Raw genomic sequence first — 72,089 nt, 5'->3', positions numbered from 1 at the left:
ACAAGAGGCACACTTGTGTCCTCAACTGAAGGAGAGTTAACAGGAGTAATAGATAGGAAAGATTTAAGAACGCTCTATTGGTACTCTCTACCACTTCCAAGGGCATAAACAATATTACATTGGTTAGAGGGCCTTTGTTGGGTCTGACCTTGTACTATATTCAATGGTGCATTAGTTGGTGCTTGTAAACTAATAGGCTGATGATGCCTAGGGTTAGGCTCTGGTTGATTGGATAAAGTTCCTTTCTCCTTCTCACGCATAATTAAGATAACTTGGGTGAGTTCTCTCGTAAGATTTTGATGGCTTGTCATAAGGAGGGCCATATTTTTTTTCAAGTCACTTATTCTATTTGCATCTCCAGTGTTGGTAAACCCAGGGGGTTGCTGATAAGATGATAGAAGAGGGGCCCTAGGAAAATTAGCCTGAGGTTCTACATTTGATATAGGAAAAGTAATTTGGGAAAAAGATTGTTGTGCCAAGGGAGGCCTTTGGGGTCCAGGTTGACCTTGATTATGAAAATTAGAAGGCCCTTCTTGGTTGCCCTGATTCCAGGAGAAATTTGTGTGATTTCTCCATCTTGGATTGTAGGTGTTACTATATGGATTATTCTGTTATAAGACATTAACACTATCATTAGAAGTGCCCTCAGAGGTGTTGGGGCATTCTTCTATGACATGTCCAGGGGACTGGCACCAAGCACAAATCTTAACTAAATTGACTGATTATAGTTCTCTAGGAACAATAGCCTCAATCCTCTTGATTAGGCTATCCAAATGGGCTTCCTTGGCTACTATCCCATCCACAAAATATCCTTTCCCTCCTATAGTTATTTCACTCTCTTGAATTGATTCCCACTCACGGGTTTTGTCAGCTAAGTCAAGTAAGAATTCTCATGCCTTTCTTTTATCTGTAAAGGATGTGAATCCCTCAAGGCACATAGACTCTATCATTTGTTTAGTTGGGTAATCAATACTCTCATAAATTATTTGACATAAAATCCATAAGTCTAGGCCATGGTGAGGGCATTCTTAGAGTAGATCCTTGAATCTCTCCATAAGTTTGGAAAATGACTCACTAGGCTTTTGCCTAAACTGAAGGATATCATTTCTAAGCTTATTAGTCTTATGAGTTGGGAAAAAAATTTTAAGGAAGACAACTGTGAACTGTTCCCATGAGGTTATGGAATTTGTAGGTAATTCATACAACCACTTCTTAGCTTGGTCTTTTAATGCAAAAGTGATAAACCTAAGCTTAACAACATCATCAGAAAGCTGTTGGATCTTAATTAGAACACATACCTCTTCAAATTCCCTTAGAAATAGGTATGCATTCTCAGAGGTCAACCCATGGAAGTGGGGCAACGTAGTGATGTATTGAGATTTAAGTTTAAAATTATTGCCCTGGGCTTGTGGTAGAACTATGCAAGAAGGTTGAGCTGTTCTAACAGAGTAGAACCTATCTTTTAGAGATTTAGGTGAAGGGTTTTGATGTTGGTCTCCCATATTAAAAATTTTTAAAGAGAGCAAACATATAGGCTCACTACTTGTTGGATCTCTTCTTTCTAATCGATTCTTAGTATTACGTACCCACTTAACACTCATGTAACATAAAACTACCCACAACTAGAGTAAGACAAGCATAAAATAATGGATAGCAAAACTTTTTTTTTTAACTTTTTGAGAGCTTACCGGCAGGGATCCGGGGTTGCTCAGGTCAATTCCTGAGGTACTGCTACAGGGCGAAACCTATCTTTATCATACTGTGAGGCATGACGACCTCCACCGATACAACTATTATTGCAAGTTGTTTTTCTCAGGAATTAAATAAAAGAAAAGAAAAACAAAACAAAACAAAGCAAACAAAGCACGCTGATTTACCAAAAGAAAGTGAAAAATAACATGGAACAGTCTCTCCGGCAATGGTGCCAAAATATTATCTGAGATTTTAAAATGTAACCGCAAGCATACGGATCAGTGTAGCTACGGGTCGAACACAGAGAGAGCAGCCACTTTATTTTTTTACTTCTTTTAATAATGCGAAAGTGAACCGATTAATGGTTGTCATCTAATTCTAACTACCATCCTAAACATATGTATCTAAAATAACGTCCTAACCAATCATCGTCTAAGAATTTGAAGACGCAAGTCACGCAATTAAAATTAAATAAATAAATAATTGAAAATAAACACCCCAAGCAATTAAAAAGCAATGAAGGAAAAAAAATGCTGAAATAAAAATAAAGTAAAAGAAAGGGAATAAAGCTAGAGAGAGACTCACAAGTAGGTTCTCTACTTAGCCCGAGGGATGCATCATAATATGAGATTCCCTACTTGACCAGAGAGTCACTCTTACAAGGGTTACTCTACTTGGCTTTAGGGAAATTGAGACAATTAAAATAAAAACAATAAAATGATAGTACTATGGCTAGGAGGGGCAAAACCAACACATACAATAGTCATGAACCTTGGGGGAAAGGGATAGCAATAATGTAACGACTGAATTTAAAATCCTAAATTAAGAAAGAAAAGGCAGTCAGAAGAGAGAATGAGAGGGGGGAGAGAAGACTACTGAAGGAGCTTACTTACTTGAACTTCAACCCTTGAATTGAAAACTTGATCGATTTGAGACACTACTAGTATAAAAAACCATATCTGGAATAAACCAAATCTGAAATTTCTAGTACTAGAGAAAACAAATCTGAAGATAAAAATTGAACTTGAAAGACATGCTTCATGGCTTATTCTTGTCACCTAGAACTAAGCTTAGAACTAGAACTTGAAAATTACAACTTCAATTGTTTAAACAATAAAAATAAAAGATTGAATAAAAAACAAAAATGCTTGCATTAATTGAATAAAGAGAACTTACAAAAGTGTTTAAAGCATAAACCTAGAACTAGAGCTAGAGAAAGAGAAAACTAGAGAAAGAGATAGAGTAACTAAGAAAAAACCCTAGAAGAAGAATGAAGTGCCTCCTCCCCTTGTGTTAATTCTATTATATAGAGAATGGGGGAGGGAAGCTAACGATTTTAACTTCTAAAAAAAAAAATTTTTTTTTTATCTTGTTGATGAGGTGGAGAAGAGAGAAGATAGAGAATTGTAGGAAGTAGGCAATCTCCAACGATTTTGCTTCCTTTTTTCCTTTCTTTTTTTATTTTTTCTCTCTCTTCTTCAAACATGGGCAACATCTTGGATGATTTTTTTATTTTATTTATTTCCTATTTTTTCTCCCTTTTTTCTATTTTTCTCTTTATTTCCTTATTTCTCTCTCCTCTTGCATAAGAAACCCTTTGGCCGATCTCCTTTGAGTGATGAGTAGGAGTGAGAAAATCTTATAAAAAAAAACCTCAACAAAATGGTAGCTAAGAGGTTCGAACTTGAGATCTCCTAATAAGCAAGGGATTTTGCACACCACAACTCACCAACTATGCTAGGTAGTTATTGTTACCAAAAACGAATCTTTAATCACTTAAGGATGTGGTTCATCGATCCTTGTTGGTATTTAGAATATTCCTTATACCTCTGGGACAACTGCAAACGAGCTGGTTCTGCATCTCGGTTCAGTTCTGATCCATTATTCTTTTTTTGGCCTAAAAAGAATAATCACTTATATAGGTGACCAAACGAATGTATACTTTTAATTGAACACGTCCATCTTGCTCAGAATTTTTGTTTTCTTCGCAACCATGAAAAGAAATCGAACATATTTACGTGTAAAATTAGAGATATAGCGCCCGATAGTCCTTAAGGCCTTGAAAATATAAAACCTGCAAAAAGAGAGTAAAACCCAAGGTAGCTCCATTCTAAATATGTAAAATGCATATTTTACTATCCTAGATTTCACACATAAATGTGCTCATCAGTAACTCTATGTTGTTTACCAACCAAATGATGAGCACATAGTTTTAAAGGCGTACCTTTCATGTTGTGAAGCAAATTACTTTTGGTGAGGATTTGCATTCCTTTCTCGCTTATATGACCAAGTCATCTTTGTAGCTGATTCTTCCTTTGTTGTATTCACCTCAACCTTCCATACTTGTGCTTTTACGTAGTACAATGTGCAACATTTGCTTTCTCTAGCCACCACAAGGGATCCTTTGGTTAGCTTCCATCGACCATTACCAAAGTGGTTGTCATAACCATCTTCATCTAACTTCCTTGTAGAGATCAAATTCCGAAGAAGTTCTAGTACATGCCTCACATCTTTGAGAACCAATTTACAGCCAACATTTGTCTCAACACTTACATCACCTATCCCCACAATTTTTGAAGTACCATTGTTATCCATTATTACAACACCAAAATCACTTGTCTAGTAAGAGGTAAATAACTCTTTGTGAGGGGTAACATGATACGAAGCACCAGTATTAACAATCTAGTTTATGTCATAACCTGAGAAAGTGAGACAAGATTTTTCACAGCCTAAGAAAAAAATGTCTCCATCTGAGCTAACAGTAGCAATATCATTTTCTTCTTTCTTCTCTTCCCATTTTCCTTTCACTATATCTTTCTTAAGCTTCCTGCACTTCTTTTTTATGTGTCCTTCCTCTTTATAGTAGTAACATGTAATCCCTTTTATTGACTTGGGTCCTCCTTTTGACTTCTCTCTGTATTGAGGCTTCCTGTGTCTTCTTCTCCCCCTATTCTCTATGACAAGTGCCTCTTGTTGAGATGAACCTGTGGATTTTCTTCTTGTTTCTTCATTTAACAGACTTCCAGTTACTTGACCCATTGTAAGTTTTCCATCTGGAGTAGAATTACTCAGAGACACCGTCAATGTCTCCCAACTGTCAAGTAATGAACCAAGAAGTAACAAGGCTTGTAACTCATCATCTAGTACAACATTCATAGTGGAGAGTTGGTTTATAATACTTTAAACATCGTTCAAATGTTCTGCAACTGAGCTTCCATCTCTGTACTTCAAGTTTACAAGATTTCTAATTAGAAAAGATTTATTGCCAACAGTCTTCCATTCATACAACCCTTCTAATTTCTTCCACAATGAATGAGTCGATGTTTCTATAGATACATGAAGAAAAATTGTATCATCTAACCATTGCCAAATAAAGCCAACGACTTTTTGGTTTAACGCTTTTCAATTTGCATTAGACATTTTTTCTGGATTTGCCGTGTCACCCTCTACAGGTGTATGCAGATCCTTACAATACAATAAGTCTTCCATTTTTTCTTTCTAAATAATCCTATTGCTTCTATTCAAACTTATCATCCTTGTTCCAGTGTTTTCTTCTTTTGTTTACACACAATCACAACCTAGCTCAGATACCATTTGTTGGAAAAAAATCAGATATGTTTCCCACCACCTGTGTGCAAACAATAGAGATACAAAACAACAATAATATGCGAAGAACAAGTAATACAGATAAAATCGATCAAGCCAAATCATAATAGGAGACACCAATTTCTAACGTGGAAAACCCTTTCAGTGTGAAAGGTAAAAATCACGGACCTAGTCAAGATCAAACTTCCACTATGCAAATAATAGGATTACAGAATTCTCTTTAGATACACTAGAGGCTACTAATAAACATCAAGAGCAATACCCTACTCTTGAATAACAAAATATCTCACTAAATAACAAGGTGGAATCACATGAACAATAACACTCTCACCTTAATTAGCAATGGCAAATACAGGGAGAACTATCACCTTCCTTGCTTCCCTGGACACAAAGAACGTTGCAACGCCGCTATAGATCTCCTCGCAGAAAGCTCACTTTTTGGTTTCACAGACCATAATGAAGGAGAAAGAAGAGAGAGCCAGAACACCCTCTCTACAACTTGTTTTTCCTTTTCTTCTTAGAGAAAGAAGATGAGAGAGAGAGAGAGATGAGAGAGAGAGGGACAGAGAAAGATATGACCGAGAGAGGGACAGAGAGAGAGGGCGGTGTTGTGGCCCGTGTTTCCCACTCTTTTCTCTCTTGTCTTCTTCTCATTTTTTTCTTTCTTTTTCAAACACATCTGACCCTGCTCTTGACTTGTGAGGACCCAACATAGTTTCTTTTTCTTTTTCAAACACAACTTGCCCTCCTCTTGACTTGTGAGGAGGACCCAACATAAATCCCCCTCCGACTCACAAGGAGAGATCTGGCACATCCAAACCTGCCATGCTTCTACGAAAGTCATGCTTCATTTTGGGTAATGCTTTTGTCATCATATCTACACTATTCTTGTCAGTATGGATCTTCTCAATTTCCATAAGCTTCTGTTCCAGAACATCCCTAATCCAGTGATACCTCACATCAACGTGCTTGGACTTGTAATGGAAACTTGGATTCTTACTCAAGTGTATAGCACTCTAACTGTCATAGTAAATAATGTATATGTCTTGCTTCAAACCCAGTTCATGAAGAAACCACTTCATCCACAACATATCTTTGCAGGCTTTCACAGCAGCAATATACTTAGCTTCTGTAGTTGATAATGCCACACACTTCTACAACTTGGCCTGCCATGACACTGCTCCCCCTAAAAAAGTGAATAGGTACCTTGATGTAAACTTTCTTGAGTCAATGTCACCTGCCATATCTACATCTGTGTATCCCTATAACACATGTTTGTTGCCTCCAAAACACAAACATGCCTTGAATGAACATCTGAGATACCTCATGATCCATTTTACTGCTTCCCAGTGCTCTTTATCTAGATTGGCAAGAAATCTGCTCACCACTCCAACTGCATGTGCAATGTCAGATCTAGTACGCATCATAGCATACATCAAACTTCCTACAGCTGACGCATAAGGAATTTTCTTCATCTCTGCTCTTCCATGCTTAGTTGAAGGCTCTACTCATTGCTCAACTTGAAGTGACTTACAAGTGGGGAACTAACTAACTTTGTTTTATCTATCTTGAACCTCTAAAGCAACTTTTGTATGTACCTTTCTTATCATTGCCAAATTTTTCCTGCTTCCCTATCACCAGAGATCTTCATGCCTAAGATTTGTTGTGCCGGTCCCAAGTTCTTCATGGCAAAGGACTTACTCAATTCTTTCTTCAACCTGTCAATTTTGTTGATGTCTTTTACAACAATCAACATGTCATCAACATAGAGCAAAAGGATAATGAAATCACCTTCTGAAAATTTCTTAACAAATACACAATGATTGGCTATTGTTTTGTTTTACCTATGATCCATCATGAATGAATTGAACTTCTTGTACCACTGCCTTGGTGCCTGTTTCAAACTATATGAGCTCTTCTTTAACTTGCAAACTATATGTTATTTGTCCTTGACTTTGAAACCTTATGGTTGTTCCATATAAATTGCTTCCTCCAAATCACCATGGAGAAAGGCTATCTTCACATCAAGTTGTTGAACTTCTAAATTCATACTTAAAGCTAGACCCAACACAACTCGAATGGATGACATCTTCACTATATGAGAGAAAATCTCTTCAAAGTCAATGCCTTTCTTTTGCCCAAAACCTTTCACGACCAGCCTTACCTTGTACCTTGGTTTTGAGGTGTTCTCCTCTGTCTTCAACTTGAACACCCATTTTTTAGTGCCTTCTTACCCTTAGGTAGATTCACCAAATCATAAGTGTGATTCTTATGCAAAGAATCCATCTCATGCTGCATAGCTTTTAACTATTCAACTTTATGCTTGTCGGCCTTTGTTTCTTTAAAGCATTCCGGTCCACCTGCATCTGTTATTGTGATATATACTCCTCTGGTGGATATATAGTTGAAGGATGACACTCTCTTGTAGATCTTCTCAACTGAGGTTCAATTGGTGGCTCTTGAGGGGGCTGCTCCCCCTGTTCATCATCACCTGTATCATCTATAGGAACATCACCATCACCATCTTGCACGTATCCCCCATCATCATTATGCACCATGGGTGGAGGAACTGGATCAAAATCAATTCGATCATCAACAAATGGTTGAGGCTTTTCATTTTTCTCAAAATTTCCAATTATCTAATCTTCAAGAAATACCACATATCTGCATCTGATAAGCTTCTTCTCTACTGGATCTCATAACCCATAACCAAACTTATCATTTGCATACCCCAAGAAATACACTGCTTTGCTTTGTCATCAAGCTTGGACTGCTCATCTTTTGGAACATGCACAAATGCCTTGCATCCAAATACCTTCAAATGATCATAGGAAACATCTTTCCTGCTCCACACACAGTCAGGAACATCTCCATTCAAAGGGATTGATGGAGATAAATTAATCAAGTAAACAACAGTATGCTTAGCTTCTCCCCAATAACACCATGCCAACTTTGCCTGTGAGAGCATACACCTAATTCTTTCAATAATTGTGCGGTTCATTCTTTCTGCCACCATTATGCTGAGGGGTCTTGGGAACTATCTCTCTCTCTCTCTCTTGGTCTCATCTCTCTCTCTCTCTCTCTCATCTCTATCTCTCATCTTCTTTCTTTGAGAAGAAAAGGAAAAAAAGGTTGCAGAGAGGGCGTTATGGCTCTCTCTTCTTTCCCCTTCATTCTGGTCTGTGAAACCAGAAGGTGAGCTTTCTGCGAGGAGATCTATAGCGGCATGGCAACGTTCTTTGTGTCCAGGGAAGCAGGGAAGGTGACAGTTCTTCCTACATTTGCCATTGCCAGTTGAGGTGAGAGTGTTATCGTTCGTGTGATTCCACCTTGTTATTTGGTGAGATATTTTGTTATCCAAAATTAGGGTATTGCTCTTGATGTTTATTGGTAGCCTCTAGTGCATCTAGAGAGAACTCTGTAATCCCATTATTTGCATAGAGGAAGTTTGATTTGGACTAGGTCCCGTGGTTTTTACCTTTCTCATTAAGAGGGCTTTCCACATTAAAAATTGGTGCCTCCTATTGTGGTTTGGCTTGATCGATTTTATCTGTATTACTAGTTTTCTGCATATTGTTGTTTTGTATCTCTATTGTTTGCACACAGGTGGTGGGAAACAGATCTGGTCTTTTCCCAACAATCTTTTGTGTTTTGCGCATCCATAAAAATGATAATCCACTAGTTTTAACATCATACCTTGCTAGTCACGTAATTAAAACATGTGTTACGAGAGTGATCTTGATTCTATTCTACTTAGACTATCTTGTAAGCAAAATTAGGCTACCTTCGAATTTATGTTGCAAATGAAACTGAAATCTAAGGTTGTGTTTGGTAGTCATCCAAAAAAATGTTTTTGATGTTTTTCCATTCTATGGCAAAAAAAAAAAAAAAAAAAAAGAATAAAGGTTTGGTGTCAACTTGGTGTTTTCGGTTTTTTTGGAGCAAAAAGGGGGAAAAAAAAGCTAAAAACGCAAAATGATGGGAAGACGAAAACTTGTTCCATCATTTCTATTTTGTTTCAAATATAAAAAAAGAGAACAACTAGGGTAATCGCTCCTAAAACAGGTTCACCAAACTTCATTTTTTTTTTTTTTTTTTTGTTTTAAAACGACATTTTGAGATAGAAACTGAAAATTTTTGTTTTGGCACGAAACATTGTTTTTGGAATTGAATGACTACCAAACATAGCCTAAGAGGTCGCACGACACTTGGACAATCGCTCCTCGGGTTGAGTAGGTCCAAGACCATAATAGTAATTGGGAGTAAGTTTCTATGAACCACAAAGAGGTGTACAATGAGGCTAAGCCTGGAATCCTTGGGATTAGCCCTGAATTGGACTATATTGGTCTAGAGAATAATAAAAAATTCAAAAAAATTATGAAGGGTGCGTCTATTTGTAACCAAGCAGGCATATAATTGGACATTATATGCCCCTTAATATAGTTGATTTCAGTTTCAATAGATGGGTAAATGAAGTAATTTAACCATTTTTAAGTGTTAGGAGGTTTAGATATGAATAACGTGATTGGTTCTTGTAGGTCGCGATAGAAAGAGTAGCAATTGAGGAAACTTATTTTTTTTAATCTACTCCATTGGAATTGCATTTCTGACTTTGTTCATCATTAGATTATTAGTATTAGAGTTATTAATTGAGTTCATTAATTACTATGGTAGGAACAATGTTTTCCTATCTAATATCAATTATTGCTATTAAAGGAGTGGAGTATACATAGAAGGCTACTGAAAATGTGTAGACACCTAATTTTGTCTTCCCCTTGACAATGATGATATTCGGGTATCGAATGATTAGGCATTAAATAATTGAATTGAGTGAGACAATAGTGTGGGGGAGATCCCAATATGTATGAGGGAATTAAATTGATTCCTACTTCAGGCATTTGTGTGTCATGGAAAGAACAGGTTCGAAATTACAATCAATTCCTTAATAGAGCAGATTCTCTATTTCTTGATTCCCTTGAATCTTTGAATCTTAAGAGAGCTCAAATCCTACATTATTGGATAGTCCTCAGCGATATGATTCACTTGTCATTTCGATGCTCGTAGCCCCTATAATCACTCCAAGAAGTTTAAAACCCTAGACCCTAGTTAGCAATTCGGCCGAATAATTCGAATTATTCGGCCGAACCGAATTTTTCCGAATTTTATCAAAAATTCGGACCGAATCCGAATTTAAAATAAAATTCTTTAAAATTCGTGACTTTTTCAAAAATGAATATAAATCGCGAATAATTCGGACCGAATCCGAATTAAACCGAATTATTCGGTCCATTTAAACATTATTTTAAAAAAAACCAAAAATAAAAAAATAAAAAAATAAAAACAATTTTTTTAAAAAAAAAACCCCAATAAGATTTTTTGACCGCTTTTTTGACCGAATCCTTAAATTAATCGTCCGAATTATTCCGAATAATTCTCCGTCCGAATAATTCCCGAATCCGAATTTGCTAACTATGCCCTAGACCCTAATACCTTTTTAAGTCAACCAAACCCTGGAATTCATATACTGAATGATTATGTGTCAAACAATTGACTACTTTTCATGACAAGTGATAGTCAGTGTGGGGGTGACCAAAGGTGGTTGCCAGCTCGGAACTCTACTAGAATAGAAAACTCTTTTTTTTTCTTGATTCCCATTAATTCTTGAGTCATAAGAGAGTTCAAAGCCTACATTACTGGATAGTACTTGTCGAAACGATTCCATCAACATCTCACACATACAATTTCGATGCTTATAGCCTCTGGAATCACTCCCGAAAGTTCAAAAACCTAAAATATGTTCAAATTTGAACCAGGCAGCGGCTACTGCCCGACCACCTATTGGCCTTCCAGCCCCTTGGTCGATCCGCCCAAGTGGGAGGAAACCCCACTTATTTACAAGTTGGCCACTCACCTTAGGATTTATATAAAAAGGGACCATTTGGAGAGGAAAAAGATGGAGAAAAATAAGAGAAAATCCCTAAAAATTCCCCTTTCCTTAGAAATTTCCAAAATGCCTCAAAGTTCTGCCCAAGTCCCTAGGATTCAGTGGAAACCAGCAAATTCTACTAAAATACTGCTGAAACCATGATTTCCCCCCCCCCCAAATCCTAGGAACCTTAGAAAGCCTAGAATAGTGGTGGTAAACTCTATAAGGTTGTCGAATCTTTGTTGGGAGCCCGTTTTCTCTAGAAGTACGATAAGAAAGTGACGCCTTCGCATCTGAGTCAAAGGAATCTCCGATCACACTTGTACTACAAGTGTAGGTAATATTTCATTCTTACCTTGCATTTAGTCATTGTTTCAAGAGGAATGTTTAGTGTTGAAATTAGCCTTGTACAACTGTTACACTGTCCGCATTAACACGTAAAATATCATTTTCTTGCCGTTATACTACCTAAAGTTTCATAACATTAAGAATGATCTCTGTTATTGTATGTGAGGGGTTTAAATGTGATTTCCACCATGCAGGTAAATTAGAGTTAATTCTTGTTATTGCGTGTGGGGGGGGGGGGCATAGATTTTATTATTATTATTATTGTACGTGACATATTAGGGTTTGTTGTTATTATTGCAAGTGGGGAGGATATAAATATAACTATCATGACATATGTCATTTTGGGATTATTTTCTATTATTGCATGTATTATATAGCTCCATATAGTTATTACGTTGTCCAAATTTACATGTGATATAGCCCTATTCAACCTTATGTTGCCCGTTTTTCTATAAATTAAAAATAATTGTTATTTTGCAATCATCATTGGACACATATCTACTCTCATCACAATATCACTCCATTACACATAGCAAGCATATTGGCATAGGGTAATAAAAATCCTCGTGGGAGAATGTTACCAAGTTCCGATATGTAATGCCATCTACACATTGAGCCCAATGAGAGCATGGGCTGAGATTCCCCACATTTTGTACAAATGAGGCCCACTTGTCAAGAGGAGAGAGTGTAAGAGGGTTGTAGTTGGACACACCACCAATGTATACATACTCATGAAACTAAAATAGTTGTTTAAAAGTAAGGAAGAGGATTCCTGCGACACCATCAATCATCATGTGTAGGGGTTTCAATCCCAAGCTTGAACAATAGAATAGACTAGCTTGACCTGCACCGATTATTAAGCATGTCGAGCTTGAGCTTGACTTGTTTATAAATGGGTAGTACTCGGTGCAAGGGGTAAGCCAGGCAGGTACCCGACCGGCCTGGCCTAGTGTGCAAGCCCGAGTTAGTTTGACAAGTTTAGCCCAACCGTTTTATATTTATATTTTGTTTTTTGTTTTTTGTTTTTTGTTTTTTAAAGGTATTTATTGATATTTTTATCAATTATTGAATGTAATTAAGTGTAAACTCTTTTTTAAATTGTTGATGATTTAATAAAATATATTAAAGTTTCTTAAATCTAAGACAATTAAAGACTGTTTAAGACTTTATTGGTGTATTAACCCATTTAAGGCCCGATTAAAACCCAGAACCCAACCGAGTCCAAGATGTGTATGTTATGCTAGAGTAGGGGTGTCAATTCCTAAACCGAACCGGTAAAACCGGCCGGACCGAACCGATAACAACCCGGACCGAACCGAACCGAAGCCTTATTGGTTCGGTTCGGTTTCAAGTATTGTAACCCCAAAACCAAACCGAACCGCACCGAAAACCGGATGAACCCGAAACCAAACCGAAACCGGCTCAAAACCCGGACCGAAACCGAAACCAAACCGGTAAGAAACCGAAACACTCCAAAATTCATTAAAAAAATTAAAATTTGAATAGTTTTGTATACGTTTGTATGGAAAATCGAATTCAAACTAGACCAAAAATCAAAACCAACCCGGTTACAAATCGATTTAAGAAATCGAAGTTCAACAATTCATCATTTGGTTGTTTCCTAATGGCTCCATACCGGTTTAAAAAACCGATCCAAACCGAAATGAACCTAATAAATCCAAACCGGTACCAACCCGAACCCAAACCGCACCGAAACCGACACCGGACCGAAACCGATAAATCCTTATTGGGTCGGTTTCGGTCACTTCCAAACTCACACCAAAACCGGTGGAACCGGACCGAAACCGCACCGACCCGGACCGTTGACACCCCTATGCTAGAGCCTCCATGTGTGTCTCTCTCTCCCTCTTATGAAATGACATATATGCTCCTATTATGGGAGGAGAGAGATAAACCCAGGGAGGGAGAGGCATTGCGAAAGAGCTGAAGGCCAGATCACGTCAAATTTCAATGAGCTGAATTTCCATCATAAATACTCCATTTATTTCAAAATTTAATCTCAACCCCTAATAGGATTCTAAGTATCCATATTAGATTGGACCAAATTGGATCAAAGTAAAATCGTATCAAAACCTTTTTTTTAAATGAGAAGTAAAGGTAAAACTGACCGATCCAAACATATATGAGCCGATATGGATCAATATCAATCTACACAAAAATTGTTTCAAAACAAGTTTAACCAAACGCCTCAATTATCGTTTTATTGTTTTGAAACCGTTTTTGAAACAGGTTTACCAAACAATACATTTTTTTTGTTTGTGTTAAAACAGTTTTTTGACTGCCCAACAGCCTAGGACCTTTAGTTTTTCTAAAGTGCGCATAGTGGCCCTCCCTACAAATAATGTCTTCCAAAAACTCTTTTTTTGAAAGGAAAAAATTTTCATCCCGGACCATCATAAAACAAATTTGATTGGCCCAAAATACAAAACACTACCTAACCCACACATCATATTTTCCCATTAAATTCCAAACGGTCATAAATTAAAATATTTACTTGTACCATGGAGGAGGAGACCATTGCTTCTTTTGTTCTAGTACTCCTTTTACACCTGATCAAATAGACTGACACCATATCAAGTAGTACTATGCCTTTTGTTTGAACTTTGCTTGGGCAGCAAGGTAGGCCATTATCACAAAACTCTTACTCCGTTTAATGCTACCCCATCTGACTTGCTCTTTCCACTATGCCAAATATAGAAATTAAGATCATCTTCCAAAACTGTCGAATCAAGTAGTTTGTCTTTATGTGAGTTCATCTTCCAACCGTATGATTAGAATAACATGTAGTCCTTCCACACAGTATTTCAATTTGATTCCAATCCACAGCATCAGAATAGCATACTCATGGTCAGGCATCTTTGTTTTCTGAATTTATCAGTCTTTTGTTTTCTTCCCAACCAAACACAGGAATTAAATTTCATTGAATGTGGACTGTGGAGCATCGTCTATTAGTAGACTTGCAGGCGTTCAGCCCCCTTCCTGTCCTCACTTATTGTAGAATTTTCTTCCAAATGAATGGATGCAGCAGCAAAAGGAAGAGACCTGCAAAATCAAATATGCATCATAGAGGAAGGTACAAGACCATGAATACGAAGCTTTGCTACAAAAAAAGAAGAAAAAAAAAGAGAGGAAGAAAAGAAATTTGCAGCTTTTATTCTTTTAAGATACAGAAGACGCTATTGAGAGATTTTGAAGAGAAGAAGGAGAAGTTTTGGATTTGTAGATTGGACGAACACAGAGAGATGGATTGATTGAAGAAGAGAAATCAGAAGAGAAGCAAAGCCTGAATCGGTTGCAGCTGGTCGGTTAAGGTATCTACTTGTTTCTTTATTATCTCTCTATATCTGAGTTATTGTTACTCTGCTTTTTCTCTTGATCATGAGTTTGTTTCGAATATGCTACATGTTTTGCTTAATCTGCTCAGAGAAAAAGGATATTTTCTTGCTCGTGATGGATCCTTTCTACTATATAGCAAAGAGAACTAAGTCTCGAGGTGCATTTAGCAAATCAAGTGTGTCTAGTAGAGGAAAGTGCAAAAAAGATCAGACTAAGGGGTCTGGACTATGCAGCAGTAGACCGGTGGCTGATTCCTGCAATTATATTGCAAAGAGAACTAGGTCTCGTGCTGCAGTTATTAATGGAACTTTGTCCATTGAAAAGAATACGAGGGAAGACCGTGGTATGCCATTGGAGGGATGCGGCAACAGCAAGAGAAAGAAGCCTACAGGTGATGGACATAAGGATTGGGCTTCTCAAGAATTAAAGCATCGCAAAAGAGGTCATAGTGACAATGACGATGTGGAAGTTGTTGTTCTTGACAGTGAGGATGATGAAGAAGAATATAGAGGTGGAGAGCCTACTTTTGATGATTCTGACGATGAGGATTTGGGAATGGACGAGTCCCACAGAGAGCTGTCAAGTTCTTCAAATGGAGACGAAGAGAAAAATGAAACTGATGCGAAGACTGCACGTGGCAAGAATGATGATTCTTGGGAATCATCTACTGATTTCAGTGACAAAAATGATGATTCTGAAGATGAGGATTTTGTGATGGATAAATCCCATAGTGAGCCATCAAGTTCTTCTAGTGGAGACGAAGATGCGGAAAATGCCGCTGATTGCCATAATGTATGGAAAAAAAATGTTGTTGGGGAAAGGAAAGAGAGATTTGTAGGGTCTCGAATGACAAAGTCTGGGAGTCAAAATGACCCTAATATTGACACTGTTCCCATTGATACTAGTGATGAGAATTTTCTGCAATTCTCTAGTGATGGAAGTGGTTACTTAGATGATTCCAGCGATGAGAATTTTGTCAAGAAAGACATTAATAGGAGCACTTCCCGTCCTGTTTGTTCGGAAAATTGTGTAGCAGAACAAACTAAATCCCATACCGTTTCAAGATCTGAAAAAAAACAGAAAAAGAAGCTTGAAACTTTCGGTCGGCCAATTTGTTTGGATAAGGAAGTTGATGATTCCTTGACTGAGAATGATGAGGGTGACAATGATGATGAGGATGGAATCAGTGGCAGTGATGAAAGCATTGATGAAGTGTTTGCACATAATGGCACTGGTGGCAATGGTGTTCAAAATGAATATAGGGGGAGAAAGGAAGAGGAAGTTGGAAAGTCCACGAAGAGAAAGTGTGTCCATGCACCAAAAGATGTTGATCAGGTTTTCATGGCTCTGATTAATTCCATTTGGGAGAAGGGGGAAGCGAAGGTGGTTTTGGAGAATTCAAGTTCTAAACATGATGCTCACAAAGAAGAAATATATCCACCTGTGGTTGAGGTGAAGTTTCCATTGAAGTTCTCTTTTGGAATTAAGAAGCCTATAATAGTGGAGAAGTCAGAATCTGAGAAAGAACTGGATCATTTGTGGGGAGAGTTCGATTTTGCTCTCAATTCCAGTGAGATTGGCTCCTTTGGTTCTTCTCCGGTAAGTTTAACATAAGCAGAAACCTAGCAAAAACAGAAGTTATATTTCTGCCTTGATTTATTCAATTGAGGAAGTCATCTTTTGTCATTTCTATATCAACGTGTGTCTAGTGTACGGTCATGGATGAAAATATTCCTGCTACAAGAATGTATATGGTGAGATAATTCTTATCATATCAGAAGACAAGATATCAATAATGACTTGTTTCTAAACAATTTTAGGTTTTTTTCCTACAAGATTTTCTAGTTGGGAGCCATTCCTAATTCCAGGACTCAATATATGTGCATGAGTGCCAATTTACATTGAGAGGGAGGTTCGATGTGTGATATTTTTACGAAGTTTTTTTTTTGTTCAATCTACTTATTGCTACTGTGCAGGCTTGGCTTCTATAAATTCAATACTTGTTAGCAAATAAAAAGTCTTGACATATATCTGATTGTTGGTCTTCATTTTTAATAGCCCTTGGAGTCAGCATGTTATCTATTAATGCATTTGAGGTAAGACAGGTTCGCAAAACTAATAAAAACTACATATGTCCTGGTTCTTTAAATTCTTCAAACAACTACTGGGTTATCAGAGAAAGTCTGAAAGGACTAGAGAAATCAGGTTTAAAGGAATAGGCCAGGGTAGTGCAGAATTGAATTGGTATTAGAATGCAAATTTGTATCTAAAATTAATGGAATGTGTTTAGGAGGGGTGTAACAGGGCTTCAGATTCAGTTAAGTGGTTGAATCCCGAAAATATCAAAGTACTAGATCAACTAGTTTGAATCTAAAGGGATTGGCTTCTGGCTATGGATTAGTATTTTGGGGCTCAAATTGCGTTTAGGTTTTGGAAATATTAAATAATTGTAAATTAGGATTTAAAAAAATTATGGAATTAATGAATATTATGATAACCAGAACTGAAAGAGCAAAATATCTACATATGAAAATTTTGTCATTTGAGATTATGAATAATGACAGGGGATTTCATGAGAATAGATTGGATGATCTAAAAGAGCAAGCAGCAGGCCTAAAATCACTTTGGAATAAGTGATGACCAGAAAAAAAAAAAAAAAAAAGATCTTGGTAGAAGTGATGAGAAAAGACATAATATAAGGTTGAATATGACACCCAACCCAAATAAAACAACTCCATCACTTTACTGTTAAGTCTGATAACTGTGCAACAATAATACCCAAACCTGTGACTGAACCCCACACAATAAGCCTCTCGGCTAGGGTTGAATTGTTATAAAAGTCCAGCAAACAAATCACCTCTATCCTGTTAAATAAATGAGACTAAAATAATACTCAGAATAAGCTCTGATAATCTGAGATCAAGCCTCAATAACAGATTGACAGTATAAATAGAATATTGATAACCTTAGATCTGGAAAAATTAAGTCAAACATGAGAAATTCAAGAACTACCAGAGTACTGCCCAGGAGGGTCTGAAACTGTGATCAATAGTGGAGTATGATTATCTCAAAATTAAGGCCTGACTGGATGGTTTAGCGTTGAGATATGCAGGTTCTTGATTAAGGTCATGAAATAGGAAACCTTCAAGAACTTGAGGTGGAAGCTCGATACGGGACTCCAATCCTGGTCGAAGACAGCTTCTAGTGGCCTGAACAACTCCTCTAAAATGCAACTTAAACTGATGGTCAAGGGCTGAGATCTGCTCACTTGAAGTTGCCTCAGTTTCTGGACAAAACCCTGAACCGCAGGTCTTGGACTTGGTCTGGAAATCCCAGAAGTAACAGCAAATGGGGCTTGACGTTGGTCTTCAAAGACTGATGATCAGGCCTCTAACAAAGCTGATAACACTCAGGAACTGATGTAAATAAAAGAAAGGAGAAAAGGAAAATCGATGGAGGGAAAGATTGGAGGAAGAGGAAAGGGATTATTGGGTCGAGTCTCTCACACTCCCCTTGGCATCTCATGCACTCGAAGGCCTCTCACCCCAACTGTATCTCACAGCCAATCAGTTTGTATACAAACATTCTTCATTACTTCAAATTGTGTGTGATGTTTCAAGGATCATTAAATTATATAGGCTTAATGTTTGCCTCACAAGAAAGAACAGAAATGGAAACAAACAGAAAAGGAAGCTAATAAGAAAGAAAGCCTCTAGAAGACTTCTTCCTTGTACAAGAAGATTAAAACTCAAAGGAAATAAAGTAAATAGGAAACAAAGACTTCCAAACTCTGTTAACAAGAAAAGAAACAAAATCAACTTATAGACTACCAATCGATCCTTTTTGTCAACATATCAGCTTGCTGCCCAAGGCTAAGAGAATACCCAATCGATGGCAGCTCTTCCTGGCTGACCGCCTTGCTGGCCAAGGCAGAATTAATGGAAATAAATCCCACTCAGTAGCCTTAATTCCCAAGGAAAAAGATCCGATGCAAGCTGAAAAAGAACCCTGGAATATGCTGCTCGATAGAACCCTTTGAAGCCCCTAATGAGGACTTGATCTATATCAAGACATGCAAGGATGAGTGTTTACAACAAGTATGGCTGTGAATAAAGTTGAATTGCGAGACACTATCCATGTAGCCCACCCCATTTAGTTGGGATAAGGCTTAGTTGAGTAAGGTTGAGATAGCTGGAGCAATTGAGAAATGAGTAGATCATCTAGGTCCGAGTTGTACTTCGTGGTCTGAGTGGGATACCTTTGCTTTCATGACTTCTTTGTAATGAAGGCAACCAGTTGTCTTTCTTGACTGGGTACTCATCCAATGTGAATTTACAAGCCATCACATGCAACCTTAAACATGTGGATGGAATCTGGGAAACATATGGCTGTTGCTTCAGTCATCTTGGTCTTGGCTTAAACTCCTTGTTTCAACTTTTGATCAGCTAGGGTGAATGAAATATTTGCTAGCCAATGTGTTTATAGTGTTCTTGGGTAAAAGGGCTGAACCACCTTTTTTAGGAATTTGATGACATTTTGCAGGGTGTTCTGGGGTCGATTTGAAAGTATCAGTATTTACATTAAGCATGATGCTATTGTTTTTCTAATAGAACCTTCCTTAAGAATTCTATTGGATTAAGCATTGGTGTACTAAACTGGATATGGTTCATTGAAGATCTACACTGAACTAGAGAGATCTCTTTGTCAAATATCTAACTGGCCAATGTGTTCTTTTTTATGTTTAAATTATTTATTCTCCATATTTGGTACATATTCTTGATGTCCAACTTTGTTTTGAGTTCTAAATTTGATTCTTGCTGGCCATATAATGAATTGATGTTTAGCTACTCAAATGTAATAGTGTATTGGTGTTTGCAGGTTGATGCTAAAGACACCAATGTACCTGACTCTGAACTAGATCCATGTGTTCTTTGTTGTCAAGGGAAGCATCAGGTCATCCTTGATGAGACTATTGGAATCCGATGTAGGTTTTGCTCTTTTGTGAAGATGGAGATTAAATATTTATTACCATCATGGGTAAGTTATGACAGTTTATTTTCAAACTGGCCCGTTTCAGCCTGTAACTGTATGAAATGTCAGGTTACTTTGTCTTTTTCAATGTGCAATGATGTTTTTCTAGTTTAAATTAAGTGTTTGAAAGTCGCATTGAGGTATTAAGGACTGATTATGAATTGAAGTTGAAAGACTACTTTAACCAGGTCACTCATCAGAAATATTGCTGTGAGATAGCCAAATTAGTGGACAAACATGCATATGCTTTTGTAGCTCTCTCTCTCTCTCTCTCTCTCTCTACATGCATGTATATATATATATATACACACATACATACATATATATCAGCCTTTAATTATGTGGAATTTGAAAACATAGCCTAAGCTATCTAGGTGTTAAGAACTCTATAATATTTTCTCTCTAGTGGCATTTCAATCTCTAATTCTGGGGAAATTGAGGACTTGGAATGAGCAATGTACAAATCAATGGATGATAGGAACAACTAGGATATATAATGCCAATTTTGGATCCAAAGCTTCTTTCGATCACCCACATGAGAAGGCCTTCATGTGTGGTCCAATTAATTGTGCCACATGGAATGGTGATGAGGCTATTTTGACTATTGGATATATACAGGGCATGGTCTGGATTGGCCGTGTGTGAAATATCTCGGGGCAAATTCAATCAGATTTTCCAAAGTAGGCCATCCAACCCCATGTATTAGCATTTTCCCTTGTATTTTCAATGGTAATTTTTTTTCAACTTTTTCCCAAAAGGCCATTTTCTTAGTGGGTCTGATGCAGATTAATTACCAAAATAGGCTTGTTTTATTAGGAATAAGCTTAGGGTTGGGTTCCATACATGTTGGGCCTTTGATCCCATGTGTTTTGAGTGTAATAGACCACTTTTATGGGTCTAAAAGGGGGGGTCTAAGATTGCATACGGGATTCAGTGATTTGTTTCCTTTTTTTTTAGTTTCTTTTTTAGATGGGGTTATTTAGTTTCTAATTTCAGTACCTAAATTAGTTTCTAATTTCAAGTCATTGTTAGTTTCTAATTTCTGTCTAGACTAGTTTCTATTTTCATTAGATTCTAATTTCTAGTTTTTAGTAACTTCTTGTAATCAATTTTTAGTAACTTAGATTTAGTAACTCTGAGTTACTATTACTTGTAAACTCTCCCCATCATTATTATAAATAAAGGAGAGCTCTCATCATAGAGAGACGATTTTTACAATTAAAAAAAAAGAGAAGCTTTATGCTGCTGCCGCTGGGTTTACTCCATGGCTATACCTTTGTGTCTGATGAAGGGTTAGGGATTGGTGTGTGATCCGATCGACACTCTGCGGCGAGAAGTCCGGGTGGGTCTTTTCTTATCTGGTTTTCTTATTGGATTCTCTCTCCAGCAGTTCAGGTAAGTGATCAAACTTCTCTGCAGATTTCTGGGTTGGTTTTCTCTGTTTTCCTTCCTATCGGCCTAGCTGTTTTTGGAGAACCAGCCATCCGATGGCCTCCATATTTTGACCGAAGATAATCCTATCCAGAGGGAAGATCGATCCAATTTTGGGGTCAATCAGACCACTGGATTTGCTGAAGTGAACTGTCAGGCAATTCTGGCCGATTGTCAAACCTGCACATATTTAGATTTTGTTTTCTGTTCTGTGTTACTGTGACATTCTGGACTATTAGCATCTGTGATCTGAACCTATTGGAGGTGTTATATTTTTATTAAAATTTCTGGTTTAATCCTAAGACTGTTGTTGATTTATTTCGCTTCTGGTTACTGTTCATTGAGATCATTTATCAATTCTGGTTTGTGGCCGAAGTCTGATTTTCTGCTATAAGTTTGCTATTGGTTTTGGTTGTTCTTAGTTTAAAAGTTCCTGCAGTTTGGGGCTGGTTTGGTTGTCAAATCCTAGTCCTACATTAAGAACACCAATTTCCCTATTAATTTCAGCTCGTAATCCCAGTCGAAACTGAAAAAGTAATTGCCTCTCATTCTTCCTAATGCCTGTGCAAGAATAAAGTGCATCAAACTTATTCATATACTCCACCACAGTCATATTTTCCTGACGAAGAGAGTTCATCTGGTCTTGTATACAAGCTCTGAAATTACGTGGCAAGTACTTATCAGATAGTTCTTGCTTCATCTCTTCCCATGTAGTAGGTTTTCTACCACGGTCCTCCAGTTCATACTTATAGGTTCTCCACCAATCACGGGCAGCCTCAACTAGCTTGGCACGAGCTAGTTTCATCTTTCGTTCCTCAGGTAACTCATAATAGTCAAAATAGTCGTCTAGTGCGACTACCCAATCATAGAACAATTGGGGGTCATACCTCCCATCAAACTCCTTCAGATCGAGCTTGACCTTCTGTGAATCTCCAGAATACCTCTGTTGCACGGGACACTCAGTCTCAAAATATCCTCTTACATGCTCTTCAAAAGTAGGTTGTGCTACCGGAACCCTTTGTGGTGCTCTCAGATTAGGGTTTGCTCTCCTGTTAGTCAACTGAACAACTACATTCAATGGGGTTTCTACTTCGGGTGTTGTACATGAATCGCCAGTAGGCGGTTGTGGTGGGGTCTCTTCATTCAACAACCTGGCATCCAATTCAGTTTTCCATTTTTGTAGAAACTCCATAATAGAAGCTAGGGTGGGGGTGTTGTTCTCAGCCATGCTCTGATACCACTTAATGTAGGACTAGGATTTGACAACCAAACCAGCCCCAAACTGCAGGAACTTTTAAACTAAGAACAACCAAAACCAATAGCAAACTTATAGCAGAAAATCAGACTTCGGCCACAAACCAGAATTGATAAACGATCTCAATGAACAGTAACCAGAAGCGAAATAAATAAACAGCAGTCTTAGGATTAAACCAGAAATTTTAATAAAAATATAACACCTCCGATAGGTTCAGATCACAGATGCTAATAGTCCAGAATGTCACAGTAACACAGAATAGAAAACAGAATATAAATCTGTGCAGGTTTGACAATCGGCCAGAGTTGCCTGACAGTTCACTTCAGCAGATCCAGTGGTCTGATTGACCCCAAAATTGGACCAATCCTCCCTCTGGATAGGATTATCCTTCGGTCAGAATATGGAGGCCATCGGATGGCTGGTTCTCCAAAAACAGCTAGGCCGATAGGAAGGAAAACAGAGAAACCAACCCAGAAATCTGCAGAGAAGTTTGATCACTTACCTGAACTGCTAGAGAAGAGAATCCAATAAGAAAACTAGATAAGAAAAGACCCACCCGGACTTCTCGCCGCAGAGTGTTGATTGGATCACACACCAATCCCTAACCCTTGATCAGACACAAAGGTATAGCCATGGAGTAAACCCAACAGCAGCAGCATGAAGCTTCTCTTTTTTTTTAATTGTAAAAATCGTCTCTCTATGATGAGAGCTCTCATTTATTTATAATAATGATGGGGAGGGTTTACAAGTAATAGTAACTCAGAGTTACTAAATCTGAGTTACTAAAAATTGATTACAAGAAGTTACTAAAAACTGGAAATTAGAATCTAATGAAAATAGAAACTAGTCTAGACAGAAATTAGAAACTAACAATGACTTGAAATTAGAAACTAATTTAGGGACTGAAATTAGAAACTAAATAACCCCATCTAAAAAGGAAACTAAATAAAAAGGAAACAAATCACTGAATCCCGTATGCAATCTTAGACCCCCCCTTTTAGACCCATAAAAGTGGTCTATTACACTAAAAACACATGGGATCAAAGGCCCAACATGTATGGAACCCAACCCTAAGCTTATTCCTAATAAAACAAGCCTATTTTGGTAATTAATCTGCATCAGGGTCTTTTAAACTTTTATTTTTCCATGTAGGCAACTCTATTTGAGCTGAAAATTGACATGTAATATGGGACCCTAGGCCCTACCTATTGGCGTAGTTTGGCCTTCATCCAAATTTATGAGGCTGATATTAGGGCTGTACAGTAAGCATTCCTAGGAAAACCATCCAGGGAACTATCATCTTTTTAAAGAATTGAGTCCTTGTAATTCTTTCATTACTTAACAAATAGTTGTAAGTCTATATTCCCCCATATTGTAAATCTTCAGACTTTCACCTCCTACACATTTCCCTCCTGTTTGGGAAAAATTTTGGACTGGTTAGTTACACATGACTCTTTATGTACTTTTCCATGTGTTATGCAAACCTTGATCTCTTATTCTGTGTGTGTTGTGTTTTGAATGTTACAGGCTAAACAGCCTTTGAAGAGACCCAGCCAGCAAATATTTTCTAGTGATGGGGATGCCAATATGTTGAATGAGTTTGATTTCCAAGATGATGGAGCTGATTCCCATTATTCACATACTTTTGCTGAAGGCACCATGTGGGACTTCATTCCTGACCTCAGAAAGAGAATGTATCAACACCAGTGTGAAGGTTTTGAGTTTATGTGGAAAAACTTAGCAGGAGGCATTGAACTTGAGATGTTGAAGAAGTCCACAAGTTCTGATGGTTTGGGTGGGTGTGTGATTTCACATGCCCCAGGAACAGGGAAGACCCTCTTGACTATAGTCTTTCTCAAGACGTACATGAAAATGTACCCAGACTGCTGACCAGTAATTATTGATCCACTCAGCATTCTCCTCACTTGGGAAGAAGAGTTCAGAAAGTGGAACATTGGCATTCCGTTCCATAATCTGAATGACCCCGAGATCCTTGAGAAAGAAATTTCAATTGTCTGTGGCTTGGCTAAGAGGTACCGAACTAAGAAACAGAGACGTATGTTGAAGTTGTATTCCTGGTCAGCACAGACAAGCATCCTAGCGATTAGTTATAGTCTCTTTGAGAAACTTGCTGGAGAAAGATTTGCCAAAGGTGACAAAAGACAAAAGATTCCATGTGACAATCTAACTAAGGAGATAAGGAAGATCCTTCTTGAGAAACCTGGACTTTTAATCCTTGATGAAGGGCATACGCCTCGTAACACTTGTAGTGGCATTTGGAAGGCTCTGACAAAAATTGAAACGGAGAGACGAATCATCCTTTCGGGAACTCCCTTTCAGAATAATTTTCAAGAGTTGTACAATATCTTGTGCTTGGTGAGGCCAAAATTTGCAGATGTGATCCAGTCAAAAGGGAAATGGGCATCTTTGACCAGTTCTATTGGAAAATCCTCTGCTGATGGGCTAGAGGAACTTAGAGTTATGCTTGATCCTTCTGTGCATGTGCATAGAGGTGGCATACTTAAACATAATCTTCCTGGAATGAGGAACTGGGATATTTATTTACGTCCAACCTCTTTGCAAAAGGAACTCCTAGATAGTGTTAAAGGAGTATCGAATAACTTTGAGCTAGAACATCAGGTGGCCTTAGTTTCAGTCCATCTTTCTTTATTGATGAACATCAAGGATCCTTTATTTGGAAAAGCAGATTCCATTTCTGAAAAATATTTAGACAGTACGAGACTCAACCCAAATGGAGGAGTGAAAACAAGGTTCCTCATGGAACTCGTCCGACTTATTAAGCCAACAAAGGAGAGGGTTTTGGTTTTCAGTCAATACATTGAACCATTGAAGATCATAAAAGAACAACTTCATGAACATTTTAATTGGACTGAAGGGAAGGAGGTAATGCAGATGCAAGGAAATATTGAGTCAAAGCAGAGGCAGTCCTCAATAAATCTCTTCAATGACCCAGCAAGCGACGCAAGGATTTTTCTCGCATCAATAAGGGCTTGTTCAGAAGGTATACAGTTGATTGGAGCTTCAAGGGTTGTCCTACTTGATATTGTTTGGAATCCATCTGTTTACAGGCAGGCCATAAGCCGAGCATATAGACTTGGGCAGAAAAGGTTTGTATACACCTATCTTCTCATTACATCTGGGACAATGGAGGAGGAGAAGTACAAAAAACAGGCTGAGAAGGAGGAGATATCAAAGTTGGTTTTTTCTTCAAGGAATGCGAATGATGAGAGGATGAATGCTTTGTCAAGAGTCCCCGACGATGATATCTTAGGAGAAATGGTTCAAAACAGCAAGCTGAAAGATATATTCAAAATGGTTTGCCAGTGATAGTAACTATTTTATTTGAAAAAAAAAACCATTTGACCCTCTGATTTTTTACCTTGATCATGTTGATCGAGTAGGTCAATTCTGAATTTTAGATCAGGCTTTCTGTTTGAGTCTTAAAAAATGGTTTCATATGTTTGGCGACATTATACTTTATTTATAAGTAACTCAGCAAAATTGTAGCAAAAGAAAGCCTTACTTTTGGGTATCTCTCTCCTAAGTTGAAAGATCTTATACTTAATGAATGACAATTATCCAATAGAGGATTTTCCTTGCAACTTGATTTGTAATCTTGTAGAGATGTGATTCGATTAATACAAAAATACCTTATTGATGGATGGATGGGTGGTTTGAAGTTTGAACCACCAAACTAATCCCTATAAGATCACTGAAACAAGAGAGATCTTCCAACTAAAAATTGTATGCCTCTAGGGGAATCTACTCCTTGCTACCAAGAAATAAATAAAGAAAATAAAGCTTTCTTTCATTGTCTTTCATGATAGTGTAAATATGAAGGCATGTTTTGTTATCAATTATCAAGTTCAGCACTTACGAAATAGAAATGAATCATAGTAGTTGAAAGCTCATATTATCTTAACAAAGGGTTAACCAACTAACCAACTACATATTTAATATAGTAAAATTTGTGCAGTAACTAATGTTAAAGGTGGCAGTGGAGCTTTCACCTAAGCTGTTCTTGCAATTTTCAGTACCATTAAGAAAAAATTCTGGGTTGAAGACATTATGTTTAGGGGGGCACTTAACAAGGTTGGGTGCACCTATTAAGCTGATTTGGGAGAAATAAGGAAACTCTAGTACCTAGAAGTTTGAATGGTTAACATTCCTGTTTCTAATGTATCTCCATTGTAAATGAGATTAAATGTATGACAGAAGGATGCTCCTTGATTCTATTCCTCCCCTGATTTTGTAAAATAGCACAAGCATAAACTAGTGTCATAAATAATATCTGTCTTGATAGAATGATATCTCAAGAGTCTGTTCCATCAAGCATTCCTATAACTGAAATTAATAAGCACTGTCAGCTTAGTTCTTAAAATAATATAACACTAAGAGAATAGAGAGAAGAAGTAAAATAAAAATTCAATGATATGCTACTAAAGTTTCATCTTAATAAAAAAAAAATCAATTCCAGGTAACTAATTTATTTAAATGTAAAAAAAAATTCAATATCAGTCAGCAAAAGTTCAATTTTATCTTATACATTTAAGTAGATTCATTTCAACATCATCATCATCTTCTTCTCTGTCAACAAAAGTTCACTTTTATGAGTTTATCTCAACATGACTTCAACAGAGTAGAAACTCCAGATCTACCCCCTTTAGCTGAAATTCTAGCTAACTTGTCATAGTTGTCTGTGCATATGATAAAGTTTATAGTCATCCATGTAGTTTGTTTTAATTCGTTCCTAATTTCGTAAAGCAAGTTAATTAAAGAGAGAGACCACCAGGCCAGAGCCCAGTTGTCAAAAGAATCATAGTTAATCAACCTAACTGCCTCTAAACAATCTTGATATGATTGTTCCCCATTGGTGCCGATCTCCCATAAGTTTGGTTGCAGCTCTCTTTAAGTCTTCTAATTTCTGTCTCTAGTGCTGAGGAAGGTTTTTTGGATTCTACATACGAATCCAAGATGCTTTGCTGTCTCTTTGTTTAACCAGTAAGTAGACCAACCAGCTAAAACAGATAAACTGTTCATCATGCTTTAGACCTTGCAGAACGCCAAAAGCTTTATTTTCCACAAGAGATGTAGTTGATGTGACTCCTAATGTGAATTTATCCTGGAACAGAATACCAAACACCCAACATACTCTTAAAAAGTTAGTAATACCAATGCATACTATGACGTGATATGGAAAAAAAGAGGAAGAGATAAGTATCTTCCTAAGATGTCTTTCTAAATCATCTATATTAAAGAAAACAGCATTAGAAGAATTAGAAGTTTGAAGCAGTTTCAAATCAAAAGTCCATTTATTAATATTATTAAAGATAGCCATAGGGTTGAGATTAATTTTATTTGCTATAATGTTGTTCCGATGCCACCATAGAAAGAAAATTGTTATAGCGAAGATGCTAAAACACCAAGCTCTATCATATTTTTACAATTTAGCATGGAGATTTAAATACTTAACTAGATCATTAAATGAGGCCAATGAAGATAATTGGGTCTTAGACCAAGTGGGCCAGCAGCCCAAATCCTGTCTGTAAAATCACAAAATACAAAAACGTGAGAAATGGATTCCGTTTCCTAGCCACAAAACACATAACAATCATCAATGCTTAACCATTTACCCATAATTTTTCTAACTGGAATACCATTAAGCAACATGCGCCAAAAAAACATTTTAGATTTCGACGGAATACCCAACTTCTAGAGAAAAGTCCACCAACTAGTGGGGAGTGATGGAGAGGTAGGTAATAGTCCCCCTACCTCCTGAGGATTCAGATTAGCTGAAAGATATTTGACTGCACATTGGGTAGAGAAACATCCATCATTTGAGATTATAGATCTCCAGAATCAGGGTAGTTTGAAATATGGATCTTGGTAATTTCATTAATGATATTTGTAGAAACAAGGTTAACGACTGCTCATTCCAAACATTTCCACTCAGCACAGATTCAATAGTAAAATTCGGACAGGATAGGGGGTGACATTATAGGAATACAAAAATTTGGGAGGAATCCAAGGATCATTCAAAAAAAAAAAAAAAATTGAATGGCTAGATCCAAGGTTAGCATGAACCATACATTGTAAAATTGGGAGAATCAACGCAATACTATTCCAAATCTAGGATCCCTTCTTCTTCAAGTAACCTGGTAAAAAATGGAAGTTCTTGGTAAATATTTAGCTTTAATGGATTGAGCCCAAAGGGAATCCTGTTCATGGAGCAAACACCAACCTAATTTCAAAAGAGCTTTATCATGAGTGATGGTATCTCTCAAATCTAAACTACCCATGGTGATAGGGGAACCGATCCTTTTCCAAGAAATAAGGTAATCTCTAATGTTGATCTATTTCCCAATTTTATTCCGGCCTATATTTTAGATAGTAATTGGGGTTGTTGGTGCCTAATTTGCCTTTATGCATCACCTCATGCGAAACCTCATATTACCTGCTGGAAAAATTTGAACCAATTTATCTCATCGTTATATTACCCTTTTGTTATTATTGGTGATTTCAATGATATTCTCTCGCCTGATGACAATTTTGGAGGTACCATGTTCCATCCTCCCATCGCTTCTTATCTCCTTGTTTGACCTTGGTGAAATTAGACCTCGAGGATCACAGTTCTCTTGTTCTAATAGACAAAAACCTCCTAAACTGGTTAAAGAGGTCCTGGATAGATGTTTTTCTAATCCGTCCTGGTCTTCTCTTTTCCCTCCACTGGTTAATTTGGACCATAACCCCCTTGTGCTTAATATATTTGGTTCTACAACCTTGTTTAAAAAATTATTCCATTTCCAAGATTCATGGTCTTTTGACCTGAACTTTAGTTCTTTCTGCTCCTCTAAATGGGATAATTCCTCCAATTTAAATCTGATTTGCAAGCTTAATAGTTTTAGTCGACTTCTTTATGTCTGGATCATTGTAGTGTTGTTTCTACTACAACCATTATAAGTGGAAATTATTCCTACTTAAGTTGGTTGTTGGTCCCAAATCTAATTACTTCTCATCCTTCAAAGTTCAGAGGCTTAGTGATATTGTGAACCATGAAGAACAACAATTCATCTACTCATTCATAAATCATAAAGTAGCCCATCATCATCCACAATAGCTTTCTTGTTGATGACATTGGTACATTTGAGAAAGTTCAATTTTGTTTTCTTCTTGGGCCAAATGAACAATAAGTAACTTTGGGGATTAAGTAAAAAATATTTTAAAAAACGAAACTAATTGATATAAAACAAAATTTAAACCTACTTGTCTTGTAACTACTTTTCTTATCTTGTGGATCTAGGCAATTCCCCTTTTTTGTATGTGATGCAAAAAATGAGAAACTAACAATCAAGAGAAGGATTTTTTCTTTTTTTTTTATGGTCAAAGAACTGCCACTTTGCCAATCATGGTGTCCATGACCAAATAGAGATATTCAGTTTGAGGAGGAAGTGTAGGGTGGGAGAATGCCAAAGAGTTTCAAATGTTGCTCCATTTCATGTCGATTGGTAAGCTAATTTTTCAAAAAAAAATTTCAATCTGTTGAACACCATTCAATAACCTGGTAGTAGCATTGATCTAAGAATTTTGACTATCTTGTTGGTAAATTTATCTTATGTAGTTGAGCAGCAGTCATAGACTACCCTGTGAAATACTTACTGTGGTTGCTTAGGATTGTTTGGTGAGAGATTGGACAGTGCTTATATAATGAATGCATAGTCGATTAGTCATTTTGGATCAATAATGGAGTCACCTAGATAAAATTTAGTTTTTTTTTTTTGGTCCAGTTCAAGAGTCCACTCTACTCAAAACCTATGACTCTTTGGTGGTCTTTATATTCATAAGGAAAAAGGAGTTTGTTTTGAATGCCTATATTTTTCAAATTGATTCATTTAAAACTGATACTACCACTACAAGGTTGATACTTTTTTTTTTTTTTTTGTCTTCATTCATATGTAATTGCTTGATTTGATTTAGCTAATTTTGTTGCCTACATAAATGGGAATTAATCTTTTCCTAATTTTGGGAAGATGAGTGAAACCTTTCCCTTTTCACTTACACTTTAATTGAATTGTCCACTGTTCTGTTAAAGTTTTTTAACCAAGGGAATTTTTGTTTACTAAAATAGATTTTTTATGTTTTACTTATTCATTATGCAGATACTTCTAGGTTCATCAACTTTTTAATCATGGACTGGTGATTCTTTAGAAGTTCCAGGATCTCATGCAAATGCGAAATATGTCTTTGTAATGAATATTTTTTTTTTTTTGGTGAATAAAATAATCATTATCAAAAGGAGAATAAAAAATTACAGCAGTCCCAAAGAGGGGAAAGATCGACAAAAATTACAAATGCCAAACCTTCAAGGAGAAGAGAAGAAAGCCTGACGAAAGGAGACATGAAAGCCCTACAAAACAGTAATATGCATTTTCCTTGGGGAATCAATACAAGATGAGGAAACATAGGAGAGCCTAATTTTAATGTCAAAATAAATGGAGTCCCAAATCTTCCTAAGAGGTTGAGAGTCGGAGGTTCATTTCCTGAGGTTCCACTCAATCTAGATTTGGTTGAAGGGAAACTTACCCATGGAATCATGTCCATCTAAAGCTATTCCCTTTGGAAAGGGAGAATTCTCCCACTTCTTGGCCAACATTTTACAAGAACCCCCTTCCAAATAGGAAAGCAGAAGGGGCAGATAAAGAAAAGATGATTAATGTCTTCCATAACATTCCAGCAAAGGCAACACAAAGCCAAAACTGAAATCTAGCAATGGATGAGAAAGGATTGTGTTGGGAGGTAATTAGATAAGACCTTTCAGGCTGTGAAATTATGACGAGGGATGTGGAATTTGAAATACACAATTTTGTGCCAAGAACGAGAGTGGTCCGATCCCAACCTGCTTTGGAGATGAAAGCACTTGAAGAAACCAGAGCCCAAACAATAGAATCTCCCCTACCATGAAGGTTTTTGGTAATAGAAGGCAAAACATTCCACACACTAGCAACCACAAGAGAAGTTGAGGCCGGAGGATCCCAAGAACCAAGGCTAATGATGGCATTGACTATAAAGTGCTTAGAGAGGCCTGAGCTATAGATAACTCTAGTTGGAACCGAGTAAAGGAGAACATCCATAAGGTGCAAATGATCACGCCAAAGGAAGGTGGAGGCACCATTGTCAAATTGAGAGCGAATAGTCCCGATAGTAAGAGGTCTAAGCGATAGAATCTTACACTAAACCCAAATAGGATTAGGCAAAATAGGAGTTGTCTACATAGAGTCAGAGCGGAGGAGCCCTGAATAGATCCAAATCAAACCAAACATTTTTCTTCTTTGTCACAACCTTCCAAATCAACTTGATGATTGTAGTGCAGTTGAATTTTTGATACGTTTGAGACCCAGACCTCCCTAATTGTTGGCCAAGGAAACAACAACCTAACTAATGGGGTGAAGAAACTTAGAAGTATCAGTTCCTTTCTGGGGGAAAGTGGACATAAGGGACTCCAATACCTTAATGGTGGACTAAGGCAACCCAAAGATACCAAGCCGTTTGGTTCTTATCAAATATGTTCTCCTCATTCCACGCCTTGAGGAATGAAGTGTTGCTTTTTCATTAACATAAATACCAAAACTTAGGCTTTTGTCAAGTGGAGTTACAATCTTCTATTTTACTCCATTTAACAATTTCAATTAGTCACTATCTACCTTCAATTATTGTTTTGATGCATGGGCTACAATAATGCGTCAGAGGCATCTGACAAGCATATTGAAATTTCATGTGTGTAATCTAATTATGTCTGCAATAATTAAAGCATGGTTTCTTGTTTTATGCTGGAGCTATTTGATATAAATTTGCTAAGGATCAAAATATGTTTAGAATATTGAAAATCCCTTAGATGTAGACAGGGTTTAAAGCACAAGGAATGTTTTTGGAGGAAAATTTCTCTGTTTAATCCATTTTGTAAAACTAGACATATTTCAAGGTTTATGGAGAAGGATATATGATGGCGTGGCAAAGATGAGTTGTTTTGTTAGATATAGTGATACGAAATATGATTCTAGTCTTTTTTTTTTTGAATCCCTTGTTTCCAAATTTTGACTCCCTTGCCCCTCTATTGTTTATTCCTCCTCCCCCTTCCTTTTTTTCACTTTTTGTCTTATGGTTTGTCTTGGAGACATTATAATGTAATTGAAAATTTAATACCTTCATGTTATATTTTGTAACATGTTTATCATTTTAACAATTTAATATAGGTAGCCTTAGAGGGAACATGAAAAAAAATAATAATTTTGTTTATAGCTTAATCTTTTGCTAGGAAATATGAGAATGCAAACGGCCCGATTTCTAGACCTACAAGAATGAAACAATTGACTCAATGTTATTATGTTTTCAATATTTCCTCCATGTAATTGGTTCAATAACAAGTTTGTTGATGTATGTATCTTATAACAAAAAAGATTGTTGTCGTGTACTCTACATTGGAAGGGAATCACAACATGGAGATGCTTTCAGTATGTGTTTTGCCATGATATTTGTCATATTACTTTGCACTCATCTACTCATGTTTTCCTGAGTGTATCAGAATTTTATTTTATAAGCAGTTATTTAATTCATCCATTAAAGACATAATACAAGATCTTGACATGATCTCAGTATTTTCGTGGGTTTGAGAGATCTTGAGACAAAACGATATAGGATATGCAAATAATATAATATCTCGACCGAGATTTTAGTATCTCCGTGAAATCTTGGTCATCTCGACTAGTTTTGACCTAGTCTTAGTTACTTTGACTAATTTCTCCTATTTGTGGAGAAAAAAAAACCGCTCTATCTTCTATTTGCTGCCTTCTTAGTCAAATTTTACCTAAAAAAGCTTAGAACAAGAGGATTGTTGATCAAGAACAACAAAATCTTATTCACCTTTTGTGATTCAATCAAAGGAAAACTTGATTCGCCATTAGCAACAACATAGTGGTTATGATCCGGCCCAACACTCGTTATACTAGGAGTCTATGACTCTAGGATGGGCATAAGGTGAATCATCTAATTGTATTGTACTATTATTTATTCTAATATATGTGATTCAACCATGTTATGTTTTTTTTTTTTTTTGTGAACCATTGATGTTTACCCAAAAAAAAAAAAAACATTTATAATGCCTAATTTATTTAATGGTTTATAATTTGATGTCTTTAATTCATAAATCTTATTTTAAATTATTTTGTTTGAATGTGTTCTAGTGGTACTAAAGATTGTGTTCTAGTCGGATGCTTATAGCTAAAGAAATCTTTTGGTTTAAAAAATCTTGATACATGTATGTGTCAAAGAGCAAGAGGAATACAAAGTTTGACCATATTGTTTCTTTAATTAACAATAAAAAGCCTCGATCTATCAACTTCCTTATTGGTGAAGATGGCTTTTAAAGCCTAAGATACATGTGGCATAGTTTATTTTTCTCCTCTGGTGTTACTACTTCCAAACTTGGAGAGCCTTCATTCTATACCCCTTTTCCCTAACTCTATCTCTGCTAGGAAAATGAGATGATCAGTGTTGTCCCCTCCATTGAAGAGATTAAGGACTCTATGCTTAGCATCTGCTCTTTCAAATCCCCAGTATATGATGGGATACTAATGATTTTTTATCATAAGTGCTAGGACTTTCTCCAATTTGATGTTACTGATTTTGCTAATAAATTCTTCACCTCCATGGGTTTCTACCCTTTGAGTTAATCACACCCTTTTGGATTTAATTCCAAAGAAGGACAAGGCCACCAAACTTGAGGAGTTTAGACTTATTAGCTTTTATACGGTGGCAAACAAAATTATTTCCAAATTGCTTGCTCACTGTTTGAGGTCTATCCTCCATTGATTCATTTCTCCCTTCCAAGCTGCCTTCTTTAAGGGTCGTCAAATTCCAGATTATATTGTCACTGCACAAGAAATCATTCACTACCAAGCACAATAAGAGCTATAGGGAATGAGTGGCTTTAAAATTCGACATGTCTAAGGCTTTTGACAGGGTGGAATGATGCTATATTAGAGCATTGTTCAATTTCTAGGATTCTTAAAGCAATAGTGTGATCTGATCAACATCCTTAATCCTTAGTGTCTTACTCTATAAAATTAAAAAGATCTAGCTTTAATTACTTCGAAGCATCTAGGGGTAGCAAGTGTGTTCGTTAAGTCCTTATCTATTCCTTCTTGCTATGGAAGGCCTCTCTTGTTTTCTAAGGGTCTTTAAAGATTTGAATTGTTTCTAAAGGAATCAAAGTCTCTAGCAATGCCTCTAATTTAACTCATCTTCTCTTTGTTGATGACACATTTCTCTTCTGTCGAGCCATTATGGATAATATCCTTACTAATCAAGCCATCATTGACATTTTCCCAAGTCTAGCAGGATAAAAAAAATAATTTTGAAAAAAAGTGAGATTTTCTCTAGTAAACACACCGAAATAGTTCCAAGAGGGATCATCTGCAATCATACGAAAATTAAAGAAATGTCTCTTAGTTCCTACTATTTGGGTGCCCCTTTGTTTGGTCAAGGTTCTAAAAATAGGTGTCTTGAAGGTGTCCGACCATGGTAATGGTAAATTAGCAGCTTGGAAAGTCCCCCTCCTCTCTTTAGTAGGTCGATCCATCTTAATCAAGTTTGTGCTTAGTTCTCCTTTGACTTAGCTAATGTCGTGTTTTTTATTCTCTAAGAGTCTATATACCAAGCTTGACAAATTAAATCCCTCTTTTCGGAGAGGAGATTCTAAGGAATCAAGAAACTATCTATCATTTCTTGGGAAGAGATATATAAGCCTAAAGCTTGGGGAAGGGTTCAATTTAGACTCATCCATATTCACAATCAAGACCTCTTCCTTAACCTGGCATGGATACTTATCTCTAACCCCTCTTCCCTATGGGAATATATCTTAAAAACTTTTTATTTTCCTCACAATAATATCCTTAATGGAATTTCTCCCTAAGATCGACATGTCTCTTGGATTTGGAATAGTATTGCCTATGTCCCCCAAACTCTCAAGAAACTAGTTTGTCAGAAGATAGACTATGGGGAATCTATTAATATTTGGAGAGATCCTTAGCTCCCCAACTGACCACAAATCAACATTGATTCTACAGGATCCCATATTAACCCTCTTATCTATAATGGAATGCTCCCTTGTTCAACTATCTATTTCAAAAAACTTGTAGTCTAAAAAATTCTCTTTTCCAATAGGCCTTGATAGGCACAATGATTTTCTAATGTGCCATTATTCTAGGAAAGAAGTGCCAACTGCAAGAATTGTTGCCAACCTTCTAACATCTCAAGCCTCCTCATCTTTCATGACTTCACAACATCCTTGATGGAAAAACCTTTAGAAATCCCCACTTCATCCCAAATTCAAGATCTTCTATTGGAAGTTACTTAAGCAATACCTTCTAACTAGAACCAATCTATCACATTTTTTCAAGGTGGATGATCTTTATCCTTTTTTTCTCTTCCAAAAGAGAGAGATTGACATCTTTTTGCCATGCTATTTCTCTAAGAGAATTTGAGCAGAAAGCTACTTGGGATTGTGAACAAAGCTTCTTATAGGAAATTCTATCATGTCAATATGTAAGAAAGTTTGTTCGCACAAGCTTAGTTTTCCAAGCCAAGCCTCTATCATTTTCTTCCCTTTTTTTCTATAACATGTTGTAAGGATTGCTCGAAACAAATGTGTGTCCAAAATGGGAAAGTTCCCAACCCCATTCACGTCATCAATAATATTAATAAATGGATCATTGATCTAAATCTCTTTTCCTCATAGGATTTGACTTTCATCCCAACTCCAAAAAACACTTGAACTACCCATTCCATGGAATGAATACCAAGAATTAATTCCAAACACATCATGCATTATTACCATTGCTGGAAGCTTTGATCGTTCTACTTGTTATGTTGGTTGGGTCTTGGTAATTTTCTTAGATGTATCATGTTTGTGTGCTACCTTAAACTTTGGTTATGTAGGGAGTGCACAAGAGTCTGAAATTATAGGAGTTCTTGAAGAAGTGCAATATGCAAAGTAGTTATGAAGTGTTCCCGTCATAGTCTGGATGGACTGTGAAGATATTGGGAATTGATGTAGCACGATCAAGGGAGTTGGCCTTTTGGTTTATTCAGTTTTTTTTTTAATCTAAGGCTGCGTTTGGTAGTCATTCAGTTCCAGAAACGACATATTATGTCAAAAATAGAATTTTTGATTTCTGTGTCAAAATCCCGTTTTAAAACAAAATAATGATGTTTGGTGAACCTGTTTCAGGAATGATTACCCTAGGGCTGCGTTTGGTAGTCATTTAGCTCCAGAAACAATGTTTCGTGTTAAAAACAGAATTTTCAGTTTCTGTGTCAAAATGTCGTTTTAAAACAAAAAAAAATAGTGTTTGGTGAACCTGTTTCAGGAACGATTAATTAGTTGTTCACTTTTTTTGTATTTGGATCGAAACCAGAATTACGGAACAAGGTTTTGTCATTCCATCATTTTGCATTTCTAGTGTTTTTTTCCCTTTTTCATTCCAAAAAAAAATGGAAAAACACCAAGTTGACACTAAAAGCTTTATTCTGTTTTTTTGCTCCCATAGAGCGAAAAAACATTAGAAACGTTTTTCTAGATGCACCAAACACAACCTAGTTGTCCTTTTTTTTGTACTTGTAACGAAACCGAAATGACAGAACAAGGTTTTGTCGTTCCATCATTTTCTGTTTCTAAGGTTTTTTTCCCTTTTCGTTCCAAAAAAATCGAAAAACACCAAGTTGACACCAAACACTTTATTCCATTTTTTTGTTCCCATAGAATGGAAAAACGTCAGAAACATTTTTTTGAATGACTACCAAACGCAACCTAAGTAACTTTTCTAGTCTTTCTATAACTTCTGAGATGGTGAAGAGAAGTCATTGGGATGTCCTAATACATTAGACTCGAACTGAATTAATCACTAACACTATTAACAATAATCAATATTTTTCTTTCCCAACCCATCCTCCCAAAAAAAGGGGGGGGGGAAGAACTTGCTAGTTTGGTGTTGCCTATGCCCAGATTACTGTGGGTAGGAAAAGACCAGAATGTCCCCTACTATGTGCTAAAGATGCTCTCACATGTCCTCCCATTGTCCTCATGTACCGGCATAGGCAACACCAAACTAGTAGGTTCTTTCTTCCACACCCCCCCCAACAAAAAAATAAAAATAAAAATATCTGTTGATATCCCATTTGAATGCAACAAAATTTTAATGTTCCTTTTGGGCCTAATTGATAACAATTATGTTCTCAATTCGTTGATTCTAGGTGGAATTGATTTTTTATGATTTTGTAATTTTTGAGATCAAGATCACCGCTTGGGAAACATTGTAGTAATTACTATGGAATCAACTCGACTCAGAACAAAATAAGAACTTGGTAACCAACTTCAAAGATCAGTTCACTTAAGCGCCGATGATTAATTGTCCATCTCTTTCATGGCAAGGAAGGAAAAGCAAATGCTGTATCAATCCCTAGAGAACCGAGACTTGTATCAAACTTGGCCCCAAACTTGCAGATGGTGCTTTCCTCATTTATTTTTTTGGTAAAGATCAAATGGTGCTTGTTATCTAGTTGTTAGTTGTAGCCTCCGTGTGCGAGCCTATAGATCGGAGAACATGTTTTGGGGTATAGAAGCTTAAACTTGCTTAACGACCAAACTTGAAACTCTTTGAAAATGCCCAAAGTAAAAACTTGAAATGCAAACATAAAAATTGAAAGATCCCATCTCTGAATTTCAAATGCCAAATTACAGAGATATCCAGGATCTAACAAGCTTATTATTCTCAAATCAAGTTTCCCAAATAAAGCCAGCAATCAACCATACGAGTATTGAGGGTTCCGTCTTCCATTTCAGAGTAAGAGAAAAGCAACTTGAAGGATGTATTGAAACCCTAGGGTTTGTCACATCTATGTAGATTAAAGGCACTCTAGCTGCTCTTTGTTTTAGACGGTTTTGATTTATGAAAGATTTGTCTCTTGGCTTAACTACAAGAAGATGAAGACGAATAAGGGATTGAAACTTGAATTGGGTTTATATGGCCACCATTTTGGTTGCAACAAAAGAAAAAGAGAAAGACAAAATTGAAGATCATCGAATATATGGCCACTGGTAGTCGGTTCGTTTGCAGGAGAAGAAGAAGAAGAGGTGTTACTCAGGAGTCATGAGTTTGGTAGCTCGAAGTTCCTCCTCATGATTTCGGTTGCTCAAAGTTCCTCTCAAGTACAACGTAGTTGTTTCGATCAAAATAAATTATCGGACTTGGCCCTTTTTTTTAAGTGGCTTTTGGTTCAGCAAAAGTGATTCAGATTCGTAAAAACACCAAATTTATGCTTTGTAAAAATTGCTCTAGGAGCATATTTGAGGCCGGTTTGATTCATGGTACACCCATACAAATATACATTAGACGTGTCCTATGTTTGTACCTTCCACATCAAAGATCTATGATATAATCTAATTTCATGGTTTCATCACTAATATCGTAAAAGAAACATTTAATAAGGTTAACCTCAACTTCATACAAAATTCTTTTGATTTATTTATTTGGATCGATTTTTCATTCACCGACGTTGAATGGGATCTCTTCACCCACTAGATCAAGGAGGGATGTCTTTGTCTTGTACAATAGAGGTGATGACGCATGACTCAAAATTTACAAGATGCACATGTAATTTATGATGCCACATGAGTCTATTTAGAAGGTCAAATCACCTGTGCTAAGAACGTTCATCCTCTTACATAGTTGAAGGGAAACTTTCAACTATTATTTTTTAGAAAACTAGTTTATGTCGAAGAGTGGTTCTTGTGCCAACGCCCCAAAAAGTGAGAATGCACACACTGAATTAACAGAAGTGGCATGGTGTTCACCTATGTCTGGTGCATGGGCATGAATATACTTGAATCCTACCCCCAAGAAAATGTCTTGGATTCTTACCTAAAAGAGATGATATGCTTAAATAGTAGGACATCATTTTCATCCTACCTAGGGTGACCCAAATTTGAAAGAAGGGGTCGTTAAAAGTCACTTTCTAATTTTGGGACACGTGGGATTCTGCGTATTTTATCTCCAAAGTGTACACTTGTACCATAAAACAATTCTTTTTCTATATTGGAATTTTTTACTTTCCAAGTGTAACCTCAACTTTTTCCTCTTGGGTGCGAATTTAACCTTAGCCTTCGTTCTTAAGTCATTAAATTCCTAGTCGGCAAAGTACGCTACCACTAACACGCATACACAGCAAACTAACCATCTGATGATCAAAAGATCAAAACCGAGAGAACAAAGATCGAAGAGCTTGACCGCTTGATCTTCTCAAAAGTAAACTTTTTGACCGTCTCCGCAGTTTGGTTTGTTTGTTAAAACACAAAACTCTCTCTCTCTCTCTCTCTTTTTTTATCTCTATCTTTCACTTTTTCTCACTGTCTCACTGTCTTTCTCTCTCTCTAAACCTTATGCACCAAGACTCCCGAATCGACCATCGTTTTTCTTCAGTCTCTATTTCCATTACTCGTTCTTTCCTTCTCTGTCTCTGTCGTCATGATTCCCGCCAATCTATATCTTCCGTTTTGGAGGCTTTAAACCCTGATTTATTCCCTCCGTCTTTCTCTCTATTAACACTTTAGGGTAAATCCACCAAACCCTTCATGTAACTCTACAATTGCCTTTATTAATATATGAACATCTCCAATTTTTTTTTTTTTTTTTTGGCTGTTTGTTAATCTCTATTTTTTTGTTTTTTTATTTGGATTACTGTGATGAATTTGGCTCTGTTTTGATTTTTTATTTTTTTGGTGATTGATCGGTGGATCCGCTTGTTGTGGGTTTGTTTTTGTGGTTCTTGGTTGCAGAGAATATAAGAGGAACGAGGGTTCGGATTTATGTCCCTCAATCAATCAAGGTCTGAGAAGAACGAGTCCCAGTTTAAGAAATCTAGTCGATCCGGGAGCTCTGGTCAGCAGAGGAGTTTCCCAGGAGGCGGCGGGAGAGGCGGCGGTGGGACCGCCCCTCCACCATCTTTTTCTTCTACTAACTCGTCTTCTTCGTCTAACCGAAGGTTCTTGCTTGTCTCTGCTATATTTTTCTATTATCTATCTTAGTAGAGATAACTGTATCAGAATATTAGGGCTTTTTATATTTTTTTCATAGTTGTTAATGTCTGCGTTGGATTGGTTCCTTCAGCTTTAAGAAGTCTGGTAATAATGCACAAGGTGGGCAATCTAGGGTGAGCACAGTAAGTGTGAATTCGGAGTTGAATGCTTCTGCTAAAAGTGCTTTACAGAATGGTGCCCATGCACAGCCCCCGTTACAAGGTACGAAACGGAATTCTTTTATGTTTTTGGTTGGTTGGTGGGTGGTTGTTTCTATTATAAGGTGTTGATGGCTATTCTGAGGGAGTTATCAGATTCTGGTGAGATTTTAAATCGTTGTAATGGTGCTTTTTAGGAGTGTCTGATGCACAGGCTCTGGGAGTTGCATCCAAGCCAACTGATTCAGCCACTTCTAGAAGTAACAGACCAGTTCCAAAAGCTCCAGCATCCCAATCAGCTGCCGCAGCATCAGATTCGGCTGCCCCCGCAACACCTGCGAAAGGTAACTATATATTTTGCATCTGTACGTAGATCAACTGCGAGTTGTAAGATTTCAGATTGTCATTGTCCAAAGACTGCTGTTCTGCTTGCTGCCTCTGTTTCCCAAAGACTGCTCCCATGAATTGCAATGAATATGTCGGTTCTAGGTTCTAATTAATTTGATTCTTTTGTTGATTTCTTTTTTTTTTTTTTGATGGTTTTCCAAGGTGATGCGTCAAGGGCATTCCCTCTGCAGTTTGGAAGCTTCAGTCCTGGTTTTGTGAATGGCATGCAGGTAAAGTTCCATGTTCCACCCCACTATGCTGGTTATGAGGTGTTTTTTGTTGCCTTTTGTTTTGTGTGCACCTTTTGCTTTCTATCTTTACTTTTCTTTCGAGTATGTAAAAACTTTATGCACTTTTGTTTGTAGATACCTGCACGAACAAGCTCAGCGCCTCCAAATTTGGATGAGCAGAAACGTGACCAGGTATGTACCTTCTTGACAGGAGGCCATGTGGGGACTACATTTTTTGCATTTTAATCTGTGCATTCTGCAGACCCTTTTCCTTTTCCTTTTCCTTTTCATTAATATTTATATTTATTTTTATTTAATGTTCACGTATGAACTATACCCCAACATCTATGGGGTCTTTGTGACGTTATGCCACATCCCTCCCTTGATACATGTGTTAATTTAGATGCAGAGAAGCTGGCATACACACTTTGATTTGTTCATGAACTTAGGAAAATGATTGGTAACTCTGCATGTTCTCACAAGTAAGATAGTAGGAGATGAATTTCTGGTGTCTCTGTTGCTTGTCTAGGACACTGCTAAGTTTATTTTTTTATTCCCTTCAACATGTGGGGCTGTAAAATTTTTACCTAATTAAATAAACCACAAAACAGTTTCACCTTTATGGGAATTTTTACCTCCTAGGGTTTTGTTTAAGACACTGATTCTTCTATCATGCAGGTGCGCCATGATTCTTTTAAAGCTGTGCCTACTTTGCCTATACCTGCCACGCCAAAGCAGCAACAATCAAGGAAGGATGTGGGTACTGGTAACCAAGCAAATTCTAGGGATTCCCACCCGCCATCCCAGGCTAAAAGGGATGTTCATGCCCAGGTTCCATTGGGACCTGCCCCCCCAGCGACACAGAAGTTGTCTGTTCATCCTACAGCTGGGATGCCAATGCCATTTCAGCAGCCACAGGTTTCTGTACAATTTGGTGCCCCCAATGCACATATTCAGTCTCAGGCTCCCACTTCACTTCAAATGCCAATGCAGTTGCCAGTGGGAAGTACTACTCAAGTCCAGCAGCAGGTGTTTGTCCCAAGTCTCCAATCCCACCCAGGGATTATGCATCAGGGACAGAGCATGAGCTTCACACCCCAAATGGGTCATCAGCTTCCTCCTCAGTTGCAAAATCTAGGAATTGGGATTGCCCCCCAGTTCACACAACAGCAAGGTGGAAAGCTTGCTGGTTCTCGCAAACCTGTTAAAATAACTCATCCTGAGACCCATGAAGAGTTGAGTTTTGATTCATATTTGGATGGTGGTTCATTGGGTCCAAGATCTCATCCTAATTTGCCGCCACAATCCCAGCCGATTCCATCATTTGCTCCTTCTCATCAGATGAACTACTATTCCCCCATGCAAGCGGGTTCTTATAACCCTTCTTCCATCTATTTTCATGGTCAAACTTCTCTTCCCCTGGCAAGTAACCAGATGACTCCTGGTTCTCAAGCAGCTAGGTATAATTATCCAGGTGGCCAGGGTCCACCAACTGTTCCATTTGTGAATCTGTCCTCTCTTAACCCCATGACTACCAAGGTCGGACCTCCAGTACATGGTGTCACTGAGATGTTAAACTCAGAACATGCTAACGATGCTCATACAGTGATATCTTCTGCCCCACCAACTTCAGTGCAGGTGACACCGAAGCCATCTTCTGGTTCAATCGTAGAAAAGGTTGGCTCCTCTTCAGTTTCAATTACTTCACCTGTTGTGAGCAAGGTTGAATCATCTAAATTATTAAGGCCACCCGCGGAAGCTAGCTCACATGTTGCACAGAAGGACTCAGATGTGGTTGGTGATATCTCTGTCCAACCATCAGGTTCTGTCTCTTTGCCTGGCACAATTAAACAGTTCGCTACATCTGTTGCAACAGTGCAGAGGCCAGCAACCCTCAGTAGTACTACATCTGCGCTTGCTGGCCCTCCTGAGGATTTAGTATATACTACATCCAACACTGAAGGCCAAAGAAGAGAATCTATCAGAAGATCTGATTCTATTAAGGATCATCAGAAGAAGTCTAGTAAGAAAGACCAACGACATTCACAACTGCAGAACCAGGTATCATGCTATGTGCTTATCAGTCCTGGCATTCTCCTTCAATTTCATCGCATTATGTAACTTCTAGACAATGGCTTTTTGCAGGCTGATGCCACTGAATCTACTGGTTTTGTGAAGTCGTCTTCATTTAGGATATCAACAGAAGTTGGTAAACACCCTGATATGATGCAATCTCCTCATTCAGAGGTTGTTGGGTCATCAACTTCTATCTTGAGCTTGACATCTCGGGGTTTGGAACATAGTAGTTCCTCGAATGATGGAATATCAGAAACTGTTGAAGGTAAGTCAACTTCTGCTCCATCAGAAGCCTCAGGAAGTGCCTTAGAATTTATTCCGGAACATGTGTTGGGTGTTGATACCAGCACTACCGATTGTTCTGAAGTATTGACAGATACTGTTAGGATTGGGGAGGTGTCTACCTGTGAACCATCAAGCACATCTTTTGCTGGAACTGTCTCTGATAATTTGGATGCTGCTGATAATGCAAAACAAGATGGTTATGCTGTGCGGAAACAATGGAAAACTGAATTATCTGAATGGCCCCAACAAGGTATTTATAATGTTGAGATGCCTGCAGGACCCTCTTTTTCTGGCTATGCAGAAGGCTGTAAACAATTTCAGGATGAAGACTTCAAGGAGAAAGAAAACATTGTTCGTGCCAAGGAGTTTGGGTCTGTTAAAACTGAACAGGAGTTTGAAGAAGATCTGGGTTCCATCTTAGAGATCAGCAGGACAACTGATAACTTAGTAAAGTCTGCTACAACATCTTCTGATTCTGTTGCTGCTGAAACCCTATCATGTGGCATTCTTTCCCCCAAGGTTTCTCATGAAGATAATACTTCATCCATGGATGCATCCACTGGAACGGGTGAGAGCATTGATAATCAAGAACCATTCGTTACGGAATCTGGTGCCTCACATCAGGAGGTAGCTACTGGTCCAACTCAAGTCGAGGGGAGAAGCATAGAGAATACTAATGGTGGGCTAATTTCCAATTCTTTGTCAGCTTCCAAGGACAAGAACTTGGAACCAAATAGGGCAAAGACTACATCTTCAAGGGTGAAGAAGAAGATGAAAGATATTCTTAAAAATGCAGATGCTGCTGGAGCAACTTCTGATCTTTATAATGCGTACAAGGGTCCAGAAGAAAAGCAAGAAACTGCAGTTCGTCAAGAAAGTATAGACAGCAGCTCCAGTGGTGATATAAAACAGGCACCCATGGTCAATACTGAGAAGAGTGTTCTCGTGAATGATGAAGATGGGCAGATTAAAGCGGAACCAGATGATTGGGAAGATGCAGCTGATGTATCGACTCCAAAGCTGAAAACATCAGATATTGGAAAACAAGTTCGTGGTGTTTTGGTCAATCCCGATGAAGATAGAAATGGAGTGATGGGCAAAAAGAAGTACTCTAGAGATTTTCTGCTGACATTTTCAGAGCAATGTACTGATCTTCCCGCAGGTTTTGAAATTCGATCTGACATAGCAGATCCCCTGATGAGTGGTCCAGTCAGTGTACGCCATATTGTTGATCGTGATTCATATTCCCCTGGTGGTAGAATTATAGATAGGCCAAGTGGGGGTTCTCGGGCTGACCGCCGTGGGAGTGGTATTGCAGATGATGACAAATGGAGCAAATCACCTGGTCCTTTCCCTTCAGGACGAGACCCACGTCTTGAGATCCCACATGGAGGTCCTGTTGTAGGTTTTCGTCCTGGTCAAGGTGGAAATCATGGTGTTCTGAGGAATCCACGTGGGCAACCTTCTCCCCAATATGTGGGTGGCATTCTCTCTGGACCAATGCAGTCCCTTGCACCTCAGGGAGGGATTCAGCGAAATAACACTGATGCCGGACGGTGGCAACGTGCTACTGGCATTCAGAAAGGTTTGATTCCGTCACCTCAGACTCCTTTACAGATGATGCACAAAGCTGAGAAGAAGTATGTTGTGGGTAAAGCTTCTGATGAGGAAGAGCGCAAACAAAGACAGCTGAAAGCTATCCTCAATAAGCTTACTCCTCAAAACTTTGACAAGCTTTTTGAACAAGTTAAAGAAGTCAACATTGACAATGCGGTTACTCTCACTGGTGTCATCTCACAAATTTTTGATAAAGCTCTCACGGAACCAACTTTCTGTGAAATGTATGCAAGGTTCTGTTTACATCTTGCCAGTGAATTGCCTGATTTTAATGAGGACAACGAGAAGATCACCTTTAAGAGATTGCTTTTGAATAAGTGCCAGGAGGAATTTGAGAGGGGGGAAAGGGAGCAAGCAGAAGCTAACAGAGATGATGAAGGCAGTGAAGTTAAAATGTCTGAAGGGGAAAGGGAGGAGAAGAAGACCCAGGCAAGAAGGCGGATGCTGGGTAATATTAGATTGATTGGGGAATTGTACAAAAAGAGGATGTTGACTGAGAGAATAATGCATGAATGCATAAAGAAGCTGCTGGGTTATGATACGCAATATCAAAATCCTGATGAGGAAGATATTGAAGCTCTTTGCAAGCTAATGAGCACAATTGGGAAGATGATTGACCACCCTAAAGCCAAGGAACATATGGATGCATATTTTGAAGTGATGATGGCATTATCTAACAACATGAAGCTATCGTCTAGAGTGAGGTTCATGTTGAAGGATGCTATTGATCTGAGAAAGAACAAATGGCAACAAAGAAGAAAAGTCGAGGGACCAAAAAAGATTGAGGAAGTGCACAGAGATGCAGCTCAAGAACGGCAAGCACAGGCCAGTAGGCTCACTCGTGGTTCAGGCATTAATTCCTCTGTAAGAAGAGGGCAGTTAATGGATCCTGGTATGAGAGGTTCAAATGTGTCATCTTCTCCAAATTCCCAGATGAGTGGCTTCCGTGGGATGGCAACACCTGTCCGCGGGTTTGGTGCTCAAGATGTTCGATTTGAGGAGAGACCTACTTATGAGAGGACATTGCCTCAAAGGCCGCTTGATGATGATTCTATTACTCTTGGTCCCCAAGGTGGTCTTGCTAGGGGAATGTCTATCAGAGGGCAGCCATTGGTTTCGACTATTCTTGTGGCTGATATTTCCCCCAGCACTGGAGAGACTAGGAGAATGACAACTGGCCCAAATGGTTACAATTCTGTATCTGAGTGGACATCTTATAACTCGAGAGAGGACCTCATGCCAAGATACGGTGCAGAAAGGTTGATGGGCCCACCTTCTTATGACCAATCAAATTCGCAAGAACGAAATTCCTATTTTGGGAACCGGGATTTAAGGAATGTGGATCGCTCTTTTGATAGATCCATGGTAAACTCACCTGCCACACGCATGCAGGGATCTTCTGTGGCACATAATGCTTCATCAGAAAAAGTTTGGCCTGAAGAGCGGCTGCGGGAGATGTCAATATCAGCGATTAGAGAATACTACAGGTACAATCTTTTCTTGTGCATGTTATTAAATATACTGGTTCTTTTTGGTTTGAATTCTAGTTTTTGGGTATCTATTGCGGTTGATATTAGATTTGAATCCTAACACCCTAATTTGTCACCGTAGTGTAGACAAGTCACCTTCAATGATAGAATCTGGCAGTCCCTTAGGACCCGATGGGTTAGAAGTGTGTGAAGTAAAATAAATTTTCGCTGGTAGAGTGAAGCACACTGATATGTAAAGGGACTATAAAAAAGCTTTTCATAGGGCTGTTTTATTAGTGTAGACACCTCATTTTGGGTTGTCCTCACAGTTGGTAGTAGGGTTGACGTAAAGTAATATGAATATAAGTGAGGTCACATCATAGAGAAGGTAGTTGTAACATTTTTATTGACATTTTGGTTGAGAAGTGGAGTTGAAGTTAGTAACAATATTTAGTGTTTTGACAAATCAAATGGGGCCTGAGAGGTGTAATCATGGAATGTCCAAACCTTTAATGATTGCCTTAATCTCAGCCTTGATGGAACCCAATATACCAATTGGCCCAGAAAAACCAATAGGACAGTCCCATCCTTATTTTTACAATGCCTGTTCTATATGGCACCGAAATTGGCACCTGAATTGGGCCGAATCAAATATTTGTCAGGAGGGTTAGTGAGTCAAGTGAGGGGCTAGGCCCACCTCACTACCATTTCCAGCAGGGCCAGGGTTGCCTGAGGAGTTACCTATTGGGCAGTGGAGGAAGCTTGTAGTGCTGGATCTGCTGCATGCATGAACTCTCTTAGGTAAAGGTCTGCAGAAATACCCTGTAATTTCCACAATGTGAAGGCCTGTTGTTTCACAGTCGACATGATGGCCACAACCAATTTTTTTTTTTTTTTGGTGGGGGGGGGGGATGGGTGTGAGTATCATTTAAGATTTCATTCCTTCAATTGCTTCCTCCTTCGTGATCATGTTATTTGTTCATGTAACAAACTGCAATAAAGCAAGGAGAATCTTCAGCTTACCAATTTGATAGCATGTTTTATTTCCTTTATATTCTTGGTACCACTGAACCACACTCCAGAAAATATTTTAAACAGTCCTTGTCAGACTCTTGGTTTCTGATTTGTTTTGTTTTGATCTAGTTGGAAATCCTGAACTCTTAGTTACCTCAAAAATGTTTTTTCTTAGTATACTCATTAATCTCTCTGTTGGGTAGTTTAGGATTGCAATTTTTGGCCAATCATGTATATCCTTTAGAGTTGGTTGAGCAGGTTCTTATGGAAGGATAGAATCATTAGAATCTATGTGCCCATTTATTGAAAATGTCTGCTTATTTTGTTGGTAAGGTTTGTGGTAGATGATACAACAACTTCAAACCTGCTTTCATCCGTATCAACTAGCCGGTCCTGCTTCCATGTTCCTGTGAAAAATATAAAATAAACGGTTAAAAAAACAAATGGATAAGAAAAAGCTCTTGGCCATCTATTTTGTAAGGAAGGTGTATGTCCTATATGGCTTCTTTTAATCTGTAACCCATTATGCTGTTGTTTAGTCTTACAGATATTACAAATGGACAGTTCTGGATGAGCTTTGTAGTTCAAGCTAAGACCTTTGTAAGAAATTGAAGTGGAATGGAGATTTGGGGACCAATCCATCACTTACTAATAATTATAAAAGGTGATGTTTTCATCAAGGTAGAAAGAAAAAAATAACCACTTGCACAAGTTTGGGCATAATGAGCGATGCCGATAAAATGAAATGACAGAATGAGATAGGCCTCCTACCAATTATAGATATTTTTCGTGGTTTGATAATCATGGTGTTAGAGGTCCATAGGACTGAATTATAAAAATTGGAAAGGACACTAGAATCACATGCGTTACTATTCTGGGTTTAGGGACAGAATGATGGTGCAAAACAAGGTTACATGTATAGCCGCAAACATAGCATCATGTTGAAATATTAGCTGTTAGAGAACAAGGCTACTTGTATTGTGGAAAACATAGCATCATGTTGAAATATTAGCTGTTAAGAGATGCCCAGGAGAAAAAGGAAAGAACAAGCCTCACTTGAGAAAAAATGGAACTGGACAAAGGTGCTAGGGACCTAAAAGCTGAGAAAGGAATGGCAGAACATCAGGCTGTCTCACATTTCAATTTAGGGGATCACAATTGAGGGAGGATTAGGTGTGTCATAGGAGGTGGAAGACAGTGCATTGCCAAGAAAAATTGAAGGTCTATCGATTTAAAGTTGTGCTAGAATAAGAGTGGAAGGGAATACTTGAGATTTTTTGACTAGTGAGTAGTTATCAGTGGAAATCATTTAAGAATATATTACATTAAAACAGGAGCTAGAAAAAAGCAGGCATGCCAAATCACGGTCAAAGCATTTTTTACAAATTAGCCGTCAACCCAGTAGTGTTGAATCGTTCATCTAGTGGTGAGGGAATGTCTTGGTGCTTGATGACAATACTGAATATGGTCACTAGTCACTACTGACCTATTATGGTTATATTGTTTTTATTGCTAAACTGGAGGGGTATACTCGGAGGCCCTGTTTGTTTGACGGGCAAAAAGGAGTGGAAAAGGAAAAGTCGTGGGTCCCACATGTAATGGGGTTAAGAGGCATCAAAAGCAAGGGAAGGAAAGGATAGTAAAAGATGATGTGAAATTATAAACTAGTAATATAATTCACATCCCCACCTTTCCCACAAAATCTTTCCTAATATGGTAGGATTTTGAAGAAGGGTTGATGTAAGGAAGATTACAGATGGTAATCAACCCCAGTTAAGACTTAAGGCTAATGATAGGCTCCAAACATTAGACAAACAAGTGACTCATATCTGATCAGAAGTTACAACTGAAAAATAAACATAGAATAGGAAAAACTAGGGTAACCTGTAACTCATAAGACACGGCTTAGATGAGCCTGAATCAAATGGAGGTCCTATGTAGGCAAACATACCATCAAAATTCTATCAAATTCTGTTGGCCGGATTGAGAGCTACGCTGGCTGCATGAAAAAGGAAAATTTTGGTAATTCTCGAAGAACTCGAGGTAGCAGCTTCTGATGACCTTCAAATTGAGATCAAAGGACCTTTGTATGATGCCTAACTGTCCTTAAAAGTCGATCGAGTTCTGATGGCTGCACAGGGAGATAAGCTGTTTGCAAGAAAAGGGAACGTTTGGGAGATTTGGAATATCAGCAGCAACAGGCCTTGGAAGGCCCTTCAAAGCTGGTCGAAAGGTCCCTTTTGGGGGGTCCCAAGATACTCCAAAAGCCTGGTGGAAGAAGGTCAATTGCACTCTTGATAACCTCACAACACACCCAAAGAAATAACAGAAAATTAAAAGAGAAGCAGAATTCGATGGAGGGATGGGAAGGGGGAAGATGAATGGTGGTTGGGTCAGGCCTCTCACCCTTTCAAGTGTTTTGGGCATCTCATCGACCCTCCCTGTCCATGAAGATAAACTTCAACCGGCTCCTTCAAAATAGAAGGTTACAAAATAGGAAACTAATTGGGAATAAGGGAAGTAATTAAAAAGGAAATAATTGACGAAGGAAATAACATAAAAAAGGAAACTAGTCCGAACTAGAAGCTTCCTAAAGTTGAAACTAGCCACTTGTCTAACAAGAAAAACACAAGGAAACTAATTCTTTGTTCATCTAGAAACTTTTTCCTAATTCCGTCCTCCAGCTGTATCCTTGTCGACCAAGTTTCACAATATGAAAAAATAACAGTCCAATGCTGAAATTGGTAGCAAGGATTTTTGGACTTCTAGAGCCTTTTCTAGAACTTACTCAGGTCCTCTTGCTTGCTGATTAAGGCACATGAATGGGACAAAACAGCACTTCAAACTGAAATCGGGAGAGGTGTTTGCCCTCTACAACTGACTTCCACAAGGTTGAACTGCTGGGTTCGATTGGCCCAAGAATGGTCTAGATTTTGGGCCAGCTTTGAACCACTTGTGTCCCTTTGTTGACATCTTGATTTACATCTAGGGTGGGGTGGGATAATCCCCTTTCCACATAAGCAGGCAAACCATTTAATGCATGTTGTCGTCACTTAACCTCCCCAACGTAAAACAAACAACTTTGGTTTTGGAATTTTATAGAAAACCTTCTAAGTATCCCACCCATTTATTCCCATCCCATTTTTCCCCATCAAACAAACAAGACCTAAGAGAATCATTTTTAGTTGTGATTAGCCTTTTACAGTAGGGCTTCCCCCCCCGCTCCCCCCGCCAGCAAAAAAGGGCTCATGTAGGGGAGTAGTGTGTGTATTCGTAGCATTGCTTGGTAAATTTTCGTGGTCATTATTTCTATTTGGGAAATTCTTTTTAGGTCAAATCCTTTCGATTGGACACTATCTTAGTGTCATTTTGAAGCATGCTTTTGAAATTTGGTATTAGGTCAAAACTAAATCTGTGTACTTGGAAATTTGTCATATAATTGAAGGAAGTGCTTTGCTAACAGTCTGTCTGATGTCTTTGTTAAGGGACAGGTGACAGTACTTGGTACCTTAATTCAGATCATAGTTGTTAAGGCGTTGCCTAAGTGTCCAGGTGCCCTTTGCTGGAAGGGCACCTTGGACGCTTAGGCGGCACCTCGTTGGTGTCTTGATTATTTTCTCTCCAATGCCTAAGGCCTCTCCTAGATGCTGTGACAGCTATGATTCAAATTGATCAGAGGATCTGTTGGTGGTGGGTTTTTTTAGATGGAATGAGACCGATAGCAATGGAGCCGCAAGGATAGGGAATAAATGGAATCACAGGGACGAGGGGAAGGGAGAAGTTGTGGGGGAGAGGGAGAGGGAGAGAGAGAGGGAGAGGGAGAGGGAGAGATGGTCTGTTATAACAATCCCTTATACATTGCTCAACATCACCAACACTCATTAAAAAACTCGTTCTTTACATCATCTCCAATATTGGGGGGGGGATTACGTATATAAAGACAAAATTCCTAAATCGACTCATAAACTCCTAATCACTCTTTACCACATTGAATAAAGTGAATAGATCTATGTAGTATCCTAATCTAACCCAAGTACCTAAAAAGGGCCTTTCTAGACTAAACTAACTTGTTTAAAAGCACATGAGACCCACATAATCTTATCTATATACTGGATCTCTTTTACAAAATTAAAACCACATAAAAAATAAGATGCCCAAGGCCCATAGAACCCAACCATGGGCCATCATACAATCTTCCGAGGTCCGACTGGCCTAATTGGACAATTTTAAGTGCATCATATGTAGGTTCTTATACCATTGATTCATCTCGTTTATGGTTCTTAGCTATGGTCTCTTATTGTTGTTATCCACACTTCTACCATGTTTTCTTGTTTTATCAATAATTCCTTCGTTGCCCATCCCCCACCCCACCTCTTGGGTTTGGGGAGAGAAAAAAAAGAGAAGACCTTGGTATCGGTTCATCCACATTTTTCGATCTAATATCGAATGAGAGCAATCTGGACCGGTAGCTGTCCAGAACAATCAATATTGGGTCAAGCTAGATCTTTGTGTACTAAAGAAAAAGAGGATTTTCTTATAATTGGAGGAAGTTCTCAGCAATGGTCTAGTTGATGAACTGACTGAGGCATGGGTGACAGAGTACTTGTTCTTGCGTTCTTATCCAATTATTCTGTCCCATTTATGGTTCTAGGTTTTGGCCGCTCACTGTTGTTGCTATCCATTCTTGTACTATTTTTTTTTTTGTTCTATAATTAAGTAGCCTTCATTACTTATCGTTGCCCCCCCCTCACCCCACATAAAAAGAGAAGGATTAAAAACCTTGGTATCTGTAAAGAGAAGAGAAGAAAAAGAGAGACCTGCGATTGTGGAGCAAAAGGGAGTTCCAATCGATTAGGTTGGGGCTGCCCTCATCCATTCATTAAATAGAATAGCTATTAGAAGTCCTAGTAGGAGTAGGAAAGAACAGAATAGAACAAAAGAGGAAACTAATAATAATGCTAAGTTGCTAACTTCTAACTGTATTTAGTACTAATAGGACTAGGAAAACCCACATTCCTAGTAGGACTAGGAATACCCAAACCAGCAGTCCTAATGGGACTAGGAAAACAGAAGGGAGTAGTCTTCGACTTGCGGTAGACTCCTCCTTTCTCTCAGTAGACTTCTAACACTCCCCCTCAAGCTGGACATACACATAGCAACAGAAAGCTCCAACTTGGACAACAAGAACTTCAGTGAGCACAGAGAACTCCAATCAACCATCATAAAGCCATCAACAACTCCAAAAGCAACGGAAGCCCTTCCAAAGGCACTTCAATACCAATGAAAACCTTTCCTGGAGAAGGCAGCCCAACAGAAATTGTAGCTCCCAATAACTACAACAAAAGCACTCACGAGTGTGACCAAACAACATCAGGTTGCTGAATATACTATCTTTAAAATGATAAAACTGTTGCTGAGGATACACATGAGCAAATACGATGAGCATATAATGATGACGATCTCCTCACGGTAGCAAATTGGAACATATAATCAAATAAAAGGTCCAACTAAGAGCATCAACTACCAAAAAGAAGAACCAGCGATAACAAACACGAAACCATAAATCCAGCGGAACAAAGGAGAAATACCAGCTCGAGGTGGATTCCTTCAATCCAATCCATCGATTTCACAACAGCCAACCAAAATCAGAAAATCAGCAAATCGAAGAGAAGTAAATCAGCACATAACCATCAGAAATTAGTAGACAATTGGAACTTCTTCAACCAGCAGAAAATTAGCATACCCTTGTCCATCGAAGAAGTAGTAAATCAGCAAACAACCAACATCGACATCGTTAGCACAAAGCAGTGATAGCATCAAATAGCAAGAGCAGAAAACGATCCCGTCAAATAGTGATTCGAACAAAATAGTAGCGACAATAAACTTGACCAGCAGTAACATAATCCATTCAACAGAAAATGAACCCAAACAAGAACAGCAGTAATCGTGGAAATGTGGTAGAACCCTTCCGCCTTCAACTTTCCAAACGAGAAACAAGAAATAAACAAACTGGCGGTGGAAACCATGCCCGACTTTGAGTGAGAGAACTCACTGCTATGGCATTAGACATGCCTGAAACTCTCGTTGGAGGTCAATAGCAAAAGGACCTGCAGATTCCAACCAAGAAGCATTCCACAATGAGACCAAAAGATCAAAAAAGGAAAAGAAAAAAGTTCTGCAACACAGTCATAGCAGATCAGCAGCGGCAAGATCAGAAATCGAGTCTCAATCTCACCTGCAATTTGATAACAAATCTATAGCAACAAGCCAGCAACCCTCATCTTCTTCGGTCAGCAAATTGATAGTAAGAATAAGCGACGATGTAGCACATCTGTAAATCAATGGAAAGCCAACATGACCACAGCAAAGACTGTAAACTATAATCACAACTTCGAGCAATATGACTAATACTCCATAAGAAAAAAAAAAGTTATCGCAACAGCAAACTTTAGCAAACAACGAACAACAAACAATAGCAGTAGCAGCAAATGATTATCACAGATGATTATCATACAACATCTACTTCAAAAACCTATACACCAATCTTCAGTCTTCAGTATATGAAACACTAGTTCTTTTTTGATGAACTAGGGTTTTCTTCTTCAAAACGGAAACCCAAATTGACTCTCAAAACGGAAAATTAATGAGAATCAGTTACTAATAACCCGCTCTGATACCATGCAAAGAGAAGAGAAGAAAAAGAGCGAGAGAGAGAGACTTGCGATTGTGGGGCAAAGGGAGTCCCAATCAATTATATTGGGGCTGCCCTCCTTCATTCATTAAATAAAAAAGCTATTACAAGTCCTACTAGGTATAGGAAAGACCAAATTAGGAAATTAATACTAATTGCTAACTTCTACTGTATTCGGCCCTAATAGGGTTAGGAAAACCCACATTCCTAATAGGACTAGGAATACCCAAACCCAAGTCCTTGATAGACTTGTAGAAGTATCAATTCGTCCAGATTGCCTGATCCATACCAGATGAGAACTATCTGGACTGGTGGCTGTCCAGAAGAATCTGTCCTCCATTACCAGTCTCAGAATCTAATGAGACCATTTTTTTTTTTTTTTTTTTTTTTTTAATTATTTTTTTTTAAAATTTTTTTTTCGGAGTTAGTTGGGTAACTTGTATGTAAAAAGAAAGAGTTACTCTGGAGATCTTATGACCAGTTAATTAAAAAGATGTCAGGCTGTGATAGATATCTTGTTGAAGAGTGATTAAAAATTAATTTGTAGTATATGTTCAAGAAGGGCTTAAATGACTAATTGGAGTTGCTATGATTGTTCTTGATGTCATTTTGGTGGTTCAGCTTTCTTTTGAAATTAAACGGAGTTCTGGAGTTCTTTTCCATCCTTAGTGGGAATAGGATTTCCTTAAGCTCTATGACAAGGATCTTTAGTAAGATTTTGTATTGTAAATTGAGAATTTGATGGGTTTGTGTGGGATATATTACTCTTCTTAGTTGTGTGGTCCAACTTTATTCTGTTACGTTGCTATTTTTTGTTGCTGTTATTACATGTTCAAATCATCTTATTCTCGGTTCTGGTTGTAGTTCTTAGGCTGTGTTTTCGGAATTTATTGTTTTTTTCTATCGAATTGTTATTTAAGATTGTTATCTGAGATTGTCAATGAATGGTTGATGCTTCAGAATTGAATTTCCTGTTTGTTCCATGACTCATGCTTAACTTACCACCCCTGACCATGTTATAAAACCTGAAGCCATTGTTTGAGGAAGTGGTTCAGAATCGGCTTGATGTAGATAAGTCACTTAATGGGCGTATTTTATTGCAAATAAGCCTTAGGTTGTGTTTGTATGTATTGGGCCTTTGATCCCGTGGGTTTTCTTTGTAATGGGCCACTTGAATGAGCCTAGAATATGGGTAGAATATGGGTAGAAAGTAGGAAAACTGGATTTAATTCATTAGTTTAGTTAAAGTTCTGTTTTGAGTGTATTTCCTTTGGTATTTCAGTTTCTCGTCAGTTTAGGTCTCCCAATTAGTTAAGGATTGTGTTAGGCCTTTCTTTTAGAGTGTTTTGAGTCAGTTTTGAGTCTTCTATATAAGTTTGTAAAGGGCTACAATGTTAAACACAAATTTATTAATGAAAAAAAAGATGGCTTATGCTGTTGTGCTGTGGGATGCATTTGGGTGAGATGCCTATTCACTAGTTCTTCTTCCCTCTTCTCAACCCTCCATCGAATTCTCTTTCTTTTCTTATTTCCCTTTTATTTGTTTGCTGCGAGAGTGTTTGAGAGCTAGAACCAAGCCTATTGGAGGACATCTTCTCTATTCAGCCAGAATTTCAGATCCTGCGTAGGATTAGGATCACTTGTGATACTAGTTCTACATTAAGGCCGATCCCGATTTTGAATCTGGCCGATTGGTACTGGTTCAGGGCCTTCAGGACTACTTTTCCCGGCCGATTCTAGATGAATTGGAACAAGGTTATCAAGGCGACCAAGGCGATGGAGGGTGGTAAAAAATCAAGTCAACACAAACAAGGCGTCGCCTACGCGCCAGTCCAAACTGAACCGCCTTATCGCCTAGGCACCACTTAGGCGATGCCTTGATAACTATGAATCGGAATTAGAGATGATCGGTGAAGGCTGATCCTGTTGCTGATTCCGCTTACTTGAACCATGCCTGAAGAACATACTCCAATCAAAGTCAGATTTTATTCGTGGTTTGAAATTGAAAGGAAATCGGATTAGCTGATTCACCTGTTAGTTTTTAGAGTTTTGGGATATCCAGAAGTGACGATCAGTCTAAGGATAACTCTCAACTGGTAGGATTCTTCTCAAGACTTTCAAGACTTACAACAGAACATTTTCTAATTTTATAATTAGGGAGTATTCGTCTTCCCCTTGGATCTCAACATGCCCCTGTGGCTCTTGAAAAATAACAATAGCGAGCTTTCACCACAAGCCCTTCTGTATTTCATTTTAGAGAAAGTGCGCCAAACTGTTTATTGACCATAAGAAGTTTGATCCTAAGGTTTGACCTTTGTGGCTAAAACACCATCAATCATCTGAACCAGATGTTGGGCAAATAACTCCATGCAGGCAGAGTATAGAAAAGAACATTGCTGAACTCTTGAGCACACAATGTTCCTGTACTTAAAGCTTGAAGTATGCTGCTAGAATGTACTCAAGTGATGCAGAATGTGTAGGCTGAAGAGATGAATTTGGGTTGAACTACTTGAAGAAGTTGCTAACTTAGATTTTGAGATCAGGGGGAAAATTGTGTTTCTTCCTTTTGCCTGAGGAAATTCAGTATGAAGGCTGTGTTAATTATTGATTCGAGTCTGAAAGATTTGCATCGCCCGGCTTGCTTGGGTTGGGAAGCATTTTTCTCTCCCCCCCCCCCCCCCCCCCGCCAACTCTTTTTTTTTGTTTATATAAATTTCAGTGGCTTTGCTGGTGGGAGCTTTTGCTGCTGTCAGTGAAAACTCTTCTCTGGTAGTGGGCCTCTAGGCAGGTCATCTCCTTCATGATTTTCTCATTCATTCTGGGGAAATCAAGTTTTTGGCCTTCTTAATGCAGGCCAGGTTGATTGATTGGCACCCCCCCCCCCCCCTTTTTTTTGGTTTGGGCTCGACTGTTTGAGCCTTCCCCCCCTTTGGGCTGCCGTTCTCCCCCTTTTTCCTTTTGCTGAGGCTCTTCCTTGGGTGATCTTTCTCCCTCGACATTCTTCTTCTTTCGGTAATGCAAGCCAGGTTTTAGTACTGGTTTGGGTTAGTCCTCAGTTTTTTGGATTTGTTTTTGTCATGGACTGAAATATGAAGTCCAAAAGTTTAAGGGGCTGTACAAAGTTAATGTCTTATTTTGGTGGGTCCCATGTTGTTGATAGTTGATTAGGATTTATATTATATTTTGTTCTTAGACTAGTCGTGGGTTGTAAGTTAGTTTAGCAAATCTATGTTCTAGATTCTTAGCTGTCCAAGAGTCCTAGTTGGGAAATTCTAGGTATTATATTTTAGTTGAGTTGATCTAGAAGGTTTTGTATGTTTTCAATAAATTAACTTTTCCCCTACTATTATGGAATTGAATGGAATAGTTTTGGCTTGTTGATGATTACCTTGCTGGCTTTTCTCTCTTCTCTCTATATTGGGGAAGAAATTTCTCCCCCTTCCATTACTTTTTCTCTTCGTCCCAGTCACACCTATTTTACTTCCGTGTTTTCTCTTTTGACTTGTGAGTGGCCTTTTCTCTTTTCTCTCTCTCTTTTTTTTCTCCTCCAATTGATTTTTGAACAGCACAATAGTTTCTTTCTTATTATTAAATCTGTCATTTTTGTAAGTTTCTGTTATCATCTTCTCTAAAATATACTATTAGATCGAGCATCAAATCTGAGCGATCTAAACCATCAGATCTGAATCCTTTTGTCCTGTTGTATCACCCATTACCCGCAGGCCAATCATATCAATCAGATCTGTTCAATCTGCATCATTTATCTTTTGAGTTGCTCCTCACGTGGTTAGGCCATGTATTTACTATATTCTTCCGCCTCTTTTGTTTTCTCCTTGTTGCTTTGCTGCCTTGGGGCTGGTTGTTGGTTTGCCATCTGACCTGAAGTCAATTCATTGAGTTTCTTGGCTTCAGGGAGGAGGAAGAGCACATGGAGTTTATCTTATTTAGACAACTTATGGATGGGAATGCTTGAATGGATATCTTGTAGACCTTGGTTGGCTTATAGAACTTTTAGATAAACCAGAAGGAGAACTTTGTACAGTGATGTCATGACAGACAAATATTGGGACTTTTACGTCCCTTCCCGTTTCTCCTTTGATTTTTTTTTTCTTTTTTGGAATGCTTCTCCTAGTACTACTTTTAGCTAGACGGCATATGGATTACAGAGTGAGGGTTTGATATTTACTATATGTACTCCTCCTGCTGCTAGGATTAGGTGTCACCATATTTATGTTTGGCTTCCACTAACTTCAGAATCCGGAACCAGATTTTATTTAAGTGTGTTTTATGATGCAATTTTTATTTTCCCCCTAATTTTGGGGGAAGGCCTTCCCACACTAACTTGGGTAAGCCATTTGCACCCTAACGGTCTCTTCTCCACTAGGAAATGTGGGTAGACATTTTGTCCAGATTATCTAGTCATGGGTTGATGGGCAGATCTTAATTTTCCTATGTATCACTATTGTGTTTTGAAAATTGATTTAAGAAAAATATTTTCAGAAAAAGTAACTGTTGGAAAATAAGGAAAATAAACCCCCCCCCCCCCCCCCAACCCACTTGTGGACCACAAAATTTGACGTGTCTGATTGGAGAAATTCCCTTTTATCTGGTGGTTAGAATGGCCTAATTATTTTTATTGGGCAAACCAAGCTGTCCATGTGGGACTGTTCATGTAGAAACCGTTGTCATTATATTTTTTTATACTCAATCATTTAATGGCCCAAAGAGGCACTATGAATGGTAAGACCCAAGTGGGAAGGACCGTCTCCTACATTAGCTTATGTTAAAATTAAAAAGTAATTCATGAGCTTCTGATCTAACTGTTTATTCATAAGGCTTGAAATAGATATTTCCTGTAATTGGGGTCAAGAATATGCTTTATAAGTGGAGTATCTTGAAAGGTTTTGCATTGCGCATATTTTGGCAGATAGTCCTTGACAATAGTAACTTTTATCTGAATAGTCTGATTTATATACTGAAACATGTCTTTTCAGTGCCAAAGATGAGAAAGAGGTTGATTTATGTATCAAAGATTTGAATTCTCCGAGCTTCCACCCGTCTATGATATCTATCTGGGTCACAGACTCTTTTGAGAGAAAGGATATGGAGAGGGATTCTTTGGCTAGGCTTCTTGTCAATCTTACCAAGTCTGATAGCTCGTTAAATCAAGTACAGCTCCTTGAAGGGTAAGAAACCAAATTTACTGGAGATAAAAGTAAAATTCAGTTTGCTAGGTCTTTTCCCGCCCTTCTCCAACTCCCAGAGAACAAATAAATCTAGAATGTCCTTCTAATCCTGTTTGATTTCCATGCTACTAGGTTTGAATCAGTTCTTGCTACTTTGGAGGATGCTGTAACTGATGCCCCTAAAGCAGCTGAGTTTTTTGGCCGTATCCTTGCTAAAGCCATTGTTGAAAATGTTGTTTCTTTGAGGGAGATTGGTCGACTAATACATGAGGGTGGGGAAGAACCAGGACGTCTACTGCAAATTGGTCTTGCATCGGAAGTTCTTGGCAGCATACTTGAGTGCATTAGATTAGAGAAAGGAGAATCTTTCCTGAATGAGATTCGCACAAACTCCAATCTGCGGTTGGAGGATTTTAGACCCCCAGATGCAATCGGATCAAGGAGGCTTGATGCGTTTATTTAGAGGAAAGTGGTGTTGCTCATTTTACCTGGTAGAAGAAAATTCTTGTCCAGGGCCTTGTGGTTACATAATTCGGCGGAGAAGTTTCTTTGGGATTTGGGGGGTTGTGGTGGTTCCCTCCTGAATCTGGGTAATCATCTACCGTGAAATTGTCATTATCATCATTATTGTTATTATAATTATTTCTTCAATGGTTGCCAAGGTTCTAATGAGCATCTTGTTTAGGTTCTTCAAATGTCATCTTTGTTCTAATGTATGCAAGTGGTTGGTTTGGACTGAGCCATAATTTCTTCCCAAATCCTGAAGGGAGAGAGACCATAAAAGCATACGGCCTGAGGCACCTATAAGATACATAGGAGGGTCCCACTGATTTATAGTGTGGGGCCACTGTCCAGGTAAGTAGAGTGTGGGGCCATTGCCCCTTGTGGTGGAAGCCGTGCTCGTATGTTTTTATGGTCGCAAGATGTAGCATGCCCCTCAATGATTTAGGTGATTGTTATTCGACTTTTGACATATCCTCCTTATATGGAGCCGTGGAGGAGGTGAGGTTGAAGTTTGTGAAATATTAACTAGAGGGTGCTGCTCGTGATCTGTGATTACATGTCTTTTTTTTTTGGATAGCTATTCTCAACAATTAGACCGTCATGGAAGGGGAGATTTTTAATATACGGAGCAGGTTATAGTTGTTTTTTTTAACTACGAAATTTGATATGCAAAAGTTTTACCAGATGGCAGTTTAGGCTGTGCTTTGTTTCACTGGGAAATACTTCTTGGTGGCAAGCAGACTCCATTGAAATCTCAAAATTTTCTCGAACAGAAGCTCTGTCCTTCCTCTCATTTGAGGAGTGGCTGATTCATATGCAAACTTCTCTCTAATTTTGATTTGCATGAATAAGTAACATTCAGATTCAAGCCTAGTAGTGGGCCAGTGGCAGCTTCAGCTTGAAGGCCTGGCGACTAGGGGGGGGGGGAAGTGTGGAATCGAACCCTGTCATTTGCATGTGAGTACGTAGATGTGTGTAGGAATAGGTGGCCATTGGCCTTACTAGGCTGCGGGGCTCAGTAGGATAAGAGATTTAGAAAAACCAAAAAAGATTCGTGGATTGTTGTTTCTACATTTATAGCGTTTGTTTGCAAAACAGGTCTAGCATGAGTGATGGGGACTGTATGAGAGAGGGAAAGTGATAAATGTTGGTTGGCCTAAAGATGCAGATGAGGACACCAAACACACACTGAACACTCTTTTTTGTTTGTTTGTTTTGTTTTGAAAAGCTAAGCAAAAGGCCAGCCAGTTCCCAGTTACAAGACAGTGAGGAGCCTTTCATATTGACACACATGAAAATGAAAGTCTATACACTTTTTTTTTTTTTTTTTTTTTTTTTTCTTTCTGATATCGTTTGGAGGCAAAAGTTCATTTAAATTTACTCATCACCAGATCACATGATAAGGAGCATAGAAGGCATAAATTCATTTGTCTGTACTCATCACCATCTCAGTAGCCACAGTAGTTCTCCATGGGTCTCCTTAGCCTTGCTCTACTCACCATGGTTTATGTTCAACAATATCGCTGAATGATCCACCCTAGACGGTTCTGATGCATCCTTCATCTTAATAAAGTTCCATCGCTTTTTGACGACCAGTGAGATCCAGTGTCAGGTGCACGAATCTTTTCAAGCTTAGCGCTGCCAGCCTCACTTCTGAACCATATTGCAATCAAATGAAATTGAGAAAGTAGCTCAAGTGCAGAACAACCCACTCCAGCTCTATCGAACAATCTGGTTATTTCCCTAAGGGTGAAAGAATAGTGAGTTAAAAATATATTTGATGAACAAGGCAAAGGATCTCTCCTCGATACACAAATTGGGTAAACAGAGGAAAATGCCTTCCCACAAATAACTCCAGAAATTATGAAAATTCACCGTAGGTTGTCAGATAGAGAAGACATTAATCACAGGGAGAAGGGCTTTGCATATACATCGAATGGTTCATATGATGTTAATTGCGGCTCCTGGAGCAAAAGGAAACAAAACTAAGATCAGATTATATAACATTGGCCTCACAACCGGGCATGCATTTAAAATAACTGAGAAGAAAAAATTAGAGGCATAGGTACACAATCAAAGCATATACGTTCATGGTGGTAGGTACTATATGCTTATGGTGCAAAGCAAAATGACAACACATGCTTCTGTTTCCGCGTATCTGAGCATCGATATAAAGGGGAACAGGAAAGCTCATATGCACAAATGCTTGTAAAGTACAGATTTCCATCCAACAATGGCACACTGATTGGGAGAAATCTTTCATTTAATTTTTTTTTTTTTGGGGATGAATAATCTTCAATTTAATTTTAGAGAAAATTGCATTGCCACCCCCTGAACTTTGGTCCTTATTCAATGCCACCTCCTGGACTTTTCGAAACACCAAAGACACCCCCTGAAAATTCAAACAATTTCAAATCAGTCCCTACTGTTAGCCGACCGTGTTAAGTGATAGAACCTCTGTTAATTTTTTTATAAAATGCCCAAAACACCCCCGGTTATTGTGAGAAGACAATATTACCCTCCATTTTCCTTCTTCTTCTAAACTCACACAGTTCTCCCGCCTCCGGCGTAGGTTTGTGGGCACCCCCTCCCCTCCGGCGAAGCTCTGCCTCTGTGACATAAAAATCGTCAACTAGGAAAATCACTGGACTGCCCCTTCATCATCACTCGTTTTTTTCTACTCTCCTGCCCCAGAGTAGAATAAAAAGCTCAAATTGAATCATAGAAAGGGAAGAAAAAATCCATTGTTTATCATATGGCAAAACAAGGCGAAGCCTAGGTCTTGGTTTGTGCTCCAAGTAATGTGGCTGTTGACCAACTAGCTCAAGAAGAAGCGTGGGCTAAGGTTTCTGCCCTTCAGCTTGAAATGGCTGCTACATTTCATGACCTCTCCATTGAGAAACAGAGGTTTTAAGGTGCAAAGGATAGGATTATTCTCTGGGAAACACAGCTACGAGCATTTTATTCTACAACAGAGGAGATTTCTACTCTCTTTGGAAAGCTGCAGGAACAACTAAAGGCAATGAAGAGGACTTTGGAAGATGAAGAGAATTCTCCCCCTCCCCTGCTCTTTCATCTTCTTTCTCCTGCTTCTTCTTTCTTCATCTTCTTCCCCATTAGCTTCATCTTTCTTCCTACCAAACCCTAACCCCAATACCTAAACGTTCTCTTACATATGGTCTCTTGATTACCCTAATTTGGACTCACAAGAACCTTGATTCAATTGCGAGCAAAGATCCATGGCCGCGCAGACGGTCGTAAACAATCTCTATGAGACGGCTTCACAGCCTGATACGGGCGGCAATGCTTACACCTTTCTTGAGTTTAATACGCAGGGCGATGAGTATGATTATCCGGAATTCCGAGAGCTTTCGCAGCTGATCAGGTCTACGGTATATCCTTTTGCGTCTGATTTTGTCTCTGACTGTTCTAACCGTGGTGCCGATCTCCAGACCGAGAGTGGCGGTCCTATCTCTGCTACTCCTGGTAGTACTTCCAAGGGTAGGGGTGGTGGTGGTAGTAGCAACGGCGGAAGTAGTAACCAGGCTGCCGTGGATGCCCTAGCGGCGGGAATGAGTGTTCTGAACTTTGAGGAGACAGGTGAGGACGAGAATTATGAATATGGCAAGGCAGATTTTACGGAGCATGCTTGTAAGTACTGTGGGGTTCAGAATCCGGCTTGTGTTGTGCGTTGCAATGTGCCTTCTTGTCGTAAGTGGTTTTGCAACTCGCGGGGAAATACTTCGGGGTCTCATATCGTCAATCAATGTCAAGGGCAAATTAGTAATGTCACAATAAGTGAGGGGGTATTATGGTCATTTAAAAAAAAAACTAACAGTTCTATCATCACTTGACAGAGAAGGCTAATGGCAGGGACTGATTTGGAATTGTTTGAATTTTCAGGGGGTGTCTTTGGTGTTTCGAAAAGTCTAGGGGGTGGCATTGAATAAGGACCAAAGTTCAGGGGGTGGCAATGCAATTTTCTCTTAATTTTATTCAAGTTTTCAGTCTAATGTAATTGCTACTAAAAATAAACAATTTACAGCAATGTCGATGTGGTCACAATTTAAAACATCATAACTGATGCCGGAGCAACAACAAAGTCAGACTTATCCCAACTTAATGAGGTCGGCTACATGGATCTATAGGGGGGAAGGGGAAAGGAAGAGATGAAAAGATGAGAGTAAGAGAAAAGAGGCACAACCCAACAAGTCCAAACTTCGGAGAATCTTAGCTAGATGGGGCCGGCTATATGGATCCTTGCCCTCCAATAGGTTCTATCCAAGGTCATACTTGGGATAAGATCGAGACTATGTATGTCATTCTACACCACTTCGTCTATGGTCATTTTAGGCTTGCCCCTAGCTCTTTTAGCTCCTTTTATCTGGACTTAGTGAAGTCCCCTATTTCGTATACAGGAAAAACGAATGACCCAAGGGGTTTAGGATCCATCCGCCATAATGGATCAGATTGCACCAATATAAATCCTCCCAACTTAATGGGGTCAGCTACATGGATCTATACACAAAAAGGGGGGGGGGGAGGGGAAAGGAAGAGATGGAAAGATGAGAGTAAGAAAAGAGGCACAACCCAACGAGTCAGAACTTCGGAGAATCTTAGCTAGATGGGGTCGGCTACATGGATCCTTGCCCTCCAATAGACTCTATCCAAGTCATACTTGGGACAAGACCGAGACTATATATGTCATTCCTCACCACTTCATCTATAGTCATTTTAGGCTTGCCCTTAGCTCTTTTAGCTCCTTCTATCTGGACTCAGTGAAGTCCCCTATTTCGTATACCAGAAAACGGAATGACCCGAGGGGTTCAGGATCCATCCCCTATAATGGATCAGATTGCACCAATACAAATCCTTTTTATTCTAAGGCAAGGATTCATAATTAGATCACTCCTTATTGGGGTGTCCTCATGCCTCCTTTTGAACATGGCCATATGACCTCACATGACTTTCGCTAAACTTGTCATTGATCAGGGCAACTCCCAAATCAGTTCGAAGTTGCTCATTACTTACTTTATCCTTCATTGTTTTGTCACACATCCATCTTAACATCCTCATCTCAGCTGCACATAGCTTTTCTATACGACACTTCTTAACTGTCCAACATCCCGCCCCATGCATTATAGCTGGTCGCACCATAGTCCTATAGAATTTTCCCTTAAGCTTTAAAAGAATATTCCAGTCACATAACACTCCGGACGCACCTCTCCACTTCATCCATCCCACTTTAATTCTCTATAAAACATCATCCTTTATGTCACATTCTTTAATTGTGGTTGACCCCAGATATCTAAAATAGTCACTTTGTGGAATCTCTCTCTACTTTCACTATTTCATTATTCATCATAGAGTGGTTAAAATTACATATCATATACTCCGTCTTCAATTTACTAATATTAAAACCTCTTGTTTCCAAGTTTGACCTCCATAGCTCCAACTTAGTGTTAATCCCTGTTTTAGTCTCAACCACTAAAACGATGTCTCGGCGAAGAGCATAACCAAGGGACCCCGTCTTGAATGTTCTCGGTTAACTTATCCATGATATGCGCAAAAAAATAGGGGCTTAAGGCCGATCCTTGATGAAACCAATCGTAATTGGAATAATTTCCTTGACCTTCCACAAATCTCACACTAATCACCATGCCCTCATACATTTCCTTAATTATATCCATGTATATACTTGACACCCCTCTCTTTATTAGAACAAGCCAGATTAAATTTCTAAGGACTCTGTTATATGTTTTTTCTATGTCAATAAAGATCATTTGGAGTTTCTTTGTGGGCTCTATAACTTTCCATGATCCTCCTCAGTGGGTTTTCTTCTCAGGAGGGCTTCAATAACCTTCTCCCATAGTTTCATAGTATGACTCATTCGTTTTATGCTTCAATATTTATTGTAGCTCTAAATATCCCCTTTATTTTTATAGACCGGGATTACAATGCTTCTCCAATCATTTGACATTTTCCTTGCGTTCATAAGTGATACAGGAGCAAGATCATCATCAAATGGTATCCTGTTTCTCTGAGTTTAGAGATGTCCCACCGTAAATGAGGCCTCCCCGAATGTACGCAATATGATCAATACACTTTGGGGTTATCATGACAAATTTTCATACTGATCCGTTGTCTCATCATGCATATACACATGTTTTGGGGGAAAAGTCTCTATGAGCTGCCAGTGTGAGCTATGCCAGCAGCTTCTCTCTCTATCTCTCTCCTTCCCGCCCCTGTTGACAAGGCATCAAAGCACACCCTGATTGGCACACTCCCCTATAACACTATCTCAGCAAACCCTGTCCCATGTTATGGTGACCCTCCTGTTATTCATAACCCCAAAAAAAACAAAAACTAAGAGACTTAAACTGCTGTGCTACCAACTACCACTTTAATTCATAAATTTGGTTGTTTCATAATTGAATAGTTCTCCTAACTATTCCTCATTTTTTCTGACATAACTATATCAGTATTGCTGTAGTTTGATCAATAGTAGATGCATGTGTGATTTGCACACAATGGTTATAAAGTGCAAGAACTAATATGTAATAGGATTAAAAACAATGCTGCTAATTAATTAATCTATATTCTGAGGGTGTTATGCTCTTCTCATTTCTTAAAAAAAATATTATTTTATTGAGTCATGACAGAATTTTCCTACAAAAATAATACCGGGCAATATTCTGCATGATATGTTTCTACAATTTCACTAGATTCCCCTCATACGATTTGAGTTTTTAGTTCTGCCAAGTGTTCAGGCTTTCATAGAAGTTCAGTGAAATTTCTGTTACATTAGCAGGGATGACATAAGACTTAATAAAGAAACTGAAGAAATGAAATTTAATAAAATAGTCTTTAAAAAAGTTTTCTGAGCTGCACAGTCCATTGTGGAATCTATGGATTGCAGACTTAGTTGGAGGCTTGGAGCAGCAATTTTTGGACATATTTCAAACTTGGAAATGGTCATGTCTCCTCCCAAGGCATATAGAGTTTTGATTCTGCAAATCTAAATCAACCATCCAATAGGAAATCCACTGACTACCACATGGATAGCTACCTTGACAAATTAACTCCATTCCAACCATAATTTGAGGTATCGGGTATCCGTATATTGGTTATATAGGATCGTTTGACCCTCAGAGATGATCGATTTCTAATTATATTTTGACAAGTATACACCTTGTTGGTACCATTTCGTACCGTGCACCAACACAGATTTGACCAGGCATCGGGATCGGTGGGGCTGATACAGATCTAGATAGGTTGATTCAAGACCGATCCTCAAACCATGGTTTCAACCTAGTATTTTTCCAAAAGGGGTGAGAAGAGGATCCAGAGGAGCACTAGGCTGAGACTTTCAGGGAAGATGAAGCAGGAAGGTGGCTAACATGCTGTCCTTGGCCAGGTGCCTTATGAATCTTTTCGCAAATCTATTCCCACAATAAGGGGGGGGGGGGGAGTGGATCCATCCAGTAAAGAAGATTGGACTCGAATCTCCAGTGTATGTGTGTGCGCACGAGCTCATGCAGGCACTAAAAGGTCAATTGGAGCTCCAGGATTCCTTACCAAGAAATCAGAGGGGTCCCAATGCTAAATCATATCAATTTCCAAACTACATATGCCCATGTCCATTTAGTAGTAGTGAGGATAGCTATACCTGTCTCAATCCCCCACTTAGGCTCCCTCCCGTCAAAAGCATGGTGAGGAGAGATGTTACTGGACCACCACCAAGGTCATTACCCGTATTACGAATAGCGCTCCGCATTGAGTTTAGCATGCTCCCATACGTAATTCCCTGTCCACGCTCAATTGCTTGAATGAAACAATAGGTCATAGCACCTGTTGAAGTGATCTTTGATAAAGCCTGCCAACAAAATTATCGTCTTGAGTTGCTTGTTTAATATGTGAGGTAAATGATATTGCAAATTATAAGGACATTTCTGCCATTGTGCAAAAGTAGAGAAGGCATTTCTTTAATGAGCGCAAGACTCACTGAAGTATCAGCAGAGGTTTGATTATCATCGCAACCGCTGAAGGATATCGCTTCCCCTCCATTTGTCCCTTTCCAAACCCCAGATGGAGGGCTCTGGTCTTCCCATACATACTGCCCACTCCTGAGTGTATTAAAAAGTATAACATAAGCAAGGTTCGGGCCAAAATGGGTTCCAATCTTATCAAAAGATCAGAATTGCGTACACAATAAATGGTTTATCACATCAGTAACATTACCAGTCATCAATAGAATGAAAAGAGATGGAACTACAAATGTATTGGGATCAAACCTGTTCATTCTGCAGAGGAAAGGCAAGTCTAGCATGGTTCCACTATGGCAAGCATCAATAATTGCATGCAGCTTAACCCCAGGAGGAAGGGGTCTAACAATTGTCGCATTAATCTCATCATCAATAATCATTCCCTGAGTTTCAAAGTCCAAGGGACATAGGGTCTCATCATATCCATCAACCTCATCCCCATTATAGTTCCTCTGCTGTGAACCATGACCAGAATAGTGAAAAACTAGAGAATCTCCTGGTTGACAACCTTGTACAAGCCAATACAATGCCATCCTTAAGTTTTGTTTAGTTGGAATCCTGTATGGATCGGTTTCATCCTCTGCAGATTAACTTTCAGGAAGAGGTAAGATTAGAGCTGGTCAAATAGAAACAGTAAAATAATAATAATAAAAAAAAGCATCCAAACCATCAATGGTAGCTCTAAGAATCTCTATAATTAGAAAAATCAGTAATGGGAAAAGAGAACCAAGACGCCCCCTGCCACCCCCCCCCCCAAAAAAAAAAGGAAAAAAAAAAAAAGAGTTAAAGAACACCCTTCCTAGGAAACCCTAAAAAAGCAGGATTTGAGTATTTTTCATCACTTGTTTGTTTTATCACTTTCTTTTTGATCTTTCTCTCCTGAACTCGCTCCATAGCTGCCTGCCTACTTGTGCTTGTAGCTTGACTGGAGATAAAGAGAGAGTATATGTAAAAAAAAAAAAAAAGTCGTCCATATCAAGGTGATATGTTGAATTGCTTAGTAGTGCTTCAAGAGAGCAACAATTCCGCTTCACTGTTCTTTTTCATTTTTTTGAAAAACCCTATGTAGTTAAGTCAACCACCCCCCCCCCCCCCCCAAAAAAAAAATAGTAGAATGTCATTTTGTGTATTTATAGGCAAAAGACAAACAGATTCTGTGAACCTAAAGTATAATTGGACCTGTCAGTTAAGGAATACGGTTATTAAATAGAGAAGGAAGCATATGGTGAAGAGTCTCTAAATGCAGTATCAAAATTCTGCCATGATTTTCATTTACATATCAATGGATATTCAAAATAGATGTGACACTAAATTAAAAGGCAAAGAGAAGAGCTCCATCTCTTGGAACAGAGTGTCTCAACCATAGACAGGAACACCTTCAGGTGAGGATTGTGGTAAGAATTAGAAAGCTTGCTCCAGTCCAATATCCATGGAAAAGTACCAAGTTCAAGGTCAATGGAAATTAGAAAGTTCTCAATTCAAGGTCATTGGTCACAGAATTCTCTGTGTCTCCAAAACAAAAAGTGAAAAGACAGCAATCCCTTCTAAACTCAAAGACAGTGCAACTTCCATGATGAAAAAAAAGCACAGAGCTATGTTGAGATGGAACTTTGGGTAGTCAACTGTTTTACAGGCAATAAGCAACACAATTGTTGGTTTTAACAGATGTACAAACAAAAATCACCTTAGTGTCTGTACAATGGCAGAAACAGTTTGGGAATGTGATAACCTTGATATATTGAAATAGGAATGGAAATTTGAGAAGTCAATTTAATAGTGCATTAATGTGAACATAATTTGGCAAAAGGATACTAGATGGGGAAAAACAAAAGGTAACTCCCGTGGATTCTCAGAATTGATGACATGGACATATATGCACTTTGAGAGTATCTTTCTTCCATCCCATGTCAATGTGCTTACTGTAAACTTAGTAGAACTGAATACACACCATACCATAGTGGGTTGCTTGATTCAAAATTAAATAAAGTTACCTAAAGCATCTATAGAAGTTCAGAGGCAGATGGTTTCCCAGAGCCCAGTTGTTTCAAAATAGGAGTTACCATTATTTAATATTCCCTTCATGGAGGAAATTGTAGAGATTATACAAACCATCATATTAGTTAAGCTGTAACATGCATTCTCTTGTAACAGAACAAATTGATCAGTTTTCTGATAAACTCAAAATCAAATCTGTAGTCAAAAGGAAAAATTAGAACTTCCAATTCAGCAATCATTTTTTCTTTTTTGGTAAGGATTCAGCAATCATGGAACAATTAAAAACTAGAAAGGAACCAATATTCCACTAAACATTAAGCAAACACATGTGAATCAACATAAGAGAACAACCCAGAACTACCAATTCAGCAATCATGGAACAATTAAAGACTAGAAAGGAACCAATATTCCATTAAACATCAAGCAAACACCATTGAATTAGCATAAGAGAACAGCCCAGAGGGGTAATCAAAGGGTAGAGTGCCGTATGTATCGTATCGTACCGGTAAGCATAATGATGGAGGATTCAGGGAAACTGAATTTGTTGACGAGAAGATGACGCATGCACTTGGCATCATTGATGCATCCCTTGAGTTCATGCCTGGAGTATCGATACGATATGCCGCATATCACCGCCTTCTTGCGTCCGTGCGGCGAAGGCGGAGGCCCAGGAGGAGCGTGGTTGTAGGGAGAGGGTGCTGGTGGCGGTAACGTTGGAGCAGAATAGTAATTATAGGGTTGGGGAGGAGGAGGAAGAGGAGGAGGGAGGCTGCGAGGGTCGGCGATGTGGGTGATGGCTTGGCATAGTGCGCATCTTATCGATTGGGCTCCCAGTGGAAGTTGCAGCGGTATATGGCAGTTGGAGCAGTTCACAAGCATATGCATCTCCACCGGCTTTTAATGAATGGATCAATCTCAGACACAAGAGAGAGAGAGATGTTATGTCGATTTCAGCTGTCTTGTGAGCTAAGGAAGAGAGAGAGGACCAGAAGAGAAGAAGGTGAAAGTGGAACCGTGTGAAACAGAGATAGAGAGAGAAAGAAGAGAGAGAGAGAGAGGCAGAGACAGGCAGATCAGATGAAGACCAAAAAAGATAACGCAAGTGGAATTGAACAGACTTCGGGAATTGGGACTTCCTCGTCCTTCGAAGGTGGAGTGGGTGGGAGGTTCTTTTTGAATATTCAAATAAAAAAAAAAGCCAATCTCGGATGTGGGGCCCCCCACCTTTTTTTCTTCTCATGAGTCAACTTTATTATATGGTCTTAAAAAAAAAATTATTATATCGGGGTATTTGATATGGCTCAACCCAAAAATGATATTACGATGTTACCCTTAGAGGTCGTCGGACAAATAAGTTCGAAGTTGACTCACAATTCAGGAATAAGATATTTTTGAGAGGACATTCTGGTAATTGGGGGTGGATGAGTATTGAGGACACCAAAGTTGACGTTGGAAGCTTGGTATTAGCTTTCAAAAGCATTAGTATTACTATTAGCATTAATATATGTCATTATGTGTTGTTATATCTAGAAACATAGCAACCAGGTCATATTTGGGTGTCAAAATCGTCAGCGGTGAAGCGGTGATGCGGTGAGGCGGTGAGGCGGTGAGGCAGTGAGGTGCAGTATGCATCTAACTACT

The 72,089-nt window shown here is 38.5% G+C and overlaps 3 protein-coding genes and 1 non-coding gene across 8 annotated transcripts; 3 read left to right on the top strand and 1 right to left on the bottom strand.

Moving 5' to 3' along the window:
• Window positions 1–1,008: 1,008 nt before the first annotated feature.
• On the top strand, window positions 1,009–1,115 carry LOC122087813. Its single transcript, XR_006142878.1, has one exon. It is a non-coding gene; the product is annotated as a small nucleolar RNA R71 (small nucleolar RNA).
• Window positions 1,116–14,532: 13,417 nt separating this feature from the next.
• Window positions 14,533–26,329, top strand: LOC122086011 (SNF2 domain-containing protein CLASSY 3-like). The gene is given in 4 exon segments (XM_042654675.1): window positions 14,533–14,904; window positions 15,018–16,528; window positions 19,808–19,966; window positions 24,174–26,329. Coding segments are annotated over 3 exon segments (3,465 nt in total). The 5' UTR covers window positions 14,533–14,904; window positions 15,018–15,043; the 3' UTR covers window positions 25,995–26,329.
• A 13,779-nt stretch (window positions 26,330–40,108) lies between these two features.
• LOC122087351 (eukaryotic translation initiation factor 4G-like) lies at window positions 40,109–60,599 on the top strand. 2 transcript variants are annotated; one of them, XM_042656443.1, is made up of 11 exons: window positions 40,109–40,327; window positions 40,552–40,757; window positions 40,883–41,013; window positions 41,147–41,293; window positions 41,499–41,566; window positions 41,702–41,758; window positions 42,245–43,627; window positions 43,712–43,907; window positions 44,010–47,031; window positions 59,713–59,904; window positions 60,037–60,599. In XM_042656443.1, the coding sequence occupies exons 2-11, from the start codon at window positions 40,582–40,584 to the stop codon at window positions 60,365–60,367; spliced, it is 5,703 nt and encodes a 1,900-aa protein (XP_042512377.1). In that variant the 5' UTR covers window positions 40,109–40,327; window positions 40,552–40,581; the 3' UTR covers window positions 60,368–60,599. The 2 variants fall into 2 exon arrangements, with proteins under 2 accessions (XP_042512377.1, XP_042512376.1); XM_042656442.1 differs by having other exon boundaries at window positions 43,712–47,031.
• Window positions 60,600–61,592: 993 nt separating this feature from the next.
• LOC122085437 (metacaspase-1-like) lies at window positions 61,593–71,594 on the bottom strand. 4 transcript variants are annotated; one of them, XM_042653868.1, is made up of 6 exons: window positions 70,952–71,594; window positions 68,703–69,033; window positions 68,414–68,534; window positions 68,078–68,284; window positions 62,284–62,372; window positions 61,593–62,151 (listed from the first exon to the last, which is right to left on the bottom strand). In XM_042653868.1, exons 1-5 carry the CDS (start codon window positions 71,331–71,333, stop codon window positions 62,313–62,315), a joined length of 1,101 nt encoding a protein of 366 aa, XP_042509802.1. In that variant the 5' UTR covers window positions 71,334–71,594; the 3' UTR covers window positions 61,593–62,151; window positions 62,284–62,312. The 4 variants fall into 4 exon arrangements, with proteins under 4 accessions (XP_042509802.1, XP_042509803.1, XP_042509804.1 ...); XM_042653869.1 differs by having other exon boundaries at window positions 61,593–62,139; XM_042653870.1 differs by having other exon boundaries at window positions 62,340–62,372.
• Window positions 71,595–72,089: the final 495 nt, after the last annotated feature.

Source organism: Macadamia integrifolia, chromosome 8 (genome assembly GCF_013358625.1).
Source record: "Macadamia integrifolia cultivar HAES 741 chromosome 8, SCU_Mint_v3, whole genome shotgun sequence".
Lineage (NCBI taxonomy): Eukaryota > Viridiplantae > Streptophyta > Magnoliopsida > Proteales > Proteaceae > Macadamia > Macadamia integrifolia.
This window is presented reverse-complemented; position numbering and strand designations above follow the sequence as displayed.

What these genes read in the sequence shown, in the direction of transcription:
- LOC122087351 (XM_042656442.1), top strand. Translation starts at nt 40,582, where the DNA reads ATGTCCCTCAATCAATCAAGGTCTGAGAAGAACGAGTCCCAGTTTAAG. An exon ending in GCGATTAGAGAATACTACAG is followed by an intron (nt 47,032 to 59,712) that starts GTACAATCTTTT and finishes ATGTCTTTTCAG; the next exon opens with TGCCAAAGATGAGAAAGAGG. An exon ending in CAAGTACAGCTCCTTGAAGG is followed by an intron (nt 59,905 to 60,036) that starts GTAAGAAACCAA and finishes CCATGCTACTAG; the next exon opens with GTTTGAATCAGTTCTTGCTA.
- LOC122085437 (XM_042653868.1), bottom strand. Translation starts at nt 71,333, where the DNA reads ATGCATATGCTTGTGAACTGCTCCAACTGCCATATACCGCTGCAACTT. An exon ending in CTCCATCATTATGCTTACCG is followed by an intron (nt 69,034 to 70,951) that starts GTACGATACGAT and finishes GTTAATCTGCAG; the next exon opens with AGGATGAAACCGATCCATAC. An exon ending in TTCCTCTGCAGAATGAACAG is followed by an intron (nt 68,535 to 68,702) that starts GTTTGATCCCAA and finishes TAATACACTCAG; the next exon opens with GAGTGGGCAGTATGTATGGG.